The sequence below is a fragment of the Pecten maximus genome, chromosome 19, assembly GCF_902652985.1.
Source record: "Pecten maximus chromosome 19, xPecMax1.1, whole genome shotgun sequence".
Lineage (NCBI taxonomy): Eukaryota > Metazoa > Mollusca > Bivalvia > Pectinida > Pectinidae > Pecten > Pecten maximus.
In genome coordinates, this window is record NC_047033.1 from 17,232,505 (window position 1) to 17,304,593 (window position 72,089).

Genomic DNA, 72,089 nt, shown 5'->3' on the forward strand with positions numbered 1-72,089 from the left:
CTATGAATCCTCAGTGATACTAGGAGTAAAAACTCCCTTTGCGTGGCTCGTAATAGGTGACTGAATTTGGGAACTTTCCTTTCTAAACATGTTATTTATGACCGGGTGGGATGGGTGACAAGCTGTCGTGTCTAGTTATGAAAATTCAGCGTAATAGTACTATGATATAACACAACATCATCAAATAATACCAGATATGAAGTTTTACTTCACTTTTCACCGCATTCCTGATCGATGCCGGGATCGGTTGTCATGGCAATGATGGAGGCCGTGGTATTAAGAAAATATTGAATCTACCAACTTACATATAACTGAAAACTTTATAGACAAGACATTATGTGTTGAGCATTATCTGCAAGTAACAAATGTAATTCATTACGATCCGTGGCATTCGTTTAGTGATGCTTATTTGTTTCTATGTCGCCTTTCGACACTTGAAAGACAGAGAAATTATAATATCGGGAATATTTATATCGATGCAATTTTTTTTTTTACAAACGTGTGTATCCAATTTAAAAGATTATGAACAGAGGCTTTTAAGATAGGAAACCAACTCAACTTAACTTAACTTGAGGTAGATATTGCTATGCACCTGGATGGTTTCCGCGACAAAAACACTGTAATTGGACCTTTCCCCGACAACAAATAATCTGTTTTGAAATGAAGAGTTCAAATCAATTAGATACACAGGACTTTTTATGTGGATATTGATATCTTCCATTGATTCCAGATACCCCGTTGAAAAAGAGTGATTTAGAAGATACAGTGTGCGAAAATCTTTAACGGTGTAAATGATATTAATGCGTTAATGAACTACCAGTTGCATGGCCTCATCGAATTTACGGGAAACATGAATGGCCTGCCGTAATACAGAAGGCATGTGCACTTTCATTTTTAATGATTATTGAGCATGTACAACATTGTAAACTAGGAAATAAAGACAAGGGGAAAAAAACGTGTTCTGTTTAAGGTGCTTACATAGGGCAACATTAGCTGTGATGCGTGCGCACCTCTCCCCGCGAGTTTGATCAACGTTTAACTTACATCAGTCAAAATGTTAAAATGTTCATGTTCTCCTTATAATGCTGCTTCTATGCGTTTTCTTAATAGGATTGTTTGATCATTTAGTAGTGTTGTTTATGACTAATATATATAGTACGCGACATATTCATGAATTACCGTATCACTGAAAGAAATTGGAAGTATATTTAATGGTATATTTTTTTATGTTGAAGCTATAAAACATCTTCTCGGGTGAAATACATTTGATGATACGTCGAGAGGGTATATGGTAAGAACAATATATGTACTCTATAATTAAACTAGGTCACTGGGTTGAGTTTTGTGTTAGGCACTGCTTGGTGTCCATAGATATATGGCACTGGTCTACCTGGCACCGGCTAGACCACAATTTGCGTTATTGCACCAAGTTGTCGAAGATTCTACCGACTTAAACTGACGTATGTGACTTATCTACACCACCTGACCCATGCGATAATGTCGCATACTAGATAAGCGTCCTGATAAATGTCACATGGCCTTCTAGCAGAAAACCAGACGTATCCAATAGTTAGGTACCAGAATTTGATCCAGTCCCGTCTCGCATGGTCGCCATGGCCCCTCTCCTGTCTTTAGTGTGTTTAGTAGTGATAAGCCTTTCTGCAGCCCAAGAAACAACAGTAGTCCCAGGTAAGAATATACTGTTACACTAGCATTTCATTTATGTTTAATTGAGTTAAAAACAAAATATTGAAAATGTTAAGAATTATTATTGTTATGTTGCTCGAAAAGTGATGCAACGTGTAGTTACCTCGAATTAAGATGTTTCGTTATAACGTATACCCTCTTACTTCTTGTTACTACAATTCGAATGAGCCAATCCTCTATAGCCAATATTTGACACTAGTGTTGCTTGTATGCTAAGCAATTGGTTTTACACCATTAGAACAGATAAAATGCTACTTGTGAAGAACTTTCATGCTCATTTTTAAAGGTCTATAGAATAATGATTTAGTATAAATACATTAGTTAATTTGGAGATATTCCATCTCCTTCCACTGTATAATCCGTGATTTTCCCAGGTAGATCTATATCCTAGCGAAATACTTAGGCAAAGCCAACTATTTCGGTAGCTCATGATACATTCATTATAGTTGTTGCTAGAAAATGAAAAATCAAACACATCAAAGTTTCAAAATCAACGGATTCTCTGTAGGATACATGGATTATAACTGATGCATCCGTTTCTTAAAGTTGTGATAGACCGCGATATCACTGATTAAACGACATTTTAATGTGGTAAGGTGAAAAAAGATGTATCGAATTTGTTTTCAAAGTTAAAGATTCTATATTGAATCATACAATGCATAACATGAAATATTCATCGGTTCATAATTCAATATAGTTTATTAAGTGATCAAATTTTTGTCCTATGAGTGTGTTTTTAGTCGGTAAGTTTCGAAAGTTGGAATGGTGCCATTAACAATCCTTTCAAATTAACAAAATACTTTTGATAGTGAATGATGATCTCGTAAATAAGTAGAGTACTCAATCATATGATGAATGGTATTAAATTCAGCGTTGGACCTGAAAGTAAGGTGATATTATTGAATACGTTTATTTATTTCATAGGGAATTATGTACATACTGGTAATGATTTTCGATAATGAATAATCAAACACACCAGTTGCACATTTACATATGAATTCAGGAACAGTTACTAAATAATGAATACAAAACGTTGCACATTTACCTATATTTCTATTTCTACTCAAGTTGGACTCAATGAAACTACCAAACTTAATCTGTTTCATTTGCTCATGAATTTGACCAGTTTAACACTTCGCAGTTCATTAAATTTGTCTCAAGAGCAACTCAATACATGACCCCATGAAATCGACCAAATCAAGATTCAATCCTTAAATGAATTCAATAATAGCTACTGAATAATGAAAACAAAACTTTACATTATATTTGTTTTTATTTCAAATGAATAGTCAGTGGTGCAGGGAGTAAACTCCCTTTGCTTGGCCCGTAATAGGTAACTGAAGTTGGGTTCTCCCTTTCTAAACCTGTTCTAAATATCCGGATGGGAGGGGTGACAAGCTGCCGTTTCTAGTTTCAGTTTTTCAGTGTAATATCAGAGCAATGGGGAAAAGTGAAGATTGCATTTTTTGTAATGAGGGTAGAAGATCTATTTTACAATTTCCATTTCTCCTGATAGTGATTCCAGCATCTTTAAATGATCTTATCATCGACACGAAAGGACATAAAACCATTCTTAACCCAACCTAGTGGTTAAACGTGTGGACGTCTATCAATACTTAAATGTTAACATAAATTCATATATTACACCAATTACACCGATCATCACACCACAGGTCATGCTCCATATTATACATAATGTAGGCCGCACTGACCTAGAAATGATAGCTATCTCCACGCTTAAGTACCGTCTACCTTGACACGAAGGCGTAATGACATACAGTGGTCACGTTATCAGTATGTAGGCTCCCAACATATGGTGAATGCAAATTTGTTCCCAAGACTCTAACCGATTCAACAGAGTCACCGGCTCATTATATACGTGTTTTTCATGTTAATTTAAAAAAATCAAATCCAATATTTACCGACTCGATTAAATTATGGATTTATTTAATATCACTTTAAATTTGATATGAGTTTATGTCCATTTTGTTTTTCCGAACGTACTTTTAGATTTACTTTTCTTTAGCATCACAGCTTAGAATGCAGTTTGCTATTAATAAGTCGACATTAACAATTGCTTTTTCTAAGTTTTAAGTTCATGGAAGTGCACGCAATTTCGATGACTCCTTACAATGATTTTTTTAACCTTTTAACCATCAACTACGTAATGTATTGATACTATTGAGATATACACTGATAGTGTGCATTATATTTTCTTATGAATTCATATTTATTGTAGATGGCACATCCACATAAAACCTTAAAATTCTTTTACTATGCATAAAATATCACCAATTTTCGTTCTTAGGCTGAACAAGGATCTGTTTTATAAACTGTTTTCCTAATTAGTTACATTTTTAATTGTATCTGTATTATAGCGAATTCGAACTATTTGTTCCAGATGTCCAAAAAGGGAATCAAATTTCTGTTTTTTTTTTTTTTTTTAAACGACCACATTTCAACTTAATGAATTGTAATCTAAAACAAAAAACGACAATCAGTTTCATAGAAATGTTTGGAATTTAACGTCCACAAAACGTATGTAACACGAGGACTGTCCTGAACCAATTGTATACCAACATAGCTTTTGTGTTGCCAGACTATTGAATTATTTGTAATCTTGATATTGTATGTCCCGTCTCATTGTAAGCCTCATTTCCTTATGTTTTTTCATCCCTGCGGTAATACTGTACACTGTAATCAAACAGTATTCAACATATGCAGCTTTCGGTAGTCGTTACGTTGTAATATCTAGTTGTATATAAAATGGTATCATTATATTAACGGAAACATGTATCTTATGTCTTTCCAGGATGCTATATCCGCCAGGCAGATATTGTTTTCCTGTTAGATTCTTCAAACAGTGAAGGAGCCGCCAATTTTGAAAAACAGAAAGATTTCGTCTCAACGTTTGCAAATTCCTTAATCATTGGTCCCGATGACATCCAGATTAGCGTAGTTACGTTCGAGTCCGACATCCACAACCAGTTCAACTTAGACACATACGAAAATAAAACAGACCTCTTGGACGCTATCAAAAACATTTCATTCGTAGCGGGTAACACGCTAACAGAGAAAGCCCTTAACTTCGTTCGTACTGTGAGTTTCACAAACTCTTCTGGCGATCGTGCGAATGTGGAAGACATTCTGGTCGTTTTAACTGATGGCCATTCTACGGACAGGAACAGTACTCTTGATGAGGCTGAGATGCTTCACAACACATCCACCAAGGTCATCACCATCGGAATCGGAGCTGATATTGATATCTCTGAATTAAATGCTATTGCCTCCGATCCATCAAATGCTTTCACAGTTCCCGACTTTGATGCACTCGCCGGTATCCAGAACTCTATTTCCGCCCAGGCTTGTGTCGTTTTTGGTGAGGAATTTCTTTGTTTGATTTATAGCATTATCACACAAAACATACAACCACTGAGTTCAAAATATAGTTTATAATTATAAATATCTTAGTAAAAGAAAGCAGATATCCGAAATTATCTAAAAACTGTATCATACGATATGGCTATCCATAGCCAAATTTATCACATCAAGCTTTATTCGAGAGTATATCATGACTTTGATATAATACATGTATTTGTTTATAACACTTATACCAATTTTAATCATCATTTATTGGCCCAATACGTTTTGATGTGAATGAGCAGTTCAGAATAAGATAATCATTATAATAAAACAAAGTAACTGTTAAGTGAAATAACATTTAGTCGTTACACCCTTTGTACTAATTCTGATGTTGCTTAAGTTTGACATATTATTTTTATATAATGTATATTGAAAAGAGTCACAGTCACTAAAATGTTGCCGTCACACTCATACAGATTTTAATGACACTTCAAACGTGTGTTTGCAATGGCTTTAGATCAGTTTAGACATTAAAGTGTTTGATTCAGTCAAGAGCGCTTACCAGATAAATAACCTCCTTTTCAAGGTAGTGAAGTATCTAGAGATCGTCTTCAATTACGGGTTATGAAGAGACATCATATGTATAATGTACATCAAGAAGCTTTTGTTGCATTCCATCGTAATAGGTTGCTTATGATTCGTAAAATGAAATTCCTCCATAGGCATGTTTGTATTTTGTTGGTACGTATGAATGTAAATAGACTTAGGCATATTACAACAAATACATCATGTATCGTACCTTGGTTACTTTATATCAAAGTCAATTCACACTCTCGTGAAACAAATCTATATTTATCAAACTTTGTTCTAAAATAGTGTCACGTACTTTCCGATAAAGAAGTCATATTGATCAATCGAGAGAAACTACCTGGTAACACTAATTGTCGACTGGATGTTTCTAAAAACAATTCATTATAAATTACCTCCCCTTAGTATTTTTTGACAGTGTCAAATATCCAGCATTCTATTGAAACATAACAAGCAATAACTTCGAATGCTTAAATGTAATATTATTATAGAACATATGTACTTAATGCGTTTTAATGCATTTGTTAACTGTTGATTGTGTGGTGTTTAAAAGATATACAAAGCAGTAAATCATTACAACTTCATGTGTTGCTTGCATTTATTGATTTCCAAAAATCAAAATGGTCATTTTATAACAAAACTATTATAATCAGTGATTAATGTCACGGTTTTATCAACCAGAAAATTATAATCTGATTATTTTTGCAAGGTCAATATAATAATGTATCGAAGTGATCAAACGGCTGTACTTGTATTTTATAAAACACAATACTATTTCAAAATTTTGCTGGCTCACCAAACAGGACTCATAAGATAAATATATGTGATTCATCGTTTTGATTTAATTTCAGTTCCAACCACCACTCCTGAACCAACCACTACTTCTACCACTACCGAACCACGTGAGTGATACATTTCATTTGCTACAGTTATTCGCATGATTTAGTATATAATCAATACATGCTTGTTAAAACACTATTTGTAAGACTGCAATATATAATGTTATCAATTATGTCAGAAAATATTTTTACTAAGATTGAATTGACACTAGTAATAGACGGTTACTTAAGTATTACTGGCAGCATATGTCTGTAAAATTGCAATAATGTTTTTTTCTTTAAATACATTGAAAACTATCACTGATAGTCTTTGGCTTTGGTGTTACCCATCAATAATCAACAACCGTGAGTGAAAATTGTATCTAGTTACAGAATGTGAATGCCATACGAGGCTTATACTAACATTCTTTTTGTAGGTGATTTAAACACATTATAATTCAAGTGATTATTAGTGTATTTTCTTAAATACAGGACAATTTTTACCTTGTCGCGTACATTGTCAGTTTTGAATTGACATTATAATGTTATATAATGTATATTCATTTGTGGTATTAATATTGTTGCTTCCGTGTATCCCATGTCAATTTTTCCTTTATTACTGTCAAAAGCCCGCTTAAAACACAATACCAATATGTTGCAACTGTGCTTTTTGTTGCGTTTTGGCGTTGACATTGTGCTAACGTTTAGGTTTCTGTTGATTTAACCCCTTTACTTCTGCTGCTTTTAAACGGAGAGCGGATTGAAGTGGTTAACCACATTGGTTGTTTGTGGCTTTCTTATCCATGGTCCAAATGAAGTCATCACCTAGCGTTGTTGCATGTATTGCTTGTCATTGTCTGCCATGAGTGTTTTTGGCTGTTCTGCTTCTACTGTCGTCACGCTGGTCTGTCCGACGGTGTAATACGATGTCTGCTTTTGCCGTCGATTTCGCATTTGTGGACAAATGCTTTTGAATTTGTTTTTATTTCTCAGCCTGCTTCAACCGTGTGGCCGACATTGTATTTTTGCTGGATTCCTCTAATAGTGAGGGGGCTCAAAATTTTGAATTACAAAAGGATTTTGTGCGAAATTTTGTAACAAAATTTGTGCCAAAACTAGGCACCGACGGCGTTCAAATCAGCGCAGTAACCTTCGAGTCTAATGTTCATAACGCTTTTGATTTGAACGAGTATGAAAACGCTACTGATATCTTAGAAGCAATTAGAAATATCACATTCACTCCCGGAAACACCCTGACCGACAACGCTCTCAAGTTTGTCCGGGAACACAGTTTCACCAATACATCCGGTGATCGTCCAGAAGCAAACAACATTCTCGTGGTTTTAACTGACGGCCAATCTACGGACAGAAACCAAACCGATATTGAGGCAAACGCCCTCCACAACACAGATACCAAGGTCATTACCATTGGAATTGGAGCTGGTGTAGACGTCACTGAACTAAATGAAATTGCTTCACAGTCGGGACTCGTCTTTACTGTTCCTGATTTTAAAGCTCTCAGCACAATTGAATCTCAAATTGGACGTTCAGCATGTGCCACTCAGCGTAAGTCTTTATAGTTAATTGTGGGGAGAATTTGTTTAATCCACTTAATCCATTAATGTTATGTCATGACCTCAGTTTTGATGGATCCAATATCATTGATGTATCCTCTATATAGGTGTGCTGTGAGTTGTGAGGAGAACCTGGAATAATTCCGTTAGTCATACGGTTATTTAATTTGTATTGTAATATCACAGTGGAGTCTTAAACACAAAATATGTACATAACAAAGAGTAATTATGAAGTATATGTTCCTTCCTTAAATCACCCACATAATATAAATGACGCGTTTCATATCTGCGCCCTATCGTTTATATCTCATATATAGGTTTAGGAATCCATCTTTAATGTTTCTTCTGAAGATGAACTCCGATTCGACGTATCACCCAGAATACTGTTGATACTATGTAACGTAAGATTCTCTGCAGGGTCAAGAGAAGTTTTTCTTTTGTTTAATGCTTATGAGAATAGGAAAGTTTACTTTTCTGCCATTTCCTTTTTTTTCAGTCATTTTCTCTCTCTTCTATCATCTCGTTCTTTCTGTGTTATGTTTAAAAATGTCACATGATACACGTCAATATCATGTTACCACCCCTAGACTTTCCACGGACATTCTACAATGATTTAAACATGAAATAGCTCGTATTTTTTTTTTATTATGAAATGAAATCGTATGTCTTGGTGTATAAATAAACAAAACATAATATGCCTGCTATATCTCACTGAATGTCGTAAATGGCGACACATTACAGGGCTCCCTGCATATTTTTTTGTCCTTGTCTTCTAATTAGGGGATACTGAAGGGTCCAAAATAACTATTTTGTCCCAATCGCGACACTTTGGATCTTACAACTTTCGTCAAAACCCTATCTTTCTGTATTTTTTCTATAGGTGTCTCTTTGACACCTGCCCTCATATGACCCTGGTTGTTTGTATCTCCTTGATACCTGCCCTAATATGACCTTGGTTGTTTGTGTCTCCTTGATACCTGCCCTTATATGACCCTGGTTGTTTGTGTCTCCTTGATACCTGCCCTAATATGACCCTGGCTGTTTGTGTCTCCTTGACACTTGCCCTCATATGACCCTGGTTGTTTGTGTCTCCTTGACACCTGCCCTCATATGACCCTGGCTGTTTGTGTCTCCTTGACACCTGTCCTAATATGACCCTGGCTGTTTATGTCTCGTTGACACCTACCCTAATATGACCCTGGCTGTTTGTGTCTCCTTAACACCTGCCCTCATATGACCTTGGTTGTTTGTGTCTCCTTGACACCTGCCCTCATATGACCCTGGTTGTTTGTGTCTCCTTGACACCTGTCCTCATATGACCCTGGCTGTTTGTGTCTCCTTGACACCTACCCTCATATGACCCTGGCTGTTTGTGTCTCCTTGACACCTGTCCTCATATTACCCTGGCTGTTTGTATATAATTGACACATGCCCTCATATGACCCTGGCTGTTTGTGTCTCCTTGACACCTGCCTCATATTACCCTGGCTGTTTGTGTATAATTGACACCTGTCCTCATATGATCCTGGCTGTTTGTGTCTCCTTGACACCTGCCTCATATAACCCTGGCTGTTTGTGTATAATTGACACCTGCCCTCATATGACCCTGGCTGTTTGTGTCTCCTTGACACCTGCCTCATATAACCCTGGCTGTTTGTGTATAATTGACACATGCCCTCATATGACCCTGGCTGTTTGTGTCTCCTTGACACCTGTTCTCATATGACCCTGGCGGTCTGTGTCTCCTTGACAACTACCCTCATATGACCCTGGCTGTTTGTGTATAATTCACACCTGCCCTCATCTGACCCTGGCTGTTGCGAGAAAGTTAAACCCCTAAAAACAAAAGACAAACAACGTATTACATACTATTCTTCTCTTCGGTTTTCCTTGATTGCTGTTCCGGTGACTTAAATTCTAACTGATGTGTTTATCCATTACAGCACCAACCACCACCACAACAACAACCACGACAACTACTCCAACTACAACCACCACGACAACCACCACCACGACACCGGGTAAGTGGACATCACTGCTACCTATGTTATGTAATATTTGTATTGTTTTTACCCAAAGATAATTTTAAGTTCGTTGACAAAATGCATCAGTTGATTAAAATAGAACGTACGGTTTTATCCAAACAAATAAAGACGGAAGTCATTTTAATCGATTTGCAGGTATAAATGATTTTTCTTTTATTGTTAAATGCATTTTTTATACACAAAATGTATCAGTTAAAACTAAATTATTTATTTCATCTCTTATAGTACTTATATTACACATTACTCATATTTAAAAGGGTTACGGTTTCTTTTTTGTTTATATTTGATGATTTGCATACGTTAGTCTTTACCATACATATTTTGATATATCTTATTTCCGGTTAGATATTATTCACCTTTATTATAATATTATTGTTATTGGGTTTTTTTCTGTTGTTGTTTGAACTTTAATGATTGTAAATGGGTCTTAAATTAATATCAAAGAATAATTTACTAAACAGAGGTAAAAAGCATGTGATTTATTAAATAAAATGCATGTGTGGATCAAATGAGAAATCATATCTTGTCAGGATGCATTCAATAAAGACGAATATCGTAAACTGTATTAGAGATAGAAAATAGTATCACGCTGACAACGTGTTATAAATATTGTATGTGCTGGTGAAATTACATGATAAACTTACGTACCAAATGTGTCCTTATTTATCATCCCTTTCACACACATGGTTTGAAACAAGGCAAAAGCGAATATTATGAAAGATTCAGAAAGAGTCAATAACATACGCTACACGGTTAATCAGAATGCTTTATCCTTATAGAAGGCATGGTATCTACGACATTTCCTCACAAATACATTGTCCGAATCAAAATAACTACAATATGTGTAGTGTCAAAAATGCATGAAACTTTCTTCTTCGAATATTACGTAAGAAATGCGATTTCTATATGTTGGTAATCGTGAGGTAATTATCTTTTGTACGATAATCTTAAGATGGAGGAAAACAATTATAACATCATTTTAATCACGATAATGGGAGTAAAGTCACGATATTTTTGTATTCACCAGTTTTACTAAAAACTTGACATGTATTTTTTTTTTACATTTAAATCATTTTACTTGGGTATCATGCATACTTATTTCTATTTTTTGAATATTTATGTAGTGAAATTATGTTGACCTTATTACTAAAAAAAGCAAAAATGAAAAAAATGCTTATGCATATGTGTCTTATTTTTACTAATACAGCATTTAATTTAATTTAGTTTTAAGAACAAATATTGATTCATTAAAAATACAAAAAACTGATTCGTGTTCTTTTATTTATTTATTATTTTTATTGATGGTCCATCGTATGTTGGTGTAAGATATTCGTGTTTATATATCTGTGTCATGTTGAAGAATAACCATGAATATTGAACACAAATAAATGTAGGTAAGATATGTTTTACCTACAAACAAAAAGTCATTCGATTCATTTTTTAATTGTCTGAGTTTTTAATTGATCTTCCGTTTCGCCAGTGTAAGAACGCACTGATTATTTGTTGCATATATCCAAAAACGTTTGATTTTAGCGCTTGGTTTGCAAATGGAAATCCGTGGTATTTCAGCCTATGTGCTTTATACAGGAAGTTAATTGGTTGATCTTGTTTGCTTACTTAACTGTGATGTAATTTGTTTTGCGATATATCGCGATTTTATTGCGCTTAGTTCAGATAGACAAAATAGCTTTTAACTGAAGTTGATACAGAGGAGCGTGATGCATTAAAGTAAAGGTAAGTTAAAATGAATGAAAGGCAATATAATGTGTCTGCTCTGTGCTATGGAAAATTGCTTCGCTTTCTCGACGCAAATTATCGGCACCAGTCTACGTATCCGTATCATGGTTATCTTTATTGCAGCCACAACATGAAGTACATTGGCGGTCTTCTGTCTGAATATAAAAAGTATTATTCATTTTTGGTATAGTTTTTTTTATATTACATTGGCACAATATCTTTTTCACCTCAAACCTAATGATATGATTTGAATATTGTACATTTTCTCATATGTTGGTAAAAATTGAATATATCATTCGCGAAAAACTCGTGGCTGATTAACCAGTACTTTATTTAGTATTTATATCACATATTTCATGCATGGGTTATTCTGTGAGTTTCCATGTTCGTTAAACTGAAGCGAAATCATTGAGTAAAGGATATGTTAATGAAATTACTTGTGATGAATATTCATCTTCATGTTATGTTGGATATAATGATCACAAGGAATCTTCAATATTTTGATTCAGTTCGGTTATATTTTAACTGCAGCTTGCAATGTCACTCGGGCCGACATAGTGTTCCTTCTAGACACCTCCAACAGCTTAGGGCAGGTCAATTTTGACCGTCAGATTCGGTTTGTTCTGGATGTGGTCAATGCATTGGACATCGGTCCAGATGGCACACAAGTCGCTATCACCACATTTCAAACGGATATATATAATGTGTTTCAACTGAAAGATTTTGGAAACAAAGTTGACATGGAAAACGAAATAAGAAATATCAGGTTTACTCCTGGAAATACGTTCACGGACAAAGCTTTAAGATACGCTCGAGATGTGATGTTCCAACCAGAAAACGGTGATCGACCTGACGTCCGAAATGTTCTCATCTTGATGACCGATGGTCAGTCCTCTGACCAAAACGGGACGATGAAACAGGCAGAAGAAATCCACAATACGACCAAAATCGATGTCATTACCATTGGCGTAGGGAATTTGATTGACAATGCCGAATTACTTGCAATAGCATCAAAGCCTTCGTATGATTTGTCTGTCGATGACTACTCTGAATTGAACAGCATTCTGGCAGAACTTGGACTTCAGACTACAGGATGTATCAGTATGTTTCTTTACATAGGTCTATATCAATATGAAATTACTTCAAACTATAATTTCCACTAAATCAATCTGATTATAGTGAAATGAAATTTAATTTTCGTTTGTGTTGATTTTATGTTAAATCGTTATTTTTTTTAGAATGATGATCATTCTTTTCAATTCAAGAACAGCTACATACATCGTAGTTTTTTTTTCTTTCTTATAAAATGTTTGTTGATACGTCTGGAATTCGTTAAACTTTAGTTTTTTGTTAATTATGGAATCAGAGTATTATAAACAATTAGGCATTTGCAAGAAATAGTAGCGGTTTCATAAAGTAGCAGTAGTAGATTGGCTGTTTGATAGATGTTAAGCTTTTAAACAATCCATTTCAGAGTTTAATGTGAAACGTTGTTTTCTAGACACCCTTTCCATGCAGGTTTTTATTCCAAGAAATTAATTCCTCTGTCTAAGATGGGTTTTTTAAGTAGGAAAAGAAAACATTCTGATCTTTTTAATCGTATCTGTTTGTTAATTTTACCTAAGTCACCCTGCCACCAACGACATCAACAACAACAATGATAACAACTACAGCTCCAACAACACCGGTTCCTGTTGATCTCGGCAAGTTATCTCTTCTGTATCGACTTCAGATAAAAGCATCACAATTCGTGCACATTGAAAATATATTTCTTCCCCAATAGGTGGATGTTTTTCAATTAATTGGCTGACGCGATGATCTTTGACCGGGACTATTTTTTAATGACGTGGTTCATCGATTTTTGTTTATTACATTTCATTCACTCTCATTAGTTACTTTTTTCTGTTTTCAAAAAACACTCGCTAAGCGTGTCTTTTTTTGTAACTTTTCGAAAAAGAAGTAGGTCGAGTGAACGAGATACTACAAACTACAACCACTCGTTGTGTATCCTCTTCATCCTTTTGAACTAAGCGCTTAAATGAGTGAAGCAAAATGAAAGGAAAAACATTGCTTTATTTTTTTTAAAGTTTACATCAACATATAGTTATACAGCTTGTAATGGTTTGATGTTTTAAAATGTTACATATCTAATGCAAAATATATTGCGCAATTTGTCGACAGATTGTAACAAAACAGTCGCTGATGTTTTATTCCTCGTGGACTCTTCGTCAAGCGTTAACAGTGTAAAGTTTCAACAGGAGAAAGACTTAATTTCGGAGATAGTGCAACAGTTACCCATCAGTCCAGACGATGTCCAGATTGCCTTTGCTACATATTCATCAGAAGTCCACAGCAGTTTCTTCTTAAACCAATGGTACAACGTTAGTGAAATCGTTAACGAGATTTCACAAACTGTTCAAACATCGTCGCCTGGAGTATCGATGCCAAGATTGGGACTAGAATTCGCTGAAGAAGTCTTCAAGCCTATAAACGGAGACAGGCAAAATGCTACGGACATTGTTTTAGTAATCAGTAACGGTGATTCCATATATGCTTCAAACGCTGATAACGTAGTGCAACGTTTACAGAATAGGAACGTCACCATAATCACATTTGCTTCAGAGAATTCAACTGAACTTCAGAATATTGCATCTCCATCATTCTCGATTCAAGATGAAAACATTACGACAGTTGGTCTACCGTCTCAAATTAAAGGCATGATTGATCAGATATCTGGATTCGTTCCCTGTCCAACCACCACTCCAGGTATGTGCTTACTTACGATATTCAACTTTTTTTTCACTGCGTAACAAATACGATTGTTGTATGATAATCCATTTATTAAAAATGCAAAAATTAACCATCAACTGATTTTTAAACATAATGGTTGATAATTACCTGTTTGTAATATCTAAATTATCAGAAGAAAAATATTTGGTTGGAATCATTAATACATATTTTTGTCAGGAATTATTCAACTTTGTATACCATAGTAATAAATATTAACTCACGAATTCAACAAAACAATGGTGACTCAAAGCTTAAATATTTCCTGTCACCGTAGTTCCAACAACAACACCTTCGACTACCCTTACGACTATCACAACTACAACCACGCCCCCTCCTACTACGACAGTTACTCCCGGCAAGTAACTAAGCTCCTTTAACAACGGTTTACGTTTACTTGAAACATTTCAAAAACCCTTGGAAGTAATATCGCCATAGTATTACCTTTCATGCACGTTTTATGATTAATACTTGATGAATGGTGCTCGGTATATCTGTCCGCTATTGGTTGCCTTTATTTGGTTTCCGATGAAATTCAAATGCTGTTTCATCAGTGTGGATTTACTATTGAATTGATGCCGATATAACGATAACATCATTTTATCATTACCGTTATGAAAAACCATTTTCCTGTATATAATAGTTTTAAATTCTGCAAGATAAACTGAAAAAATACAATGAAGTTATTTATATATATATATATATTGTAAATAGTTATTCTAGACTAGTCCTAATAGATCGTATTGTCATCTTAATAGCTTGCAGTAAGATTGTGGCTGACGTGTTGTTTCTCGTGGACTCGTCAAACAGTGTTACTGATGAAAGGTTTGAGACAGAGAAGAATTTTACATCTCAAGTAATCCAGCAATTTACCATCGGTCCTGATGATGTCCAGATTGCATATCTGACTTTCGAAACGCTTGTTCATAGTCAATTCCAATTCAACACATTTAACAACTCTGCTGACGTTCTGGCTGCCGTTCAGGCAACTAGTTACACACCCGGAAATACATATACTAACGTCGCTTTACAATATGCACGCGAACAGGTTTTCACCCCGCAAAACGGCGACAGAGCAAACGTCTCGAACATTGTCGTACTAATGAGTGATGGAGAATCGACATTTCCAGAAAAAACTTCAAATGAAGCAGACCTTATTAAGGCTAATAATGTGACCATTGTAACATTTGCTATTTCTGACGCCGCTGACACGACGGGCTTGACTGAGTTACAGGAAATTGCATCACCAACATTTGCTGTTAATACCTCATTCACGGGGCTCATTTCCAAAGTCACGGGATTGGCTGACGTAATTTCAGGGCTATCACTTTGTCCCCCAACTGGTACGTTTTATAGATTCATGAGGTATTTAATAACGCTGATTTAAGTTTCGGATTCTTCTTACAAGTTTCTTTTATGACTTTAAAACATTAATATCTTGTCGGATAAATGAACAACCAATACAGCATTCTCTATTCGAAAACAAAGAAAAAATTAGAAAACGTGACAGGCAGGTGGAAATACACCTTTTTAAAACTGTATCAGTAGGTGTTTCATCCTTCGAGGGCACGTTAGTGACGCTTCGAGCCAGAAGTGTGGACATCCAAAAGAGAAGTGGGAAAATCAAAGTGGATATAGAAAAGTGGGAAAATGTCGAAAATGATGCTTGCTAAGCTTGTAATGTAATCAGTCAGTTTGTGAAATTGTATGATATCATGAATAAACATTAACAATACTAACCTGCTGTTTCAGCTCCTCCGACTAAAAACCGCAAGTATTTTTAACAAACTGTATCGCATATATATCGATGGGCATTTTGTTCACCTTAAAAAGCATTCATTGCGTGATTTGCTTTGCTTATTGAAATAGGCATGAATCCCGATACAATGACAACAGTAAAAGATAAAAATATGTATTGTTCATTGGAATTTGCTTAACACGCACTGCCTTTAAAATTTGGGGATATAAAAAAAATTATTTCTATAAATATTTAAACATTTCTTTTTCATTTGGAAAATAATAGTATAAATGTTTTTAAGTAACAAAAATGTCAAATTAGACAATACTAGAGACTTTTGGATAAGTATTTAAATATTTTTTCAATTGTTTTGATTATTTTCGCTGTGTAACGCAATTTAATATGTATATGTCTTGGCGATAAGAAAAAAAAAATGGACATTTCAGTTTTCGCACTGTCGCTATTACTGCGCCAATCTTATCTAGTCGGCCTATCAATGTATCTTCGGTTTTTTACCTGTACTGGACATGTTGGTGTCTTCCTGTAAAAATTGCAAAGATGTTCCGTGCTAAGCTATCGACTTTAAGTGTTTTATCTAAAGACGCCAAAAGGAAATCATTCCTCCGCTGTTAGACGTATTTTTGCTATCTCTGCTATACCCATTGATCATTGATTTGCTTGTGTTGTGAGAAATGAATAATTATGTATCACAATTCCAGCATGCTTTGCTCCTGAAGCGGACATAGTATTTTTGATGGATTCATCAAATAGTCTTGGACCAGAGAACTGGGAAAAAGAGAAGCAATTCGTAATGGATCTAATTGATAATCTCAACGTGGGCCCCAACGACATGCAAGTCAGTGTCGTAACGTTTGAATCTAACCCAACGGTCCAATTTTACTTAAATGATTATCAAAACAAATATGACGCAATAGCAGCGATCAGTAACATAACTTTCAACACCGGAAACACCCTAACTGGAAAAGCTTTAGAATTCGTCAATGACTTCGTCTTCGTCGAGAATGCCGGTGATCGTCCTAATGCGAACAATATACTGGTCGTGCTAACTGATGGAAAATCTATCGACACCAATGAAACACTTGAACAGGCCGCTTCTTTGAAAAACGACAGCGTGAAGATCTTCGCCATTGGAGTTGGACTTGACGATAATGGAAAATCTGAACTGGAGAGCATTGCCACTGATCAAAATCATGTTTTCCAGACTTCCGACTTCTTCACACTTTCTTCGCTTCAATCAGAAATTGAACTCACAGAGATTGACTGCAATTGTAAGTATTTAATCTTAGATACCATTTGTTTTGCACTTTTGTCTGTTTGATTTTGTTTCCGTTTAAAACCACTTCTAGCGCACAATTTCCCTGCCCTTGTGCTGATAAGCTGTTAAGAATATGAAATGACTACGATAATATAAATTTACATGCCACAGCTTCTTACATTAAGTATTAAATGAGAAACCAAATAAATCGAACTGGATATTTTCGGATACAAATATTTGTGTCTTTTTGTGAATTGTATACTATACCATATCTTTTTCAGCCACTACGTTACCACCTATCACAACAATTCCAACGACCACGCCCACAACAACGCCCACTCCAGGCAAGTAGCGGAAATGACGTGACGCTGATCGTGTCCGACATGGAGGGAACAATCCATATTTTAATTAATGACATATTTTAATTAATGATTGTAAATTCGTTTTGCAATTAAGTGGAAAATTATGTATATTGTACTACTGATAATTAATCCTCATTGACTAACACGAGGAACTTATGCATATCATTTAACCTGATCAAATATGTTACATAAATGTTATTTCAACAAGATTTATGAAATAACCGTGGGGCTGACGCTTTTGTAGACGTTGAGCTTGCTGGTATCTGTTTATTAAGATGTTGTAGTACGTCTTTATAATAATATGATGTGGTGTGAAATCCATGCTTCTCAGAATATTCAAATGCACGCAGTTTGCTTTAAGAAATGATAACAGGTTACGTGGTGATGGAGTATGCAATTCTATTATACATATCAAGTAGATATATACGACATACATAATGCTTCACTCACAACTCTAATATTGCTTCGAAGATTTTAAAGGAGACTTGTTACGTTGGATTTGCTTGTAATGCTTTCTATCAAGTAACGTCATACCTTCTTTCAAACTGCTTTCGATGAAAGTTTCTAACTTTGAAGTGGAATTGGCAGACCGATATATAAAAAATGAGGCGACGGTAATGTGCTTGATACAGGATCAGGAGCTTAGCTTTTTTTTATCTAAGCATATATCTATTGCACATGTACGTATTGTACAACATATGTTTCGAACATATTTCTACAACTTGCATATTGGCCTTTTAACCTCGAGAGCTTGCTTGAAATTCATATTGCAATTGTGTCGGTTTGTCGAATAAGGATTGCACAAATGACTTTTGAACATATTTCTACAACTTGCATAATGGCCTTGTAAGCTGGAAACTTGCTTGAAATTCATATTGAAAATGTGTCGGCTTGTCGAATAAGGATTGCATCGATGGCTATTTGAAAGTATTCTACAATTTCAATAATGGCCTTTAAAAGAATGAAGCATGTGTACATTTTACCACGGCTTTTCACGTTAACAGCTTACTTGCATACGTTTATGAAGGTCATTGACTTTGAGAGCTTGCATGTGAAGACAGCAAATCATCATTTTCAGGCTTGTTGCATAATGATTGTACGAAAGGTTTTTGAGCGTATTTCTGCAACTTTCATAATCGCCTTTAAAAGGGTAACGATGTTACATTTTGCAATGGCTTTTCGTGTAAACAGCTCGACTGCAAACACTTAGGAAGTCATACATTTAAGGAGCTTGCTTTTGAGGCAGTAATTCATATTGAACTTGTGCCTGCTTATCGAACGAGGATTGTACGCATTTGGGGCGTATTTCTGCGACTTTTATAACCGGCTTTAAATGAGTAAACGATGTTTATGTTTTACAAATAATATTGAAAAGTCATTAACAGAGCTTGCTTGTGAAGACAGCGATTCGTATTACAAATGAGCTTGCTTTTCGAATAGTTAGATGCTATCCAAACATTTATTTGAACAGATCAAATTAGTGTTATAATATCAAAACTAATGTCTATGACAGATTGTGATCAAAGGCGAGCAGACATCATCTTTGTACTGGATTCTTCGAACAGCGAGGGACTTGTAAATTTCAATCGCCAGCTCGATTTTGTTAAGAATTTTGTTAAATTGGTCAAAATTGGTCCAAATAATGTCCAAATAGGAGTAGTAACATTTGAATCTGAAGAACATAACGAATTTGATCTGAATGAACACCTGAATTCCAAAGATCTGATAAGTGCTATTGATGGTATTACTTATAAACCTGGAAATACCTTTACCGGTAAAGCATTAGCGCTCGTAAACAATCATAGTCTCACTGCCGCTGCTGGAAATCGACCAAATGCAAATGATATAGTCATCGTAATGACCGATGGACAGTCCACAGACCGCAACGAAACACTTGAGGAAGCTGCAATGCTGAAATCTTCGTATCCAGATCTTGATACATTCGCCATAGGAATTGGAGCAGGTGTTGACAATGAGGAGCTGGCTGCCATCGCTTCTGACAGTTCAAATGTCTTTCATGCGCCGAATTTCCAGTTTATCTCTGACATTCTGCCATTACTTGGAAACAGCACATGTCTTCCACGTATGTCAACTTATATTGTTTTGTGAAGATATATATTAGTTAACATCATGGTTATAACTTCAGGTCAATAATAGCATTAGCAGTATAAGAACGTTCATTATGAAAATATTAACTGACAAATTCATCCGTATTTCCGAAGGATTCTAAGAAAATCATTTCATGAACATTTGTGTTGATTTTCTAACCCGTTAAGGGAACAACCTCTAATATTACATTTTGATGATTGTCATGTTTACTTTTCATTTCATACATTCCGTTATAGCTGAAACCACTGGAACTGGTACGTATTTGCAACAGAACGCTTTTTAACTTTGATTCTTTTCATGGATAAACTTTTTTCCCGTTATGATGGAAATCATGTTCACAGCAAGTAAGGAGCATCCATTTGCTTTTGCATACAAATGCATAACGTTTTGCATAATTCCATTGCTTGTATTTCCTCCTAACCTAGGTCCGTAACACTTGTCATCCATACTCTCTGCTTAAGGGTCAGCTTCAATTGGACTGCAAAATATATCAGTGATAGGTGACCAGGAGGAATGCCGTGCTCGAGTACCAAGATTATGATACTGTTCCGAGACGATAACATAGCCATTAGGTTATCCAATCATCCTCTTCTTAGGAACATTGTTGTTGTAAGGATGTGAATCCCCATATACCTCCTTCGTCAACCAAACCATAACTCGGGAAGCCAAACATCTGCGCTGAGAATGATATCAAGAAACTGCTTATTATTTCAATAGATATCTTCCTGACGTAGCTGCATATTGTTAGTAGCCGATAATGGGGGATCGTCCAGAAGTTTTGCGGATGTTAGCTTTTACTTGTCTTTGGCTTTACCAAAGCAACAAATTTTCCAACGATTGTCTTCGTCTTCTACCGATTTTATCGGAAATACCTTGCTTTTAGCCTGAGTATGCTGCATTCTTCGGAGCAAGCACGATTATTTCCTACAGCCGCCGGAAAAAAACATTTGAAATTGGTCTGTAATACCGTATGCTTCAGGGTCTGCTTTAAAGGTGGCGGTTAGGATTTTTTAGGTGTTTAAAACAAAGAACTTTATCTGTAATGTTTCCCATCGCAGTTTTTTTTAAATGGGAAGTAATTAGGAAAATATTGATATCAGCGTGATATGTAAACGATCTTGATTGTTCTAATTAGCTATATAGGACTCTACGTGGGAAGTCTATAAACAAAGAGAATATCCGTATATACATATAAATATTATATATATACTGAGATCATGGAGCAAACTAACAACACTTACTTTGTATTTAGTATGGAATCGCATTTTTAACATGGTTGAAAGTGTCTGCTTCTTAACAAATTGAAGTGCCTGGTTTTGAACATTGTACATAGACATTTATGGGGGAAAATATTTCCAAAATACTGAATTCACTATTGATACTGAAAATTTCACTTTCATTTTCGTATTCATTGCATGCATGCATAATAATGTCGTAAGGACATATATGATTGGAGTTCATGTCTAATGATTACTTACGTATATGTTAATGGGAAAGAGGGTCAATCTCATATACAACGGCAATTGTTTCAAGAGGGAACAGCACTTGTTCAAAAGGCACCAATGTTTCATCCAAAAGGAGGTTTAATATTTTGAAGAGTCGAATATACAGATGGAAACTACATGAATGATATGTAGATAAAAAAAAGCGTAGGGAGTGCATCGCAAATGGACTATGGCATTAAAATACTATACATATATACTGCATTCACCAACAACGGAATGATTTGCTTTTTCAAATGTTCGCAATTACTGATTTCATAACACCAGTCCCCTGCTTACCAGTGACACAATGGGACAAGCTTCAATCTCCATGCCTATGGTGAAAACTGGCTGACTGCTGCAACGAGCTGAAGTATAGCAAAATCAAAATGCTTATATGCATATGTTGACATCGCTTTGCATTAATGGAGCTGCTTATTAATCTGAAGTTCATTGACCAAAAGAGAAGTCCTACGGAATGATATTGTAATACAAAAATAGATTAACAGAAGAACAACCAACCAAGAAGATGAAAGGGTTCTAGAAAGAATAACTTTTAAAGTTACATATACATCATTTTCCATTATTTCAATTGTATAAAAACTTACCTTCTGAGGTAATTATCTTGTTGGTGAATCATTTAAGTCCGCTTAATAATGACATTGGAATATGTTATTGTTTACTTTAGCCTGCGACAAAAGAAAAGCGGATGTGGTTTTCTTACTTGATTCATCAACTACGGAAGGACCTGAAAACTTCCAGAAAGAACTCCAGTTTGTTAATCTATTCGCAAACAGAGTCAACGTTGATGTAAATCACGTCCTTATCAGCGTAATAACATTTTCATCAAACCCTATCAACCAATTCTACCTGAACTCGTATACCAATCACTATGCTTTAAATCAAGCGGTTATGAGCATTCAATTCGTTCCCGGAAATACTTTCACCGATCTTGCATTAAAATTAGCAAGAGAAAACAGCTTCCTATCTTCATATGGTGGTCGACCCTGGGGTCGATAATGTGATCATACTTCTTACTGATGGCGAATCTACAGATCCCAATGCAACTCTAAGTGAAGCTGATCTTGTCCACAATTCCTCAGAACCTGTTACCGTTTACACCGTTGGGATCGGGTCGTACATTGACAAAAATGAACTTGAGGCGATAGCCACGGATGATAACACCACATTTCTTGTGGATGATTTTGCCGGTCTAGTTGATCTTGTTGATGCATTAGGAAGTCATTTCTGTAATGGTACGTAAAGTATATTTCGTTTCCGGATATATCACCAACATCATAACTTTTACAATATATATCACCACTTAATATATTTATATACATAAATGTGATATTTTACTTATTCATTTTTGTAGGTATGCGATATCATGTGTCATTTCTGTATAGGATCTAAGTGCATATACTGTTTTAGATGTAACTCATTCCTATTAATGTAAAATGTATGTTCTTTACTTTCGAACAATACATTTGATATATGAACTTATTATTGATTTTTTAGTGCGATCGTTTGAACTTCAAAATTACTAATATGTATGTGATGTAAAGAAAATATTTCCTAATTTCCGTTTATTTTACCAGTGATTTAACATTGGGTAAATGTATCTTTTCTTTTTTGTTTCGATTATTTTGTTTCATTTTTCCCATTTCATGCCTTAATTTTGTAAATGTTTGCAATCTGAATTCCCACACTTTTGAGTTGCTGAATTATTATGAGTGCATGGCAAACTTTAACTTTGCAATTTATACAAGGTTATTAATTTTTCAGTGACATTGGTATTTTTTATGAAAATAAGCTACCTCGAAGGAATTTCAGGAAGGGTCAAGGGAAGGAATTATTTTTCCAAGAAATTTCAAAAAAGCTTCAATTTGTTTTTAGATATAGAAAAATATCCTACTATGTAAAGATAAAAAATACAATAGACAAAAATATCAAAATTATATTTACTGAATTTCGAAATATTATTTCAAAATATATTTGAACTTCTGTTTGGCAGTGTGTATTGATATGAATTAGTCACTGTATCATAAAAGTAATATACAATTATTATTCCCGAAGGCTAATACAAGGAATATATATTTTCTTGATATGTTTTGTTTCGATTTTTTTTCTCTGGTATTTTAATCTTTCCTAAGTGTGCAATTGACATATCTTTTCAGCGACGACAACTACCATTGAGCCAGGCAAGTGGTGTTTTGCCTTTTGATTGATCAAATAACCCTATGCGCTTCACTTTTGTTATGTATTATCAGCTTTTTTTCCTTCTGTGATGGGTTCTTGTAAACACGTTACAATGTTTTAGCATGGATATAATGCTATCACATCTGAACGAAATTATTTTCTACAACAAATATAACTAATGAATTTCTTACAAAGGGAGGTAACATGTTTTTTTTCGGTTGATGAAAGTTTCATGGTTTTCACTATTGTGTTTATAATGGCTTTCGAGTTGAAAAGTTGTAACCATAACTATGTTACTACCCTGACTTTACAATTAAGACATACGATGATCACACTGAACAGTATGCCTGTGCGTACAATGTATTGCTTATAGTGGTATTAAGAGGAAATGGTTCGTTTTGATACAAACAGGCTGGCTTGCTTTTGTAAATTTTAGTATATAACCAGTATATGCTTAGTCCGTGGTTGCAGTTTTATGCATATCTATACTGGTACCTTTAATATAAAAATTGTAATAAGTTTTCCTCTATTAGAACGAACTTGAAATCTAACCCACCATTTACATGTTAAATACGCTTTTGTGTGCTTAATCGTTACTAATGCGTTTACGTGAAACGTAATTATTTGTGACCTTGACCGTAAATGACACAAATCTCACTCGGTATCAAACATTTGGTATGTATGTATATTCAGTACTGTCACTTTATTTTCATGGTTTTGAAGAAATTCTTCCAAAAAATATTGAATGCATCCTCACAAAATGCACGTGTTTTAAATCACTTCACGAAATCGTCACCCTCTTAACCTAGTTTCAAAGGCCTCTCAAAGACATGATCAATATTCATACTGTCCTATAACTTCTGATTGTACTGTATAGAAATTTATGATTTTTTTTATTGTTTCTTAGTATAGCATTATATTTCTATAATTAAGTCGACGTCTAAGATATATACTGGTAATGACAAACTTTGTCTATTTTATTTTAAACAATACCTTTGTATAATAGTTTGATTTCCTGTTTACAGCTCCAACAACATCAACCGAGAATCCACGAAGTAAGTATATAATTAAAATGCATTTTGTTCAAACGTTTACACCTCCGGAACTGCCGTCTTATCTCTGATTACCTTATATCTTTATAAATCCCTTTTTCCATATTTTGTCATCGCCTCATTTATCTTGTATCAATTCAAATGTTTAATGATTTACCGTTTAAATGGGATGTGTCGTTTATCACTTTGCTTTATCACATCTAAGTATGATTTGACTTATTATTAAAATGCACAGACACGGCAATGTTGAAAAGAAAACGAAATCCTTGAAAATAAATAAATGTAATAGTTTCATGTTTAGTAATATAAAAAATGACATTATTTCGTTATATAACTTGTTATAGTATTATAGTTAATGGTTTCTTTGATTGCTTTTTGTCCCTAATAGCAACAGCCCCGATTACGGCACCAACCGTTCCAAGTCTCCCAATCCGTAAGTACATCCTTTATATATGATATATATATAGATAGATATATGGGAATTTAGCCGTAAAACAAAGCAAACATATACATTGTGGCGGATGGTATTTGTACCTACAATTAGTTCTGACAGACAAAGCATGTTTATTGAAAACAAAAATTGAAACGATAAAATGTGTTTAGTATATTTATTGAATGCTGATTGAATATTAAAAAACAGGGACCTTATGTTAAAGAGTGTATATTGGTAACCTATGAGGTATGATATCTGCAATGATTAACTGAACACATTGGTTGCAGCAGATGGCAACGTTAAGTAACAACTAGTTTTGAGTCATTTTGTGCATAAACCACTTCACGTAAACAGTTTATATAACCCTCTGCCATCATCGGTTATCCTTTTAGATATGAATTACCATTTGAATATATGTTTAATGCATTTTAATCATTTGTCGACGAGTACAATTGCAGTCAACTTTCAAATGCGAATTCAAAATACTGTAGGTGTACTTATCCAGGCGCATTAAAATCTTGAATGGGAAATACTAAATACTAAGATCATTTTTTATCCATGATATGTAGAAATATAAATTAGCACTATCAGTATACAGCGCAATATGTCATGCGCAAAATAAGTTGACTTCTAACATATGTACGTTTACAATACTTTACCAAACACTACGACCTGACTGATTGAAACATAACGTAGCATGGAAAGATTCATCGATGGAGAAAAGTAAATTATTTAAAGTCAAACAAAACATTTTACAGACTGCGCCTACAAGAAAGTCGACATGGTTTTCCTCCTGGACACATCTAATAGTGAAGGTCCTTCCAACTTTGCCATCCAGAAGAATTTCGTTTACAACGTAGCACAAAACTTCGATATCGGACTAGATAGAGTCCGTGTAGGCTTGGTCACATTCGCTTCTAATGTCTTCAACCAGTTCAACCTATCAACATATGATAACAGGGCGGAAGTTCTAGAAGCTATTTCGAAGGTATGTTCCCTTGACAAAGAACTAATTTAGATTAACTTGGAATTTGTGTCGTGCAAACTGCAGAGGTAACTGTGACTGCATTCGCTATATTATTTGTATTTAACTTTTGTTATTGTTAATAATATAGAGGTTTTTAGCTGATATGTTATTAGTAAGACAATGGAACAGTCTGAAGCAATAAAAACCATGGACAATATTCCATATTTTACATAGGTACCATTCACCCCCGGAAACACCATCACAGAGGCAGCACTCAAATTTGTCCGTGAGGAAAGTTTCACCCCAGAGGCTGGAGATCGACCAGATGTTGGAAATGTCCTTGTTGTTTTGACCGACGGTCAGTCAACGGATAAAAATGAGACCATAGCCGAGGCCGAGTTTCTCCACAATACAAGCACCAAAGTCATCTCCATCGGGATCGGTGCTGGAGTAGATGCTTCTGAAATATCACAGATCGCTTCCGATCCTAAGTTGGCCTACACTGTTGCCGATTTCAACGCTCTTAAAGGAATCCAAGTTGAGGTTGAAAAATCTGCATGCGTTGACGCAAGTATGTACATATATACATACATGTATATATAATCTGTTCGTGTAGATTTATGTTGTACTAACATTATATTATCTTGACTTGAATGTTAAAATAGCAACACGCATACGATTCGTAGTTAGCTGAATTATCATAAACATCAACTCAACACTTGCTTTCAAGTATCACACCAGCTGCATTGTAAAATATGTATTTTGAAATTATTATAATGCGTCTATAAAGGGTGTAACACAATACGAAGCTCAGGTAATATATACAGTAAAAGGCCAATCAAACGTTATTTGTTTACCACCTAATAAATTATTTTACGATCGAAATTTCTTCAGTCATCTTAACTATGTCTGGATCTTAGTGCTGGCTAACGGCTGAATTCTACCGAGACTTTATAAAACTCTAGGCTTGCTGGTTATGGAGTTTCAGTGTAATAACACTATAAATTGCCGCATACGTCGCTCCGTCATTCGAGCTTGTCTTAGTTTGACTACCTCAGCCGTTGCTATCGTAAGACTACAATTAAACAAAATCATTCCAAATTAGATTTTTACGAGAAAACGTTTGAATTTGTTCAGAATTTAAAAAAAATTTTTTTTTATATATATACAGAAAAAAACAAACTTGCGACTGGGAAGAATACAATGCATTTTATACCTTTATTTCAGTTGTTTGCGAGGACGAGGAAGATTGTGAGAGTATGGGACCAGCTATCTGTATGAGATTCGACGGCTGGGCGCGGAAGAAATGTGCTAAATATTGTGGATATTGTAAAAAACCTCAATAAATTTCAGGTATATGTATATTCAATCTTAGCTTGTAAGCGGAAAGATTTCACTATATTTAGGAATGGTTGATCATAAGAAGGACTGTTTTGACAGAGGACAGTATGCTTGAAGGTAGTAACGTCAAGGATGATATTTTGAATCCAAACACTGCGCTCTGATTGGTAAAAAATTAGTAAAAATATCGAAATTGTTATCGCCACTAATATAAAAAAAAAAATTATATTTTACGGCAAAAATGTAATGAATTCAGATTGATTAATATGGAAGTAACAGTTGGACCAAAAAGTTTTAATATTTCATATTTTTACATATCTACTTCTATTGTTTATTTCATTTTCAGATATTCTAAAGGAGTAAAGAAGGCCATTCCATCACTGTCTAGTAGTTTTTATCCTCATCTTGTTTCACACGGAATGGTGGCATCACCTATTTTGGTATTCTTTGTAGATTTTCAAATAAAACACGTAACATTATTGACACTTATAATGCTTGTTTTCGTGCTGATTTCTCCATTGGCTCTGAAGTATTGGATTGGCCTGTTTGTCTCGTTCTCGACAGTTTGTCAAAAGACGGGTGTTTTACTGAACACCAACAGTCGGTGTCATATGAGGACGGGTATTTAGGGAGAAACTAACAGTCAGATTCATATCAGGAGGACGGGTATTTAGAGAAACACTAACAGTCAGGGTCATACGAGGACAGGTGTCTAAAGAGACAATAACCGTCAGTGTCATATGAGGAGGGATGTCTATAGGGAGACACTAACAGTCAGAGTCATATGAGGACGGGTATTTAGGGCGACACAAACAGTCAGTGTCATATGAGGACGGGTATTTAGGACGACCACAAACATTCAGTGTCATATATATGATGACGGATTTTCTAAGGGACACCAACAGTCAGTGTCATATGAGGACGGGTATTTAGGGCGACATAAACATTTAGTGTCATATGAGGACGGGTATTTAGGGCGACACAAACAGTCAGTGTTATATGAGGACGGGTATCTAGGGCGACACAAACAGTAAGCGTCAGATGCAGACTGGTATTTAGGGGAGTCGCCAACAGTCATAGACGTAAGGGTATCTAGGTGAAAACTGTCGGGATAATATAAGTATGGATGTATAGGAGGCACCTGCAACATGGATCATTGATAGGTATAAGAACACCGTCTTGTCGGTCAACCACCACATGTGGTGACTGTCGTCGAGAGGGACAAAAACGACCATGGTCATAAGACGGGTGACTAGGAAGACACCCGACTACCATTCATAGAACGATCTGCAATGTATCACCTAGACGACCTTGATTCGATTCTAGGACGGGCAATAGAAAGATTTTCGGTGATACTTGCCCGACAACATAGGTTTTCTCTGAGATGAATAGTTTTCCACCTATAGTAAGACCTTGTAATCCAATTAGCGTTTCCATCGAGACAAAAAAAGAGTGATTGATATAAGATGCAGCTGTTGTTATTTTATAAAACAAACTTCATAGATATAACATAAAATTGACCACATTTAGTTTGTTATCAAGTTTTATTTAAAGATGTTATATCTAAAAGGAATCATGAAGAATGCAATAAAATTACATTTAAACAATCAACAAGAAAGTACATTATCGTCCGTTTCATAATTATATAGAAAAATGCAATAAAACTATCATATTCTCAAAATGATAACTTGGTTTGTGGCAATGGAACCACAAGGTATATTAACTCTCAATTATTGGAATCTATTGCAATAAGGAGAATATTTCAGGATATAACTCCAATTATCATAGTTTGTTCACTTTCAGCGTTTGTTTTTGGTATTGTTTTACGGATCATATGATTTAAGAGTCATTTAGAGTCAAACAACGCTAGAAAACAGACATTCAATTGATACAGGAAACCAGACTAAAACGTATAATTAAATAGTTAAACAATCTGATCATCAAAAAAGACACATATAATATTGAAATATATAAAGTAATGGTTTTAAATGAATTGGATGTCAGCATGCAGTCATATGTTTTGGTAGCTATAGAGGATATAGAATTGTTTCCTCTTTAATATGACATATATTTCATGAGTATGACAGATTATCGATATTTCGAAATATTCTGTCATACGAGTGAAATATATGTTATATTGAACGAGAAACCATTTACTTTTTTTATTGCATTTATATACTTAAAAACAAAATTTAAAAAATCGAAAAAAATAATAGTGTCAAAAAGTGCAGGAATCAGTAACATAATTCATGACGCCATCTCTTTGTGATGTTACCCCACGTCAACTTAACGGCGCCATTTTGAAAGTACTGATGAACGCAATTTAGGCGTTTTCTGCTGTTATCAGATAATATGTGCATGAATAGCTAACATCAAGTGAGTATTTTGTCAAAAACTACTTTGAATATTTCGGAAATACAGCAAAATAACCAATCTATCTTCGGTTTGATAGAAAATATCGGCAAGTTTCAATGAGGTAAATACAAAGGTTCGCTCTGATTTGTCAAAAACTCTAAAATCTTATATTTTCACTGCAAAATCATATATTTGCACTGCTCATCGCTGCAGTGAAATTATAAGTTTTATAAGTTTGATAAATTTCTATATTTCACCTGCAAAAATTCCAAAAAAAATTAAATCATTTATTAGTGGCAGAGAGAAATTTATCAAACAAATGTTATATATTATATCACGTTTTTGTTTAAAATCTGCATACTTTAGTAGATGCCAATGTCAAACTGTTTCCAAGGTTTCGGCTTTAAAATCACGATGAAAGTAAAGATTAGAAGAGTAGACAAATAGCGATCAGTCCGTACCAGATCATGTCCAGTATCCAGGGGCACTGAAATAAAATTTAAATGTTAAATACAAATATAGATTACCGACATTGAACATAATAAAATATAGGTATTACTAAGGGAACTTAAGTAGCTTTACTAACAAATATTGAAAACACTTACAAAATGCCACAATATGCCGAACCTACATAATGTAAATCAGAATCTTTTTGGGGACATGAATGAAATATAAGTGCCCTTTATTTACCATTCACCAGTTCATAAAATGTCTTCCAATTCTATCAATGTAATAGGCAAATAACCGCCGTTTAGCACTATGCTGACACCTGTTGTACTTGCATGTGCTGACAAGCGGCCTTTGACTTCCGTTCACAGTCTATGGGAGGCATGTGAAGAGAGGTGACTCCAGCCTCCTGATAAAGTCCAAAACATAGACTGGTGTCCCTGGGTGGTGGAAATGTGGGAAAATTGTGGAAGTCTCATGTTTTCAAGATCTTCACAGAAGAGCTCCAGGCAAAAGCAGAAAGCTCAGCTGAGTACTTGAGACCAATCCATATTTTCGTGGGTAAGGACAATTTTTGGCATTTTCTGCGTGTAGATATTTGAAACAAGAATCAAGTAATGCAAATAAAGAGTGACAACGCCAGTTCGTTTTATAAAGGAAAGAACCATAACATCTAGGACAAGTATTGCAGTTCATGGTTGTTGGGATAAGGTTACAGTTACTATTTATACAAATATTTGTGTCAGCGCTCTAGCGGCTTTATTCCCGAAGGGATTTTGATTAAACTTCAGACATGTATTACTTAGAATACTTGGTTAAACAAGCTTTTGTTCACCAATTGCTTACGCTGATGACACTTTGTGTTGATAGACTGTTCGGAACATAAAATGCCTTATAATTCAATGTAATAGAAATAATTGAAACACTTCTAATAAATATCGACTGCAAAATAAATGCTATTCAGACCAATCAGTCTAAAGCACTAATACGGGATGTGACAATAATATAGTGTACATCGTATACAACTTAAACTTCAAAATGTCTACCTCATTCAAATGATCTAAAAGAATAGTTTAACACAAAACTTTTCGAATAACCAAAGGATGCATACCAAAATCCGAAGGTTACTCAAAAATGTCGAATGATGAAGAATTTATTTTAACTCTGTAGCCCTCAAAGTCACAGAATCTCGGATATCAATGTGTTAAAAATAATTATTCCCATTTTTCAGGAAATAGTTTCAAGTTGAATGAATTTACAAGAAATACCTTACAGTATTTTATTTTTATCATTATCGTGTTTGAAATAGGAGCTGATAAAAGAGATTGAAGATGAACAAAAAAACGAAGAGACACAACTCTCATGGTATATGATATTTTTCATTTCAGGATTTTTCGGAGGGGGTATACATCCACATTTCTGTCAAGTTCTGATTCATGTTTATCCTCTTTCGATATCCAATGTACACCACACCACACCATATATGTTGTTACATTCCTAGAGAGCTACTACTAATTTCCTGAAGAAGTTCTGTGTTATAAAAGACTGAAATCTAATCTTTTTCACAGTTAAGTAGTTAATGACCTTGGCTGTTAATAGGACGTTAAACAAAAACAAACCGAGAAGCAGTTAGGGTTGTAATAAATGTATGCGTTTCCTTTGCTGTAATAATCACATATTTTTTGGTCAAAATACCTGTTTAGAATGGCGAACAAATCTTTAATGCGTTACAGAAAGGGTCTTCCTATCATATGATATTATTTCAAGGGAGGTCACTCTAAATCACACTATATTGGAGTCCATCTGGTCCAAACCTTGGATGTTAAACACTTTGAGAATAACCATATGTCCAGTGCCGCTATGTCTCCGATCATAGTTTTGGTTTGACCGATTCATCCTTGTATGTAGATTGGAGAGTTTCTAATGATCAATAAACAGTTAAAGTAGAATAGTACAATTTTGATTACCATCATTAAAACCTTATATACCTGCTTGAGTAGACAATACCTCTATTTTGACTAATCAGAAGAAAATTTTCTGAAAACAATGTGTCAAATTGATTCACAATTAAGGCGTTATCCGCAACAAAAGTTTTCAATGGTGTGTGTAAGAGTGTGTATGTGGTGGTGGTGGTGGTGGTTGTGGAATTGTAGTCTAGATAAAAAAAAAGTCATCAGGTTATTGAAAATCGTGAAATGTATTACTCTGGGTATCACGCGTATCAGGAGGTGCAGGTTACGGTCGGTTGTATCAGAAAAAAATATTTTGTGTACTTTTTGTTTATTTTCAGTAGGCATTGGATTATGATTTATGAAAACGAGACTGAAATTTCAAGTATTTCCTGATAAACTGAAGGGTGCTTTCACAAAAATTTTGAAAGAATACATGTTAATATGTAAAACTTTAAACTTACGGCATCGATAGTCGCCTACAACAGATGCGAAAAATTGAAAATATCCTCCGATAGTATTTCCAGTGGCGTCGTTCCATCTGGGCATGCATGCGGCTAAAAGAAAAATATATACATAGCGGCTCGTAAAGTACCACTGTTTGGATTTGATATGTGCATCATTTGTTTTAAAGTGGCAAGAGGGACTATGAGGATTACATCAATGGTAAAGTTGATTTGATAATGTACGCGTTGTGTTCGACACTCGTGATACAATTATCGACCTTCGGTCAAGGTTAATATTTCTATCGGCAGTGTATAACCACCGGGAAACACATTGTCACATTTAGCCTGCAGTAAAAACTATCGGGGTAAAATCTTTATAATATATTTTTATCAAACGAACAGGTGGCAAAACACGTGGTATTTTAGATTATAGTTTTATTTAAAGTAAATAAATAACAAAACATATTTTATTTTAAAAATACATCAGTGTTTTAGACATGCGTCAAGAGACATGGTTAAATATATTGCTGCATACTGGACAAGTGTTCTAAAAACAACAAAAACTAGCCAAATCACGCATGTTCTAAAAAATAGGCTAGACAAAATACAAACCAGACCAATTAGCTGATTACAAGATACGCCTATTACGTAAGTTAGTACTTACAATATACACGTGGATTATTTTAATTGAAATGAAAGGTGCATGGCGACTTTCTGGACAGTGTATAAACAAAGCCAGATTGTTACATACTTTGGTAAGCTTTGTACCAATACCGAAACGAATTTACGGTCAAATAATTATACAAAAGAATGCATTGCAAAGCAAACTAGAATAACGATGACCGAAAATGATATTACTAAGCGCAGATCCGCAAATGATAGGAAGCGGTGTATAGAAAATTCAATTCCGGCGAATATTTTCCGAAAACGAAAACGCGAAATATTTCAAGCACTTTACAGTTAAATTTTATCTACAGTTAAGCTGACGGTACATTCAACGCTGACTAGTTAGATTATTTTTATCTAAATTAGTTTGAACGTTACAGTATTATCATCTTATCATAGCTCTCGCAATTGTTTTGCAACAGGAATACCTTTACCTATAGTAAAAGATGTTGTTTTACCATTGCAGCTCATCCATCATTTTATATTATGTTTTCATTTTGCGTATTATGTCAATATACAACACACAAGCAATATCGTGTCATTTGTTTTAGTTAATCAAGTTAAGCTGACAACACGTACAAAACTGAAATGTTAGTTCTTTGTCTAAATTTTTCATTGTGAGCAAATTGTTTCAATAACTTAATAGCTACTATAGCTATGTATATTTACAGTTCTCGTTGTGGAGGTTTTCAGCGAGGATGGCTTATATCTTAGTAACATTATACATTATATAGGGGTTGACGAAATTTCAAAAACAGATTCATCTACGATCAACAAATGTTGTGTTCTCTACACCACGACATTTACCAGCAACTCAAATTTCAACAACTGGTCTTTTGGATTTTAAACAGTGCCCCAACCTAAAACATAATGTCTCTGGCTACCAGAGTCCTAATCGCAGAATTTAATTATATATTATACAATTTTATCTAATATGAACAGCAGATATGCATACTTCCAAATAGGGAAATACAGAAGCGATGTATACATCATCTTAAAACCGTTCCGTAACATTATTCGCATTCAATTCCTAAATTTATATCAACGTTAACTGTCTCAAACACTCAATTCCGATTGCCCATCGTGCGTCCGTTTGTCTGCTCATTATAACTGCACATTTATTACATCGTGGATATATTGTGCTCACATCGTGCCTAAAGTGATTACGTTGATTCTTAGTTACCAAGAGTGATCGTCATCAATATAATGATCACATTTGATATTGTTTCTTTAACAGCTAATGTAACTCAAACTGTCGCATCATTATTGTAAGTGTAGTCACGTTTTTTTGAGAAAAGGATGTTGTGCTCATTTCAAAATCATAAAACCTGGAGATTTTAGATATTGAAAAACAGCTAAAAATCATCAAACTTAAACCACTAGCATCAACTTACCTGAGCTTCTCTCCATGTAAAATTTCCTAAAACCGGCCAGATACAGGTGTCATGATACTGTGCTGAGTTTCCTGGACAGCGCACGGTGCTAAACCCTAAGAAAGCGAGAATATTGATTTCGTATATAAATAAACAAACTTACGTCACACTTCTTTACTTAAATTTATTAATGCCTTATCTCCACCACATGCCATTTCACATACATACAACCATAATATTGGACATATAACCATCAAATAAACCTTAACTATGAAAAAACAATTTTGGCAAAGACACTATATCCGGTTTACGACAGCTGATGTCGTAAACCGGACAATGTCGTAACATTGTCGTAATCGTGTGACTACAGTTTCGTATATAAATAAACAAACTTACGTCACACTTCTTTACTTAAATTTATTAATGCCTAACTATAGAGGGAAATATATCAAAATCATAAACCTGAAAAGTGTTACTTATGTACTGAAAGGCTATGCCATTGATTGTATAATGGATACTTTTCCATTGGAAAAAACAATAATTATGTCATTGCATATATCAAGCATAAATGACCACAATTTTCTGGAAATATAAACATAATATATGTAAAATGTCTGACTTTATAATCTACAAACATTACAAACTATGAATCATACTGCAACCCTTTAAAACCCATAATGTTCGTAGTGTACTGGCCAGGGGCCATAGGATGAACGTAATGATCATAAAAAACCTCTTTGGTTTTCCAGCGACCAATATGCATAGCTGTTTCAGGTTTACAACCTGACATAATAGCTGCATTAGCAGCTGAGGGACGGAAACACTTGGGAGTAAAACCTTGCCCACCTAATCCTGCGACAGAAATTGATTCTGCAAGAATCGAACTGATTGTATTAGCCATAATACCTTTGTATGGTCTGCTCAATGAAACAAACACGGGTCCCTCCTCCGACACAAGATTTTTAGTACGATCAAAGTAAGAACGGAGAGTTGATACTACGTCCGTTTTATCACATGACGACTTGGGAATGCGAACTTCAAACCCAGTTCTGGTGGTGTCATTTTTTACTCCGAAGAAATATACAGTAACTGACCCATCTGAGTGAAAAACTACTTGTTTTCTGGAAAATGTAAACGCGCCACACGAGCTTGATGTTGGATCAAAGTATTGCCCACGGGGAGCTAGGTCCGAGGGTCGAGCCATAAATGCAAGAGCCAATAACGTTATCGCCTTAAGCCTGAGGTCCTTTAACGACAGCTCATGATTGTCCTTCCATACTTGAAAAAGATCCATAAACGCGACAATAGGCATGACCGAAGTCCGTTTAGCAGGCTTCGACGTACCAGATTTGATAAGCGCAGTCGTCAAGTTTCTCAAAGTAACACAATGCATGGGATTGTTACGTCCCAGTGAATCATACAAGCACGATATCGAAGCTGTCGCCATTTTTAATTGCGACTGTGGTCTGTCACTACTATCAGTAAGTGAACATAGAAAGTCAGCAAACACACTTGTCATTCCAGCGTCTGGTGGAAATATAATACACTCTTTCTCACAAAATGTACAAAAACGTTTCACATATCTATTGTACTGTGATAGCGTAGATTTAGCCCAACAACTCATAAATTGTTCAATAGCTCTAGCTGACCATCCAAAAGAACTTAATCTCTCGCGCCAGAAATTCTCCAAGCATAGATTTTCCACCGACGGTTTTTTAGAGGTTCCGGAAGTAAATTTACTGTCAAGCAAGACTTGGCGTTGTTCCTTATACGAATTGGCGGTGCTATTGATAGCCGCCTCAGGGTATGAAGCCATGGTTTGCCTGGCCACCAAGGGGCGATAACTGTAGCTAACGCTTTTTGGCTGATGATCACCTGAAGAATTCTTGGAATGATTTTGAACGGGGGGTTGACAAAATTGTTGTGATGTAACCAGTCTCTCTGACCTAGACAGTCGATTCCCGAAGTAAGAGGGTCGTAATACAGGCTGTTGTAACATGGCACCTGTCTTGTTAGAAATGAGGCACATCTGTCTATAGTGTGTGGCCCCCAGAGTTTTTCTAGGTAACGAAAAAGTCTTGGGTTTAATTTCCAGTCCGAGTGGGAGGCCACTCTGCTTAGAAAGTCTGACTGCTGGTTCCGACAACCGGCTATGTGCTTGGCTACCAATGTAACATTGTTTTTTATCAATTCGGCCCATATCGCGATAGCCAGTTTTGTAAGTCGGTGACTTGTCCCGCCTTGATAGTTGATATAGGCTACAGTTGAAATATTGTCGCTCAAGAGCTGTACTACCTTGTTCCGAATATCTGAATGGAATGATTTTAGAGCGAGGAGAACTGCCATCATTTCCCTTATATTTGAATGTTCTAATGACATTTCCTGATTCCACAATCCGCGTGCTTTCTTGTTGTCCAAAACTGCACCCCATCCGGTGCTTGACGCATCCGTAAGTATCTGTAGATCTATAGCTCGATGTATAACCTTTGTACCGTTCCACGAAAACAGTGCCTTGTCCCACCATTGAAGATCTTGAATGGTCCAAATGTCTAACTTTAAATTGTCCTGCCATGACAACCTCTGTTTGAGGAGTCTGTACAAATTACGCAATAACAACTTCCCTGGCAAGATTGCTCGTGACATAGAAACACATTGTCCTGCAATTCTAGCTAGGCCTCTCGCAGTTATGATACCCTTTTTAAGGGCCACATTAATGTCATGTCTTACTTTTGTAATGCGTTTTTTAGGTATGAAAATCCACACGTTGCCATCATCATTCACAGTATCAATGGTATAACCTATATAGTCTTTTCTACATTCAGGTTCAAGACTAGATTTTTGAAAATTAACATTGAGACCTAGTCTCCTTAACAGAGATAACACAAAATCTCTCAACACACAAATGTCATTGAAATTTGCAGATAATAAAAAATCATCAACATATACAGTTATACAAACGTCTAAACTTCGAAGGTAAGAAATTATAGGCCGCAATGTCTTGCAGAAAAAATATGGTGATACTTTGAGACCAAATGGTAATCTTGACCATTTATAAATCTTGTCTTGAAATGAAATACCAAGATAATTTTGAGAATCCAAACTTACTGGAATATGATGAAAACCATCTTTAATATCTAAAGTAACTAATTTGTCATTAGGTTTAACAATATCCTGTACAATCTTAATATCTTCGTAATGGAATGATTTTTGAGATATACACTCATTCAAAACTCTAAGATCAACAATAAGACGAAGCTTTCCATTTTTCTTTGGCACACAAGAAATTGGCGAAATACATACTGGTATATCATCAAAACATTCTACCAATACTCCCTCATCAACAAGTCTTTCAATCTCGCTAGATATAAACTGCGATTCTTTCGCAGAAAATGATCTATTTGGTAAACAAAATTTCTGAGGTAACCTATCAAACGGAATTGTAACACCATGCGAAATCCAATCCAACACAGTTTGAGGAGCATTAATATCTCGCCAGTGTTCAAGTGAACTATTTAGTTTTGAAACACACATTAGTACAACTGTGTAAATATAATTTTGCTATGACCTCGAAAGTCTTTGGCATAATGTAATTAACCATCATCTGCAGGACGTTCTTGAGGAATGGAAGATTGGAATCTGTTGTAACCATGTCCATCCATCATAGCTCTATATGGTCGTCGTGGATATCCCCTGCCGAATTGTGATCTTCCATAAGAGTAAGAGTTGTCGCGCCTGCTGTACTGACCTCGGAAAGGTGGAGCATACCGCTGGAATGTATTAGTATTGCCAGTTCTCTGTTTAATGGCTGATATCTCAGCTGCTGTTTTCAAGTTGTTTAGACTTGTTTCAGTGAATGTGGAATTATTGCGTTCCAAGTTCCTAAATAATTTTGACGTTTCTTTGTCAAATGTATTCTGCACCAACAGAGCAGAATACTCAGATTGCAAAAAATTAATTTGCGCTGACAGGATCGTAAACAAATGTCCCAAGTCAACCACAGAAACGGGTTTCTCTTCAATATTGATGGTCTGTAGCCATCTCAGGGCAGTCTCTGTGTAACGCGCCGATTTACTGACCGAAGTCAAATGCGCCTGATCAATTTGTTTAATTCCCGTTTTATTATCAAATACTTTCAAGTCATTCGGGAGTTTAAGCTTGGACAAAGAATCTCGAATACTTTCATACTCCCTTTGAATGTCGGATTTGTCGGCTGCACTATAGGTACTAGTAGTGGGACCGGCCACCTGTGTTTGAGAATCTTCACTGTGATGAGCACGTGGCTGAAATAAGTAATCGTCTTTTCGTCGACTCTCGTTCTGTGAACGTTCCAAATCTATCATCCGTGAATCGAACGACCTCTGTGACTCCTGTATAACTTTGAGACACGAAACTATCTCATCTAATTGTCCATAAATGTTCGTTTTTTCGTCTTCGAAAGACATGGTCGTCTACCCGTGAAATGGCACTTTTGGCAAAGACACTATATCCGGTTTACGACAGCTGATGTCGTAAACCGGACAATGTCGTAACATTGTCGTAATCGTGTGACTACAGATAGTGAGTAAGAATTGTATCCTCATCCTTATCCCTGTCATCCTTGGACACAATCTTTATTTGATACTAGCTGTGGTGTTGATGTGATATCCAATAAAATACTAAATCGCTCCCAACTACGTCAACCTAGTCTGCTTTACACATGTTTCTTTATAAGACCTCGTTAATCATTCGAATGAGCGCTCTATTTAATATGTGATATGAATGAAATAAAAATAAGGAACCATTAAAAATAGTTTGTTTTTAGGAAAACCGATATCTTTTTTTTTTGCAGTTGCCATATAAAAAAAGACAGAGAACGTTCAAATATACTTTGTATACTGGTTGATGCTACATCGAAATGACTTTTTATGTGTTTTCTGCATATATTTCCTAATAGAAAATAAACGGAGAATAGCGACAATAAGACGAAGCCGTAAATCTGTCTCGAAATCGACAGCTCAAGAGGAAAATACGATAAAAGATTTCCATGGGCACAAGTACATGAGACGTTAAACTGAGTACATACAATATTATTTTTCACGTTTGTTAGTCTTGTAATAATTACAGATCTCTTAATGAATCGTGATCACTGAATAAATCTTCTGCAATGTTCAAAAGTTGAATCAGATGATTGACGAAAAGACACCACCTCAGGCGCTTTGAGAAATGAAGAGCAAAAGTAACAAATGAAGACTTCTCATCCGTTATAATCTAATGATATGTCACCTAATGCTGTTTTGGATACCAGGTTATGTCGGAATTACTAGAATTAATAAAAAAAAAAACTGATCAGTAATACGGCACTTAATATACAGCAAAACAACAATAGACTGCCATAGTCCAATTCAAAAATAAATTTATAATGAACCTAGTTAGACTGAACTGGCAAGACCATTTGTCACCAAATAAACGGTTAACAATCTGGGTGATTTTCAACCTATGGTGGCCACGTGTGGTAAAAGTAGTAGGTATTTCAATACCTGGCCAGTTTCAAAAGCGTTTTTTTCTTAAACTTACCATGCTTAACGCAAGAGATTCCGAACTGTGTTGAAACATGCCTCATCTATTTTGCAATCATGTTCCATACAGTCACCAGTTCTTAACTGCAGAATAATAAAACGGCATATACGTGACGTTGTGGACGAAAGACATCATCGTGGTGAATGTTGCTATCTATCCTAATTGATGGAGATACAATACATTACGAAAACATATGATATACATTTGATTATGCATTTGTTATAATAAATATGCCCATGACATATCTAATAGTTTGCCTTAAAATATTTACCTGTGGAAGGTTTGACCTTGTAAACACAATCCTGCCATTATTCGATCTCCAAATAGTATGTGTAAACGTGTAGTCAACTCACATCTCGATTGTTTTTTGTAATAGCATAGAGTTTTACAGAGCTTGAAAGCCCAACAAATGTTCTAAACACTGATAGAGAGTGGGCAGTTTTCTGAAGAGAAAATCTTTGAAGATCGGTGGGTATAGTCCTGTTAGTGATACCATGGCCAACTGATTACCAAATGTCGCCGAAGAAAGTACCGACACAACAAATAGTACATTCCAAGTACCAGGTGCCGGCGTGAAGTTCATGTTGATTGCGGGTAACTGACGCCGTGTGCACCTGGTGGATATATGAACATTTGAAAGTTTTATGCGCACGCCACAGTTAAGTTTGACTTGTGCCTTTTCATTATTCATTTGAAACCATAACTATCGCAAGCAATTTATACATTCTGACTTTTAAGAGTAATCTTATCTTCGGAAAGTTTATGTTTTTAACCATGGTTAGATGGAATTTCTTCATATGAAGATGTAGAACTGATTTCATGCGTCTGTTTAGTTCCCGTTATTGTATTGTTCAATGATCAATTAACAGTTGGTGAGTCATTTAGAGCCAAACATCGACTAAAATCAGTCAAGTTTGACCATGTCATTGTCTGGCTTAAGCTTCTTTAGTCAAAAGCACGTGGTCTCAATGAGCTATGATTATGCTTTCAACCAGCCAATCAAACGGAGACTTTGAGCGAAGCTGCATTTTAGCAATTGATTTATTAGACGCTGCGCTTTACACAAGGTCCAGAGTGCTGAGCAATCTCGATATTTATGATTGTTAACATCAAATCTACTATATCACCATTGTACTATTCTTCGTCTCTACACACGTTTTCACTGAGATAGTTTCGTATCATATTGTGAACCATTGCCTTCATTCTAAAACACAGTACAGCTCTCAAAATTTCGCAACAATTATTTTGTTGAATTGTAGTATCTATTTGAAGTTAATTTCTTCACGATTCATGCTTTGATGGTGGATGAAATGGGGATAAGCAACATTATTTTCAGTTAATATGATACGCTTTGATAACAATACTCCTCTATGCTTTACCAAAATTTTGAGTTAACTCTATAACCTGGCTTTCATGGTCTCCCTATCGTAGGACAGGTTCAAAGCTAAGTTCATCTGTAGAATGTTTAGGACTTACCTACAAGTAAAGCCACAGTCGAAGAAAATTGGTGTGGTTGGCATTTCATTCACCTTTAAACAAGCCATATAGATGGTTAGATGTCGAATATTTTACTCCCCTATCGGACGTGACAAGAAGCTTTTCATTTGCCCCACCACGTGGGCTTCCTCTTGGTTTTCTTATTTCAACAAACGTTAAGACACTCTGCATATTTAACATCCAGGCCAGCATTCTGATCAATATAACTCAATATTTTATGAGTGCAGTAAAAGTCTAATAAAGCTGGTTAACCTGTGCATGCAGAGTGAGGAATGTACGTATCAGTATATGCAATGTTTCACGAAACTTCTTAATTCTCAATTCTCAAGCTAAGTACGTACTTAGCTGAGAAGTTCATAAAAATGGCTTTCACAAATACGTTCTTACATATTTGAGAACGTTCTCAGCTAAGAACGTACTATTTGGTCCGTAAGCGGCCTCATAGGGGACTCTTTTGGGAAAGAAGACGCGATTGTTAAAAAACTACGGGAGCAATGGTATCACGATTCGGAGGTAAGCGTCATAATATTTAGGTCTATGCATGTATTACATGCACGTAATTGTATTTTTGTCTACTTGGTACGTATCAAATAAAAGAGCAGAGCTGTGGCATACGGGAATCGCTTCCAGTACGTAAAGCAGACTTTATTTTGTCTCCATGCCGCAAATTTATCTGTTTGGCTTTGACGATGTGTTTTGCTGAAAGCCTGCTCTATCCCTCGGCATGTTGGAGACTTCTGCGGAATCAAGAATTTTTGAAGCCGATAACATGATTAGCTAATACATTCTGGTTTATTATTGGATTTAATTGAAGCTGAAAACATACACCAAACAAGATCAATAATATAACATTCTAATGTAAGTATGAGCCGTCTGCAGGTTACCTACATTAAAAAAAGATAAGAACAAATTGCACTAATGTGTGGGCTTATAAAACGGCTTCCCCACGACAATGTAAAAGACATTCCATACATCATTTAATGACTACGTAAATTTAGTTATCCCTGGTGATACATTTATAACCCGAAACATTAAACTTTGACGGGACATAGGAGCTCTGGTTATACGATTACAAAAGGCGCTGCTGTAGTATTAGCTTTGATAGCTAAATATGTCTCGTACTTAGACCTTGTACTGTTGTATTCCTTACCATTATCAAAATGTATTTCACAAGACGATTGGTCCATTTAACGATTCAAAAATCATAAAGTATAATGAATTATATTCGAATTCAGCAAAATTTTAACATACTTGTCTTTATGTCACGGTTATAGTGTAAGGCCAGGCAGAATGTAAGATAAGGCGATACAACCAGATACACGAAAGCCGTTAAATTGAATTGAATGACCTGTGACCAATCATGTAAATATGTAATCCTTCCATAGCTGTTGGGTAATAGAATTTACTTGTATGATGTCAAACTATATCTAATTTGAAATTATTTTTGATAAAGGGACGAACGAAGTATAATTAATTATTTTGGAATTTGCTAAAATTATAACAGACACTTTCGCCAGCATGCGTAATTCACAAAACGACTATCTTCTATGGCAAGCCAACTTAACATTTATTCAAGGAGCAATGTCGATTCTGTATTTTATCGAATCATATGAGATATCTTATATATTATACAAGATATCTTATATATTATATAAGATATCTCATATAGCATATAAGATATCTTATATAAAATATATAAGATATCTCATAGAAAATTAAATAAGATATCTAATCTTATATCGCATATAAGATATATCATTTAATTTTCTATATAAGATATCTTATATATTAAAATAACATATATCATATGTTATGTGAGATATCTTATATAATTTAAATTTCGTTGTTATATAAGATATCTTATATAGGCACGAGATTTCTAGGCAAATAGGGGCCGCGGTGGCCGAGTGGTTAAGGTGTACCGACACTTTATCACTAGCCCTCCACCTCTGGGTTGCGAGTTCGAAACCTACGTGGGGCAGTTGCCAGGTACTGATCGTAGGCCGGTGTTTTTTCTCCGGGTACTCCGGCTTTCCTCCACCTCCTAAACCTGGCACGTCCTTAAAAGAACCCTGGCTGTTAATAGGACGTTAAACAAAAACAAACCAAATTCTAGGCAATAAAACAAGAAACTAAGTTCTCCCTTGAACAGAGCATGTGGAATGGCACTATGGCGGAAAAGGATAGATTATTCGATGGCATTGAACAATGTGTTGAAAAGGCCAAATATTTTCTTTTACATGGCAACGGTTTATCAGGACATATACTAGGCTTTATAGATGATTCTAAAGAAGCACTTAATGTATTAAAAGATCATCATGGTTTGTCCAGCCTCGTGTCCGTCCAACGTCCGGACGAGGAGACTTCATTTCGTCGTTTTGTTAAAATCTCGTTGTTATATAAGATATCTTATATAGAAACGAGATCTTTGATTATATAAGATATCTTATATAGCTATATGATAAATCTTATATATTAATTAAGATATCTTATATAAAATGTGATTTAATTTCTATATAAGATATCTCATAACGTATATGAGATATCTCATATAATATATAAGATATCTTATATAGCATATGAGATATCTTACATAGTATACAAGATCTCATATGCTATATAAGATATCCGATATATATTTTTTCTGAAATACAAGATCGACATTGCTCCTTGAATAAATGTTAAGTTGACCTGCCATAATCTTCTTTTAAATTGTACATGTTATTTTGTTAAATATATACACACAAAATCAAGTTATATTTCATCCAATTTCAAATTAATGAATTTTCCTTGCTTTCCTGTATGTTATGTTTTCCACCCTGACAACCATTCCCTGATACCAATGGTGTTGTGGGGACGTTATTTCGAAATATGTATTTAAATAAATAAAAGATAACTATATATATCTTTCGCACATGCGCCCCGGAAGAAAAGGAAGAAAGAGACCTTTCAATATCTGACATTTGCTACCCATTAACACTACATTGAAGTTGTGTATGCCGGTGCCGGGTAAGATTTTAGCACCCGGACTGTGATTTCAATAATGACATTAATCAAAGATCAGATGTAACTTTTTATTTTCTTAGCAGTTGTTAAGATAAAAATAATCATCAAGTTCATAGTGCAGGTATGATGAAAGTGATATGGGACAGAGCATATTGCATAAAAAGTAGACTACCACTCACCAAGTACGCGCATGTACAGTTACAGGTTATAAAGTGGGGAAAAAGGGCTTATGCGTTTCATCTCTGATTACATTGCAAGTTCGCATAGTGTCAGGGTACAAAGTAGGCAAAACGGCTAAGAAAAAAAACATTGTCATATAATCTATCTTTACTCCCAAATATATATTGGAATCTTGTCTTTATCATCCCTGTATTCGTTTTCTTGTTTCTTTTCGTTTGGCCACTTTTGTACATCAGAATGCAAGCTTTCTGCGTTAAGGGATTTGCGAAGGTTGTATTGACGATTAATATCGGTCAGGTATTTCCATATTTGTGTAATTCCACATTTTTCACCTTTCAAATGTTATTCCTCCTTTATACCCGTGGAATACTATCACATGGTCGGAAACAACATTGGGGAAGGAATTCATACCGTATATAAATGAGGCCTGTTCGACACTTTGGGACACCAGCGTGGGGTCTAAAAGAGAGAACTTTCCTTAAATTTTGCTTTAAAATGTTGCTCCTACTTCGTATTCATGGATTACAAACATCATTGTAAGAGGATTCTCATTTCTTTACAAGGGAACTCGGATACAGCATTAAATGATCTTGATTAGTTCTGTCACTTTATACTGCCTCAATTTTGCAATTTTCCTGGCCGAGACAAACCAGAGGCTAAAAAAACACCGCCTTACGCTCACTCGACTTAGGTGACATACATGTATTATTTAACTTTTATGGGTATGAAAAACTGCATTTTATACTAGGCTATTCTTAAATTTTCTATGTTTGATTCCATGCAGATAGCTGCTTTTTTAATATTGTTGTTTTCTATTTCCTCAAAAACGAAATCAAAGTATACCCTTCATGATTTTGTTATGGTTACTAATTGTTAGCTGAAGATGTAAAAGTACTATGAAGAAAATTTGTGAAAATATTGTATCTTTTTCCATTCTGATTTTGTGAAATTGACATCTGTACAAAGGACTTTTGTCCTAGATTGTGACCTGTCTAACTGTGACCTCACAAGTGTGTAACTGTCGCAATGTTGTACATAAGCCAGATATAAAAAAAATCACCTTGTAATATTGTGGCTTTTACTATTTGATATTAAATTATATAGATTTGCATAAATTGTGCTTCTGGTTAGTATCAATAGGAAACTATTAGCCCCTACTCTTACTATGCAAACAAGGTTTAACGCTCAAAAAGTCAGAAGTGGGGGTGACCTTCGATTCACTTTAAAGTGCTGAAATATCAAATGCACACAAACTCCAGTAACGTACCTTGGTTTAAAATCATTAAATATCAATGCATGTTACTCTTTGTCGTTTGATTATGAATTAGAAAATGTGATAGCCGAGGATACCTCGACTCTTTCCACAGTTGATGCATAGTGTGGTCTTCAAGTGTTACACCTTGTTGATATGTTAGGAGTAGGGGCTATCATGTTTGTTTCTACAAATACTAACCAGAAGCAGACGCCTGTGATTAAAAGATCAAACATCATTCAGGATACACCATAATTGAAACGGTTTTAGCTGTAAAAAATAAGTCATTATTAGGCTGAACATTCCAATTTAAGTTGGTAGTACGAGACCTTCAACATATGGATATCGGTAGATCAGTAGATATGCTTATAAATATATAAAGTAATTCGTCTACTATCTTGCGATGTTATTCATTTTTACGACTATATGCATGAGTGTATATGTAATAGCATTGTTAAGTGATGTATATCTCGCCACTATCAGACAAAACAAAACCACACCTACAAAGTACAACTTCTATCATCGTCTTTTATCAACATGGCGAACCACTTAGGTTGATGCCGGCGACATGAACATGCTGTTAACTACCATTTTATACATACACGGTTCAACTTATATAAATAATTAAGGAAACGCGATCGGTCTCAACGCATTTGTAATTTGACAATAAATAAATTTGATAGATGATATTACCTTGACATTACTGGAACATGTTTCAACTTATTTAGTACTGCATTATCATTGAAAAGTAAATGGAAGTTTTAACGTATGTTTACTAATTCAATAGCTTGACAATTTTGCTCAGATTGCATAGAACTTAAGAGTCTACCAACCGACATCCTAATGTATCCCTTCACAAAGCCTCTCATGTTACCTCTTTTTGACGTTCGCCCTTGTACGGAAAATATTTTGGTTTCTTTCCCCTGGTCGAAACCTACAAATGTTTGTTTAAATGGTAGTTGCTACTACATAGTTTTGGAAATGGGCATGGTATCCTACAGGATGAACTCGCAGTATGCCTTAATGAGGAGCAATATAAAGTCGGCTATCACGAGGAGACAAAACAAAAACAAAAAACGGATATACCGCGCCCGATATACAAACCCATCCACACATACACTACACGTATGCTTCTCACACACTGAGTATGGTTTTGGTTGTATTTGTTTAACGTCCTATCAACAACTAAGATCAACACACACACACATTCGCCAAAGCTGTAAATTTTAAACAAACCAAACCAAATCGACACAAACAATGTATCAATGTATGAAAAAAACATGGTAACGAATTAATCCAATATCATTGCTAATTATATAATGCAGACAAAATTGGCGGCAGTTATAAATATATCCCTAATCGGAACAATAAATCATTATTGACACTGTTGCTGGAATTTAGTTGGAAATATTTCCAATAATATTTGATTGTATGAAAGGTTGTACCTTGACCAACCCCCAAGACTGAAGGACATTCCTCAAAGAGGTCAGATATATTATTGCTTTTTCATAAATCACTTACCCGATTTCAAGATCATGTGATCATACTGCTCTCATTTTAAACAAGAAATAAATAAAAAAAAATCATTTTTGCCAGTGAAATATAGAAAATTATCAAACCTATCAAACGTATATTTTCAATGCAGCGATGAGCAGTGAGCATATAAGATTTTGGAGTGAAAAAAATAAATTTTGCAGTGACAATATAGGTTTTTCATTTTTGACCAATCAGAGCGAACATATATGGAGAGATAGATAGGTTATTGTGCTGTATCAATCTGATCAGTTCTTTCAAAATGGCGCCGTCAAGTTGACGTGGAGTAACGTCACAAAGAGATGACGTGATTAACTATGTTACTGATTCCACCACTTTTTGACACTATCAATTTTTCAATGTTTTTGATATTGCGTTTTATCATTAAAAATCAATAAAAAGAAAATTGAATGGTTCCCCGCTGAATGTAATAATATGTCACTCGCATGACAGACTATGTCGATATTCAGTCATACTCGTAAAATAGATGTTATATATAAACCGTTCAATATCCACTATATATCTAACCAAAGGCGACTCTTCTTAATATGGGGACATCGTGTTCCATTTTGGTAATAGCCTTGTAGTTAATTCATGTTTTAAGTAATACTTGAAGGGTAGTGTGTTTAATTATAATTTAAATACTGTATTTCCCTATCTACTTTGTTGTTCCCTTACATAATGGTAAGACTTTACCTTCTTTTTGAGTTATACATTACTCTAAATGCGACCTACGCACATAGTCCTGCAGCCATATTGATATTCAGCACCAAAGAATCTTCAAACACTACCTTCACATTTACATCTTCTGATTTTCATATATGTATTGAGATATTTTTCTTAAATCAAATTTAACTAGCATCCATGAAAACGTTGTTATTCCCTGCTATTCATCCGTTTGTTTACTTTAAAAGCACACAAGAAGCAACAAGATCAGGAATATCAGCCAAGCTTGTAAAATGTTAAACTTATTACTTGGTTTGGTTTATTTTGTTTAACGTCTTATTAACATCTAAGGTCATTTAAGGACGGCATCCCATGCGTGCGACATGTATGCGTGTGGTGAGTGCGTATGTGTTTTGGGAGGCTGCGGTATGTTTGTGTTAAGTCTCCTTGTGATAGGCCGGAACTTTTGCCGATTTATTACACATGCGTAATAGAGGCATTGTGTAACGAAACAAAACTGACATGTATTACATTCGTGCATCCTGTATACAGGGGAGGCAATGCTCAAAATGGCCATCACTGTTGATAGGGCTTCAAACAATACAAAACTGAAACCAAAGCAAACTATTTATTTAGTACGCCTGTGTATACAAAAACATTATCAAGCAACTGGCGGGAAGAAGACTTATTAGCAACAGCATATAATTATAAGTTCATACCACCGCAACGAAGTTATGGGTATACTGAATTCAAGTTGTCTGTCCATCTGTAAACACATCTTGTCGGACCAATCCTTAACTTTGCGGACCGAATATCATAAAACTCTACGATTCTTAGGGAACGTCATAGATGGACATGCAGCTGTTTTAATTCCAAACTTTTGGTTGCCATGTTAACCAGTCACTATTATCAGGTTTCTCTTGTCCGACTATCTCCTTAACTTGTTGACCAATTATCACAACACGTCACAGGAATGTTACGGAACTTGTGTAGACGTGCATACATGATTCAATTCCAGTTTTTGTTGTTGCCATGTTAACTGGTAACTATTAAGAGATTTAACTTGGTTTATATATATATATTAAATGCCATTGGGGCAAGCCAATAAACAGTTTTTCCGTGTTGGCTCATCAGTCTTTAGGTTAACTTTATTCAAACTCGGTAAAGTTTTGTTAACGTCTTAATAACCCCATAATCATTAACATATAAACATATAATGAAATTTTTTTATTGGTCAAAATTAAAATTAAAATAAAGCTAAAAATTGGTATAAATGTTTTGAGGGATAGCAAATTTCCAGAACAGTAATTCATGTTATTTGGTTATATTTGCAAAAAAGGGGTAGAGGGATTAGCCATTTGCTTACAGTTCTTGTAGGCTTTGTGTTTGTTAAGGGGCATCTTAACAGCAAATCCAGTCAAAACAGTGATATTTTACAGGCCTGTAAATTCTTACTATGGTGTAGTTTGACAGAAGTAACTTGATTGACTTTTAATACTTATCATGGCAAATCGTCGGACTTTCTGTTGACACGTAATCTGTTAAGCCGCTTGTAAATTTTACCAAAACATACCAAAAAATGCATGTTTCAGGGGGACATAATTACCTCTTTGTATCGCATATATACCAAAAAATAGCCATGTCATTTTGCTCAGAAGTGTTTAAAGCACAAATGTACGTAATAACACTTATTTTGTTTAGACCTTGAAATGCAAATGGCGGCTGTGAAAAATATTTCACAAATACGGCATAAAGGGAGGCATTTCAATCAATAAAAATGCTGCTTTATCATACGGTTATGCTTATGTTATGGTTAAACTGGTGAGTTTGTGGGCTCTTTCTGAAATAGGCATATTTTACCCAACACTCAACAATTGAATATTTCGTTCTAAAAGCAGTTGTTTTGCCTTGTCTAGAGTTCTTTATAGTGCCTAATATGAACAGTTCTGATGTTTAAAATACCTCCTTATATGCGACTCTGAATTATTCCATGCTACATCTTACCACAAAGTAACTCTATAAAGAAAATTGTATCATCTACAGCAAATTCTTGGTGGTTGTAAGAAACTACATAAAGAACATGTCCTAACAAACATTTTAGTATATTACATTTTTACATTTATTACAACTATTTTTTGTGCAATTTTTTGTATATTTATTCGTGTTTAAAATTCAACATTATTTTGCATTCTACCATGTATGCTATACAACGCCAGTTTTGATTGGTTTAAAACCATGTATTATTTCCAATAACCCACTCTCGTGCCAATAATACACGGTCGGGAGTCACGGCTGTAACAATTTTATATATCTAATATTCACTTGTTTTAGAAAAGGTTACTATAGCCGAGTGGGCTAATGGGTTAGTCATTCAATAAACTTTTTTCACGACGCGAGTTCGAATCCTACGGAGGACCCCCTTTTTTTCTTTTTTTTTATCCTTTTTTTTTTTTATTTTCAAAATCAATGCCATATAATAGATGCTCTTGATCGTAGTACTGTATTGCCTGTTTATTTCATCAACAAATAATGCAATACTCAAGAAATAAATTACAAGGTTTTCTCGGGGTTTCTTTGCTGTTTTCCTATTAGAAAGAGGTCGATCTTAGAACTAAACAGTACATTGTAGAATAGAAATAATCAACTTTGACTCGTGTATTGTTGCAGGATATACAACTCGGACTCGGATATTTTGCAATTTTAATTAATAACTCAGGCCTGTGGCCTTCGTTATAAATTCAATTGCAAAATATCCTCGTCCTCGTTGTATATCCTGCAATAATACACGAATCATCGTTAATTATTTCTTAAATATAGATGAACCTTAATGAAAAAGTGTCTAGGTTAATTAGCACAAGTGGCATACATGTATATACGCAAAAAAAAATCGCTGTATAATAATTCCTGCCCTGCAGGTAAGGCAGAAGAATTGAACGCACTGTCGAAATTATATGATTGTATAGAGGCGACTAAATTTGGGAAATCTAGCAACTTCATTCCTTCTAATGTCTCCCTTGACAATGCCTCACTTTTGGCCTTTAGTTGAGCGTTCGCCGCTGTGAGGAAGGCTTTGGGTTCTGTCCCCTAGCCGAGACATACCAGAGTATCTAAAATGGTAGTTGCTACCCCTGCTTAGCGCTCAGTATATTATTAGAGGGAGGACTTGTTCTTCCATTTCCAGTATTATGTTACTGAAGTGTCAATTTAAATCATGGCTTTGAATTGAATCACAATAAACCAGTTTAGCTATCAGTTAAATGGCCGCATTTTTACATATTATCCGGATGATAAAAACGAACCACAACTTTATGAACACCTTCACACACAACCAATTATTTCACTATATGATATTACCGATGACTCCATCAATCGTTCATATGAAGTTCAAATGTTGTGAAATTTAAAACAAATTAAAGTTTGAAGATATCCCTACTAGACAGTAACCCTGATATTTACAGTGGACTAGGGAACCCACATCGGGGGATTGCCGCCTTTTTATACCTGGAAATCTTACGTATTTTTTTTATTTTCAAAATCTGAAGACCCTAATGGTTATTCTCGTATATAGAATGTACCCATTTCAAATGCTATTTACCCAGGAAATACAGTATTACATACAACAACATAAATACATACAGCCTATGAAACACATTTCTTCTCGGACTTTGTTCAGGCGAAACATCAGCTGATTGGCTGAATTAGTTGTGTATAACCGTATACTGAACTTGGGATGAGGTAAGTTACATCCCTTGTTACACTCAAATATATTGAACACTACAGTGACCAGGTGGGGTGTCCTGCTGGGTGTCTTCGGCAGTATACTTCAATAAGATAACACGATAAAGTCGTCATCAGTTCCGTGCTATCAAAAGGGGACATACTAACAAAATATACTATACGATGCCATGCAGTACAATACACAACCGCACCTTCCCAGGCTCCATCCTTCAATGACCATAGCTGTTTATAGGACGTTCGACAATACACAACCGCACCTTCCAAGGCCCGGTCCTTCAATGTCCATAGCTGTTGATAGGACGTTAAACAATACACAACCGCACCTTTCCAGGCTCCGTCCTTCAATGACAATAGCTGTTGATAGGACGTTAAACAATACACAACCGCACCTTCCCAGGCTCCGTCCTTCACTGATCATAGCTGTTTATAGGACGTTAAACAATACACAACGCACCTTCCCAGGCTCCGTCGTCCTTCACTGATCATAGCTGTTTATAGGACGTTCGACAATACACAACCGCACCTTCCCAGGCTCCGTCCTTCACTGATCATAGCTGTTTATAGGCGTTAGACAATACACATCGCACCTTCCCAGGCTCCGTCCTTCAATGACCATAGCTGTTGATAGGACGTTAAACAATACACAACCGCACCTTCCAAGGCCCGGTCCTTCAATGACCATAGCTGTTGATAGGACGTTAAACAATACACAACCGCACCTTCCAAGGCCCGGTCCTTCAATGACCATAGCTGTTGATAGGACGTTAAACAATACACAACCGCACCTTCATAGGCTCCGTCCTTCAATGACCTTAGATACAGACAATGCTAAACCAAACCGAAATCCAAGCATACCAACTCAATCATGTGATCATGAAATAGTTTGCACCTCACAAAATACACAAACAACACACATGCATCTCGCCCACATGTGATGCTGTCCATAAATGACTATGGTTACTGATAGGACTTTAAACACTAGAACCCAATTTTTTTATTAACAAATTTAATGACTAGGCCATAGACGGACACTTCAGTGTATAATCAAGCTGAAATACCGCAGTTGGACAGCAGGTTACGTTATCCCTTAATTATAAATTGACCTTCGTGTTACTAATCGACACATTTTTGACGTGACGGGCAGCGCTGGCATTAAGTGCCTCGCTGATTGTTTGGATGTTATACGGTACTATAACACTTGTTTCGGATCACGACCATCATGTCAGTATTTGAAAATCAATATTGACCATGACAATGAATTTACTAATTCCTTTAATGATACAACATCAACAATAAATACAAGGATCATGATAAAATAGGCCAATATTATCCAAAAGATATTGATATGGGTTGTGCATGATGGTGTAAAAGTTCTGAGGAGTTACGGCACTACTGTAATAGTTCCGACTCCTGAGACCAGTGTATCCTCGTATAGTGATTTTCAAGTTCGTCAACTCTGTGGTTCTGTCTCGACATTTACAGCTGGCTACAGATCAATGGAATGACAACACAGTTTATAAAGCTCAACATTTTATTATATGAAGATTAGAAGTGATGAAACATGAATATATACACAATGCTCACGTAACCTAGCCGTGCGTCCGGTCCATATCTCGTATGAAAAATATCCACCCCTGTCCCTCCCTGGGGATAAATGTACCCAAAAATACAACGACCATAATCTGCCTACAACGGGAAAAAACCACCCGAAATAACAACGGAATTACTGACTATATCATGCCTATAATTGAGAGAAAAAACACACCCAACCCTGGATAATTTAGAGGTTTAAGTCCGAAATCTACTGCATACCTGACTCTACGAAGGAGAAAGACAAGCCGGCCAGCTACATGTAAGCCTCTGCCAGACTGTCGTATAATACTAAAATTCCCAGCTATATAGCTAAATGTAATTGTATGCCTCGAAATACACGTGCAGTTTGTCCCAAGACTACAGATAGACCGATACCTGAGCGAAGAGTAATGTACAGGAAAGGTGATTATAAATAAACACATACCCCGAACATTAGCCAATCAGAAACGTCGGCAAATACAACCGGAAGGGATTCCCCAACGGGAATACTCCGTATAAACAATATGGACCGATGATCACAACAACACGCACTCTGATTTACAGGATGTAAATATGGTATTATATACAGCGGGTAAGTGTTCAAAACCAAAATCTTTAACATTCGCCCTCCCTTAAAAGAGACAAATGCCCTCATTTGGTATAATCCATAATCCAATGGTTTTGTAACACTATATCAACCATCATAACAGCGTTACCCAATAAACATGATGAACCATGCGTCCATGGTTTTTGAAAAGTAAAACAGGCCTTTTCCATAACAATTATGACCGCAGTTGTACCAAGACAACAGCTACAAGATGTTTAAGTAAAAAAAATGACATTTTAACCATCTTGTACAAAAACATAACTTAATACCAATTCATCAACCCACATATAGCATACAGCTGTACCATGACAACATGCATAACCAGATATATAGCCCGTAAGACATAAATGCTTTAAAATATCCCAGATCCAAAGACTTGCATGCATACTTTCTGATAATGGAATAATCCCTCGGACCCTGTCTTCTATATAAGACCCTGAAATTTACCTTACATGTGATGTTATACACAGCAGGTGAACTGTGATCAGCCCCAAATACTTAAGTATTAGGCTGCTTACGCTAAAGTAACAACACATGAAAATAAAAATCAATTCCGATATACCTCTATTCCATACCAGAAATATACATAACCCCTCTATTGAAACCAGTGGACAGCACTTCCTGTCTTACAGCTACACATCATACAGAAAAATTAATAATAAAAAATTACACAAAAATAACCAAGGAAAACCATATGATGATATATAACAATGAGTATATACAGTACATGTAGAAATTTAGTCCACCACCAAGAAAACCTATCAAAATGTCACATAATATTATATGATATATTAATCACAAAAAAAAAAAAAAAAAAAAATAACTGTTCACTCCACATCCTGTGGAAAACTGGAAAAGTCCTCATCAACGGGGATGTAGCGCGATCCCGCGTCCACTTTGCGGTACCACCGCGCACTGTCCCGTATAACTCCATCAGGTGTGACCTCCTGTTCCCGCGACACGGTGTTCTCTCGCCCCAGGAGTGCAGCGGTGCTCTCCGGGGCTACCTGGTTCCTTAGACTTGTGCCTGCATCCGAAGTTCATGGGTGGTCTATTTGGATCTGTACCCACTATGTTTGAAACATTCAGGCTTGGAAATGATGGCCCACAGCATGAAGAATGCTCTTTGGTACCAGAAGGGTAAGGGGTACTAGTTCTAAGATGCCCTTCATGTTCCCTACCCAACTCAATATCTACTGTGTGCGAGTAAGACTGGTTTTGATATGGACCCCCAGCAGCTGGGTAAGATTGGTTTTGAGATGGCCCCCCAACAATTGAGTACGAATGGTTTTGAGATGGCCCGTCAACAGCTGAGTATACATTGTTTTGAGACGGCCCCTTAACAGCTGAGTACACTGTATGTTACGTGTGACCTTGGCCTTGCACCCACGTGCTGGTCAGAAAAATTTCTAGCGTCTGTCGTACCAGCAGTGTACTGATTACCTTGATTTTCAAAACCTACACCCTCTCGAATTTGAGATTTTGTGCGCCGAACAGGTTTATTTAGCTCAGAGGCAAAGCTGACATTATGAGTGGATTTAACAGGACCTCCCACTGTACCACGTGCAGAAACCCAACCATTACAACTAACGTTAGCAGGCTGCTCATGTTCAATAACTACTGTTGCGTCCCGTCCACACTGACCTGTAGCCATTGCAATATTTACGCGTGAGGCGAACAAAATATTAACAACAGATTACGCAGAGCTGGTTCACGGCACCAGTGTAAAAGTTCTGAGGAGTTACGGCACTACTGTATTAGTTCCGACTCCTGAGACCAGTGTATCCTCGTATAGTGATTTTCAAGTTCGTCAACTCTGTGGTTCTGTCTCGACATTTACAGCTGGCTACAGATCAATGGAATGACAACACAGTTTATAAAGTTCAACATTTTATTATATGAAGATTAGAAGTGATGAAACATGAATATATACACAATGCTCACGTAACCTAGCCGTGCGGTCCGTTCCATATCTCGTATGAAAAATATCCACCCTTGTCCCTCCCTGGGGATCAATGTACCCAAAAATACAACGACTATAACATGCCTACAACGGGAAAAAACCACCCGAAATAACAACGGAATTACTGACTATATCATGCCTATAATTGAGAGAAAAAAACCACCCAACCCTAGATAATTTAGAGGTTTAAGTCCGAAATCTACTGCATACCTGACTCTACGAAGGAGAAAGACAAGCCGGCCAGCTACATGTAAGCCTCTGCCAGACTGTCGTATAATACTAAAATTCCCAGCTATATAGCTAAATTTAATTGTATGCCTCGAAATGCACGTGCAGTTTGTCCCAAGACTACAGATAGACCGATACCTGAAGCGAAGAGTAATGTACAGGTAAGGTGATTATGAATAAACACATACCCCGAACATAAGCCAATCAGAAACGTCGACAAATACAACCGGAAGGGATTCCCCAACGGGAATACCCCGTATAAACAATATGGACCGATGATCACAACAACACGCACTCTTATTTACAGGATGTAAATATGGTATTATATACAGCGGGTAAGTGTTCAAAACCCAAATCTTTTACAATGGATTGAAAAAAAGGAGAAAAGCAAGTAGTACATACATTTAAAATGACAGGGAATAATATGACTTTTGTTTAAGTATGGAACGCCCAAATAACATATATTCAATTAATTGAACTATCTTCAAATAATTGAAGATAGGATCAATTCAATTAAAGATAGGTTTAATTCATTTAGAGACAGGTTCAATTCAATTAGAGATATGTTCAATTTAATTAAAGATAGGTACAAATAATTGGACCTATCTTCTATTGAATAGAACCTATCTTCAATTAAATTGAACATATCTCCAATTAAAAGTTCATTCCTGGATGTTTTAAAGATGATTATCTTATGTCACTTTAAGGAATTTTGCTTACTTTAAAAGGCTGTTGCAGCGTGGCTACGTTAAAGTCCTGCTGCAAGATGCAGGATTACTCTTTTTAAAGACTCAACATACATGTATACTGCTCACTGTTATTTGGCATACTATTCTTAAATCGAAAAATCTTGTGATGAATATTTTGGTTCCAAAGTTTTTAAACTATACTGAATTTACCGCCTTTTCCCTTCCATATATTAACTGATCTGCAATGATTAGATGTTGATCTTTGATGTTATACTTTAGAGAAAGCTTGTCTCGGAAATGTGTTGTTTGTTACCGATGGGTTCTGTTGATGTACGTTGTACAAGTATTTCACTATTGACTGATTTAAACAATGAAACCACTGTATTGGTATCGGATTCTCTGTTGCAGAAACAAGCAAACGTTAGGTTTCGCCTCATGTTAAAAATCACTTCAACCTGCTCAACCAGCCATATTGTGTAGGCTTATTTCTTGGAAATGATGCCAGAACCCATCAGAAGTAATCTACTTTCATTTTAAGTATCTGATATAGAAACAATCGGTGATTTCACTATTGATTGCCAATTAGAGAATCCGAGACTAAACACAGTATTTGACGTGTGAAGGCAATCTAATTAAAATCTAGATGGTCATTCTCTCTACGTTTTTAAAATCTAGATGGTCATTCTCTACCGTCATAATTTGCGAAAAAGCTGTTGGGAAAATGCAATGATAAAGTCTTTTTGAATGGTTTTAAACGATTTTACTATATTCCATTTATGTTAAACAGATGTTTTTAATCATGTAAAAGTGTGAATCATATTACTACATAACAAACAAATACTTCGTGGAAGGAGATAGTGTGTTGTTTGTTTTTGGGGAAGAATACTTTTCGGTCACATCCTGAACTCATCGGTATATATCATAGAAATCAGAGATACTATGGTTCCCCAATGAGTTCTGAATGAATTTGTTCTCGCAAAATAACTACAGGTGGCAGTACCTAAAAAGTCGCGAAATGACGAAATGCTATTTCCAAAATATAGATAAGTTAATTGTGACAGCGTAAGATTCTTATTTGAACGTGTTGGTTGATTGATAGAAAAGAGAGACGTAAGTTTGTGGCGTAGATGTATAAAAATCTTCTGACTTCAGAGGACACAGTTGATGACATCAGCAGAACTCGATGATGCAAAGATTTGCAGAGCCGACAGATGACAGCCCATCCCTTCCAAACGAGTTCATGTCCAGTGTAACGGAGCACTGAAATAAATTTGAAGTTCAGTCATAAAAAGAGAAATTTTGAATACATGAAATAGTATCTTCCATTATACATGCTTCTCATATGTCGGAGCATACACGATACCATGTACCACTAAACTATCGTACAAATATTGAAATCGGGATGAGGAATTGCAAAAATATTCAAATATATATCAGGAGATTTAAAGAGAGATTCTCAAACTCTCCGCACGAATGATCCCAAAACGCACACATGTAGTGCGGACACAGGGGAGACTCGCTGTTAGCTGTTGAGAGGATGCTACACCAACCAAAACAAAGCCTCCACGGGCGCCGTCCTTAACTGACCATAGCTGTTGATAGGACGATAATCTACACCATAATACCTCACGAAGTATATGCTATTTCGCAGATGATGGTAACAAAAACAAAGAACACCGACCCTAAACCAAACTATCACTCTAACTCAAAATCGATTAATCGAGGGCAAAACATAAAAAAATGTATATTTGCAACAAAATAGGGAGACTTATTATAAAGTACACCGAAAATAGGACCAGGTATCCCGGAAGAGTAAGCGTATTCTGCTTCCTCTATAATACCCGCCATACAAATCTAGGTCAAATTGGGTTGAATCATCAAACACATGTGACTTCGCATAAGGTAATAAACATTTCCAAATGAGGTCATGATGTCGATCATTAAACTTTCCTTCATCATCAACCTTCTAACTAGATACTTCATACATATTATATGTCATTGATATTAAATCATGGTGTTTTGATCTCTTCTCACTTTAAAGGCATGAGCTGCTGCCTTTACATTCTAACAATGAAACGATTGTTATCATTATTATATTCTCAACACAGAAAATGCATTAGGAACAATAAAGGGTCAGTCGAAAATGGGTGTTAAAGGTATTAAACGAAACAAAATAGATAACAAAATATGTAGCAATGTGATGGTTACAATCGCATTCATAGTTTTATATGATACATGTGGGTATGCTTAGTCATGTATTTGAATCTTGCGGTGCAGTATGACAACTTTCAGATGATTCAAATAATGATGATTTTACCGCGTGTTACTATAAGTACTTACATCAGCTGACAAGCGACCATTGACTTGCGTTCACAGTCCACGGAAGCCATGTGAAAAGAAGTATGTTTAGCCTCCCAATACAGTCCAAAGCACAGACTAATGTCCTTGGGTGGAGGAAACGTGCGAAAATTGTGAAAGTTCCTAGATGTCAGGATCTTTCCCGAAGAGCTCCAGACCATAGCTGAAAGTTCAGCCGAGTACTTTAGACCAATCCATATATTTAGTGGAAAAGGAGGGCAGGTGCCATCGTCTGCATAAAGATAACGACGTGTTACAAAAGCATGTTTATATTCCCAAGACATCAATTATTACAAATATTGAATTACATTTAGTTTTCACCACATATGGACTAATCTGTAATTGCGCTTTGATTGGCTGGCACGGTAAACTTTGGCCAGAACTACCTTTTAATCAAGTGACCAAGGCGTTTTGATTGGCTGATACGTAAAGGCCGCTTCAGGCCGTCGCAGAAGTGATGACAGAGAAAAGGTGGATCGTGCTTTTTCTGACTGTTTTATAAGGATTTATATCAAATTAATGTATTGAATATGATAAAATTGCTATCTACTTGTCAGGATTTGTAATATACTATATACATAATTATGTTTCCACATACACTGTATTTCTAAAATTGTCAGTTTTGCATATTAATTAGCAGCATTTCACTGCAAGTCATATCCGTATGCCCGTAATGATACCATTAAATTGCAGTGGCTTTTGTAATTGCGGTAGATACAGGTAACACAAACTCGAGCTTGTTTTTGTAAATTTTGAAAAATAACTAACTAGAGTAAAAAAAATACCACATACAACAACCACTCGTTATGTAACCTTTTATCTTATTCAAACAATCTCAAAATAGAGCACAATATCAACAGACAATCTCCGCTCAAATCATGCATAGTTAGATTATTTTTTAAAGATATTTTAAAGAATTATAAATTGGTATATATAAACAGAAAGACTTACTGCATTTATAGTAGGTATAATATTTGAAAAGCTTGAAAATTTCCTCCGAGGTCACTTCCAGTGGCGTCGCCCCATTTTCACACGCACTCTAATAAAAAAAAAACATGTAATGTTTAATGGCGACATGTAACACTACTGTTATTAGAGGATTTGAGATGAAACAGCAGCTTTCTAGTAGATTTCACACATTTTCGATATTTTTTCTCTTTTGTTCTGTATTTCTCAGGAAAGATTCTACAGTACCGACAGTCTTCTATTGTGTCTCCAAGATACTACAGCGACGACAGCCAATTCACTGCCTGTCACAAAAATGTTACAGCGCCGACAGGCTACATTCTGTCACAAAGTTACTACAGCGCCAACAGTCTATACACTGTCTGTCACAAAAATACTACAACACCGACAGCCTATACACTGTCTGTCACAAAGATACTTACAGTGCAACAGTCCTTACGTACGCAGATGGTCTTATTATGTTACCGAATCGGTTGAAGGTCTACAAAGTCTTTAAGATAGTCTATATGATCATTCAAACAAATAGAAATTAACTGTCAATACAGAAAAAAAACGAAAATCGTAGTCTTTAAAAAAGGGGTTGCTTAAAAGATGTGAGACTTGGACATATAATGGTAATGAAGTAGAAATTGTAGATTTTTTTAGCTATTGTGGAGTTAAGCTCAAGTATAATAATAAATTCAGTGATATACAGAAACAATTAGCTGATCTAATATGAGTTTTAATTGTTCAACCTTATTGCATCTGTTTGATACATACATTAGTAAAATAATGAATTACGATTGCAAAAGTTTGGGATCATCGAAGGTGATGGACATTGAAAAGGTGCATTTGGTGTTTTGTAAAATAATTCTTAAAGTTAAAAAACCTCCTGCAATGCCATGGTGTATTTTGAACTTAGGCGATATCCATGGAATGTACTAGAAAATACAGAATGATTAAATATTGGTTCAAACTAATGAACACAAACAATTGTTTTTTCAACACAGCCTACTCCTTTTTATGTAATAATGATACTGGTAATTGTTAAAACTAGGCTATCCATGTTAAGCATCGCATTTTATTTTCTCTTGGCTTTGGTGACGTATCGGTACAACATTACACTTAGAATTATAAAAAAGTACTTCTATGATAAAACAAGTAATTTTGTAACACCATCAGCAATGTCTATTTGATACCTTACAAGGAGTGGGACGACTGGTTCGCCCGTTGTCAGTATAATGTGACCGGGTGAGGTGTGATGCTGGGTGTCTTCGGCGGTGTGCTTCAGTGAGGTAGCACTATAAATCGGCAAAAGTTCCGGCCTATCACAAGGAGACTTAACACGAACATACTACAGCCTCCTAAAACACACATACGCACTCAACACACGCATTCATGTCGCACGCACGGGAGGCCGTCCTTAAATGACCTTAGCTGTTAATAGGACGTTAAACAAAATAAACCAAACCAAACCAAACCGCGTCAAAATGCGTACTTTATAAATATTTATGATTTTAGTATATACAATGTACCTGCAAAATATAAATCCTGTCTTACACAATTACGCTTGCCTGCTCATAATTTAGCTATCGAGACAGGTAGATACGTAAACAAAGACTTTGTACTAAATATCAATAAGATATTGAAGATGAGTGTCAGTTTATTCTGGTATGCAAAAGTTTTTTTTTATGATTTAAGAAAAAAAATACATAAACCTATTTTGCTGATGCAAACCGTCAGTGTAAACTAATCCAATTACTGTGTGATAATATAATTGGGGAAGTTCTTAAGTTATTTGTATGAAGCCAACGAAGTAAGAGTGTAACTAGCATACATAGACATGTCGAATGTACTATTTATATTTTTTGTGTGTTTCAGTGTAGTCAGAATTAATTCGGCCGTGTTCTACGCCATTTTGTATGTATGAATTGTTGTATGATGTATTTGTATCTTGGAATCCTATATGCTAGGTTGCATTTGGAAATAAATTGAATTGAACGTTATCACCTGAAACAGTCAACAGGCCTAGATCAACACTGATAAGATACCTCTGTGCCCATATCGTATTAAACAAATCATGTTTTATTAAGAATGTAAGCTGACGTGAAACAAAAACTTTATCAATTATGATATCATGCCCATTTGCTATATGAATTATTTACAGAATAATTGGTGATCTGTGCCTATTAGCTATATGAATTATCCATTCACATATCTTATGAAAAAATAGAATGAGCGAGCTTGAGAAGTGATCTCGAGACAGGCGGCATGACAATAACTTTAAACCTCTATAATGCATTTTCTGTCTAATTATTTTCATTGGTCCCAGGCCTGATTATGTACCGACCGTTCTGTTTTAATTGGTCCCAGGCCAGATTATGTACCTACCGTTCCATGTTTTCATTGGTCCCAGGCCAGATTATGTACCTACCGTTCTCTGTTTTCATTGGGTCCATGCCTGTTTGTGTACCTATCGTCCCATGTTTTCATTTGTCCAAGGCCTGATTATATACCTACACTTCTCGGTTTTCATTGGTCCCATGCCTGTTTGTGTACCTACCGCTCATATTTAAAAATTGGTCCCTTGCCTGATTATGTACCTACCGTTCCATATTGTCTTTGGTCCCATACCAGATTGTGTACCTACCGTTCCATATTGTCTTTGGTCCCATACCAGATTGTGTACCTACCGTTCCATATTGTCTTTGGTCCCATACCAGATTGTATACCTACCGTTCCATATTGTCTTTGGTCCCATACCAGATTATGTACCTACCGTTCCATATTGTCTTTGGTCCCATACCAGATTGTGTACCTACACTTCTGTTTTCATTAATCTGTTCTGATTATTCTGACTACACTATTCTATAATTCTATCCATTGAGCAAAATTTTAACGAACGCATTGCACAAGGATACATACATAAATTAGAAATAAATAAATAAAAACAAAAACATACCTGAGCTTCCTTCCATGTAAAATTCCCTATAATCAGCCAGATACAGGTGTCATGATGCTGCGCAGACATTGTTGGACATCGCACGGTGCTAATTCCTGAAAAGTACAGTGAATAGTATAGCTTTTATGCACCATTTCCATATCAAATTATTTTTGAATATGGTGTTTCAAGCGTTGCTACATTCAATAGTTGCAAATAAACAAATATGTGTATTTGCAATATATTTGCAGTTATTGAATCGAAATAATAAATATTAAACATAGAAAAACTGTTACTTAATCGCCTATCACTATTATTTATGTACTTAATATTTAATATCACATTCGAAAATTGACTTCGTGATATCACCTAGACGTTTCAGTTATATCAATTGAACTACTAATCTTTATCACTTAAACGTTTGCATAGATGGCATCACTAGTCATTTAAGTGTTTCACCAGTTAATCTTAAGTGATGGTGAGGAACCTCATGTCAATAATCTACATCTTTATATATTCCGGGCGAGTTCAAAAATAGGGCCAATGCTTCTTGTACTTTAATTATGATTCGACCTTGTGAGCATAACTGGAGTAAATTGGAATGGATTTTGATGAAACGTAATATGCTGTTATCTTTATGTCAATAAGTTATGGACTTTAGTAGTTATTGTATATTGTAATATTATACACCTCATCGACAATTTGAGTCATTTAGGGCGAAGTTTATGTCCAGGGTCATGATATTGGGCCGGAAGCATTGGCCTCCTGTTTTAAATTTCTAATGCATGACTATGCATCTTTCATTAAACTTACCATGTTTAATGCAGGTGTTCCCTAATGGTGTTGAAACACAAACCTCGTCTATTTTGCAATCATGCGCCACACAGTCACCAGCTTTTAACTGCAAACATTACAAGTAAGGAACGTTGAGAAAAAGACATTATGGAGTTTAAACAACCATGTTATTAAAATTCTTCCTTGAAATTGCCTCCCTTTGGCCCTTAATTGAACGTTTGCCTCTGCGAGCAAGGCTGTGGGTTCTGTCCACAGGCCGAAAGATACTAGACTCTATAAAATGGTAGTTGCTATTCCTACTTAGCGCTCAGCAGTTTAGGAGGTCGACGATCTGTTTGTCTGCCGTCTGGCAGGGTAGCGTGTGCTGCTGGACGTCGTCGACTGTATGCTTCAGATAGCACAATAAAGTCGGATTTTGTGTGTGATGCTGCAGTCTCTTAAAACAAACGCAAATTCAACACACACATGCATATCGCACACAAGGGAGGTCATTCTTAAATATTTACCATTGTATGGCACTGCCACGATATAACCCTACCAATTCAGTTGCGAGTTCACCAGCTTATCAACAGATGGTAGATATAAGCATTGAACGGCTTTCAGTTGGCATTCATATTGACTATGAATGCCAACTGAAAGCCGTTCAATGCTAAAATGACCTTGGCGGTTGATAGAACGTTAAACACTACAAAACCAAACAAGAGGCCCATGGGCCTAAACGGTCATCTGACAAACACTCACAGTAGGAACAATTATTTTGAGACCCGTCCCTCTGTTCCAAGGGGTCTGATCAGCCTTGTTTATTTAAAATATGATTACCTACCCCGAATGATGATTCACACCAAATTTGGTTGTAATCCACTCGAAGGTTTAGGAAGAGTAGGGTTTTAAAGCAAAATTTCAACGAAGTTCTACTTTCGGAGCCCAACACTCGAGGCCAATGGGTTACGCCAACCTCATTTACATAAAATATGATTGCCCTCCCTAATGATGTTTCAGAACAAATTTTGGATGTAATCCACGAAATGGTTAAGGAGGAGTAGGGTTTTAAAGCAAAACTTTCAAACGTCCCGCTGTCCCCAGGGTTTGGATCAGCCTTATTTATATAAAATATGATTGCCAACCAAAATGATGTTTCACACCAAAATTGGTACAAGTTGTAGTAATCTCCTTTTGGGTTAAGGATGAGTAGCGTTTTGAAAGTAAAACTCTAACGGCGAACGGCGGAGCACGATACCTTTAGGTCATCCTAACCCCTTTGGGACAGATGACCTAAAAAATATAGAGCACCGCATCTCACGATGGGGAGCCCTCATCTGACCAATTGTTCCGAAATGTTAAGCGTCTTCTTCATCGCAAACACCCACGTGTCACTCTGTCAAATCTGTGCACAGCCATAAGAACATAAGAACTATGGTTGTGTCCACGCAACCAATAGCCATATCAACAAGCATGAAGTATGGCTTGATATCGCACTTGCTAATTTTTCCAAATGAATTGAAATATAAAAACTTCTGACACTGCTAATATTATACTACCGCTTGTACATACAAACGGAAATCTTGTAATGACAGACGTCGATAAAGCCAATATACTTAATTATTACTTTGTTTCCATTTCTACCATTGACGATACAGACATTGACGAGCCAGAGGTCGAACTAAGGACTGACGCTACGATATCAGACATACATTTTCAACTCAGCGACATTACCGACATACTTAAATCGTTGATCTCTTTACAAAGCTGTAGGTCACGACGGAATTAGCCACAATATGTTAAAAAAATACAGCATTTTCTATAGCCTACCCATTATCATTAATATTTAGATACTCTCTTGATACTGGTATTTCCCCGGAACACTTGAAATTAGCAATAGTTATGCCATTATTCAAAAAAGGGGATAAACACGTTTCTTCTAATTATAGGCCTATTTCATTACTCAGCACTATCGGTAAAGTTTTTGAACGTTTAGTAGTTAAATATTTGAATAACTATTTGCTTGAAAACTCACTTATTTATAAATACCAATCTGGTTTCCAATCTGATTTCCAATCTGGTCATTCTACCGTCCATCAAATGATAGAAATTTACCATACCTTATGTGAAAATTTGGAAAAAATCAACCAACCTGTCTAGTATTCTGTGATATCTCCAAAGCGTTCGATCGTGTGTGGCATAAGGGACTGTATGTAAAGTTAGCGAATTATGGAATTAATGGGAAACTTCTAGTTTGGTTAAAAAATTATGTAAGTAACAGGAAACAGCATGTTTTTGTAGGAAACAGTAAATCTTCCGTTAGGACTACTAATGCTGGCGTGCCACAAGGATCTGTATTGGGCCCACTACTTTTTATTCTTTACATAAACGACATATCTGATAATCTCGATAGTCTTTCAAAATTATTTGCTGATGATACCTCTTTATTATGTTCTGGTCGATCACAACTTGAAATTGAAATTAAAATAAATAATGACTTAGCAAAAATTCAAAATTGGGCAGAAACCTGGTTGGTGAAATTTAACCCTCTGAAAACGGAAGCCTTACTAATTTCAAAAAATGAACATGAACATGTTATAGACATTAGATTTAATAATATAGATGTAGAATTTGTTGATCACCACAAACACCTAGGCGTAACATTAGATGTAAACTGTAAATGGTCTCGACACATTGAAAGCATATGCAAAAATGTATCTAAACAAGTAAGTATTCTCAGAAAGCTCAAATATATTTTAAATAAGCAAACTCTGTATAAAATTTACAAGTCATATATTCTGCCTTTATTTGAATATTGTTGCGAGGTTTGGGATGGATGTTCTCTCAGTGATGCAGATAATTTGGAAAAATTTAATTTAGAAATTGCAAGAATAATTACCGGATTACCTTCCTTTGCTAGCAGGCTCTCATTATACTCTGAAAGTGGATTAGAACCTCTTGTAAATCGTCGTTCTAGAAGAAAACTACAACTATTCTATAAAATTACTAACCAACTCACTCCTAGTTACTTATATACTTTATTACCTCCCTTGGTATCTGAAAACTCACATTATAACCTACGTGATGCAAATAATTACTCTCTATCGAACTTCAGACTTCAACTAACAAACAAATCGTTTTTCCCATCTACTATTCGACTTTGGAATCAACTTGATCTAGAGATTAGACATAGTATCTCATATTCAGTATTTAAAAAATCTATCTCAAATAGAACACAAGTACCTACCCATTACTCAGTTGGAAATAGAAAATCTAATATATTGCATGCGAGATTAAGAAACAAATGTAGTATTCTAAAAAATGACCTTTTTCAATCACATCTTATTGATTATCGCCATTGTCAGTGTGGACATCCTATTGAGGATGCATACCACTACTTCTTTATTTGTCAAAATTACTTTGAACAGAGAATCGAATTGTTCCGAAATCTAAACAATTTCATGCCACTAGACCTGCAACTGTTATTATATGGAAACAATTATTTATCCATTGAAGATAATTTTATGATAAGCCAAATCACTCAGAAATACATTCAAGACTCAAGAAGATTTTAATTCCCCGTTTTCTCTTTTTTTAATCAATATTGTGAAATATTATACATACATATATATATTGACAGTTAAAAAAAATGTATTTATAAAGTCTCTTCCGATTCCGATAGCGCAAGAGAAACGAATATTTTTTTTCCAGAAGGCAATGGATCGAACGGAGAAAGCTTACCATGGAACAGGATATAACGAACATTAGAAATAGCAGTGTGTTTTTGTGCAGCGAACAGTTTAATCTTCTGCTATAGAAATCGGATTTGTTTTGTTTGCGAAGTAAAAAATTTAAAATGTATCAATTGAATATTTGAATAAATTCGAATCGTAATACCCCTCTCCCTGACTCTCTGTTTCTCTCTCTCTTTCAGTCTCTCTCTCTCTCTCTCTCTCTCTCTCTCTCTCTCTCCCCAAATATAATTGTTAATATTTCAAATGTCATGTCATCTTGTATAAAAATTTTAAAAAATCATGATAATTGGGAAAGGGCTTCATATAAGTTTGAAAACTTGTGCCCAATCCTCTTGTATATATTGATACAAATAAAACATGTTTAAATCAATTGAAATATATATAACCAAACCGTCACCTTAAGCGGATAAAAACAGTATAAGGTGACCAGTTATGGGACTGCCATATGTTTTCTGTCATATGCTTCAGTAAGATAGCACTATAAAGTCGCCATCGGTTTCGCCCTTGACTAGCTGTTGATAGGACGTCATACAAACAAAAAATCAAACCGGATATATCTTATAAGGAGAGAAAAAGAAGATATTTAAGCATTGAACTGTTACCAAATTGTAGTATACAGTCGATATGAATACACTTTGCGGGCGACATTATATTTATCTGTCACCCAATTTGGATTCATATCGACTGTATACTACAATTTGGTAACAGTTCAATACTTATATAAAGATTTATTTTTTACTGTAGGTTATGACTCGTTTAAATTTTCCGCTAACACTATCACTGACGTCATCAAGTTCAAATACCGGAAAAGCCGAAATTTCCAGAACACATCAATTGTTTTGCACAAAGGATTTATTTTATATTTTATATACGTTTGTAGATATCGTCAAATTGTTCACAATTGCATAATCTCTGATTGTTTAAAATCAAAACCGTTTTTCTGTGCAATGCTATACGGTTAACATTAAAAAGTGATGCGGCGTTAAACGGGTATTGCCTAGGCCAGACTCGATTCCTCGGAAACACTTAGGTTTCTTTCGACTAGATTTACGTTATTTTCAGAAAAAATATCAGCTCTTAAATTCTAAATGAAAGTCGTCTTGACAGTAGGTGAAAACGATTCCAATAATATTTCGTTCGAAACAGATTTCAGTCTAACCGATCGCATCAGTGTCGCTAACTTAGCAGACGATCACTGCACTGGTCCTCGATTTTGTAAGGTAGGCCTTTGATATCAGTTAATATACACAACCGGAAACCATGTCGATACCCCCGATACTCGTATAGATGCTAATAGTAATTTTGCGTTGACTACATGTTTTTTTTTTAATTATAAAATATTACTCTCATAACTTGTAAAGTTGCTTTATCTTTTGTGGTGGCTTATGATAATAAATGCTAGTATTCCAAAGCTCTCTAGGCCGAAAGTACAGTAACTGGTAACTAGCGGCCATTGTTTTAACCTGCAATACCTCCGGCTGTATTCTTACACTGACCGAAGCAATGTGAATTGTAGTATACAGTCCCATGAATACAATTTGGTTTACTAACGACATATAAACAAATGCGACACATAATGTAAATATATATCTTATATAAAAGTATCTATTTTGCATTTATTTGATAAAGTTTAGTTATTCTACAAAAATCTAGCAATATATAATACTGTGAACTCTTTTTGAACATTGATTGTTTACAAATATATTTTACCCGTGGTAGCCTTGGTCTGGTAAATATAATCATGCCATTCACAAGTTTCCACCAAGATTTATCAGCGTTCTCATAATACAGTTCACACCTGGTTTGAGGTTTGGAAAAGCCGAGTGTTTTACAAAGTTTGTACGCCCAGTAAAGTTCAATACACTGATAGACAGTAGGTAGTTTTCTTCCGAGAAAGAGTTTGAACATTGGTGGGTTTCGCCCGTCAAGTGATACCTTGGTCAAAGAATTACCAAATGTCGACGAAGAAAATACCAAAACAACACACAGTATATTCCAAGTGTCGTATGCATGCACGAATTTCATCTTGCCTATTGCGTGGAACTGAGGATATGTGCAGCTAATGGTTATATCGGATCGAGTTGATCACTAAATAAGGACATAAAGTCTTACGTCACCTGTTTTCTAATCCATAATGCTTTGCGTTCTCCAGTCTGCCCAATCGACTTAACGAGATGCGGTCATGTGATCATTTTACTACGCGTTTGCGATATCATATACTTCATTGACAATAAATCTCTCTCTCTCTCTCTCTCTCTCTCTCTCGCTCTCTCTCTCTCTCTCTCTCTCTCTCTCTCTCTCTATATATATATATATATTAGCATTTGCATTTATTGGCATTATTGTTATTTTGAACATCGTTTTAACTATTTCAAAACATTAAGTATGTTTTATTTAACAGTTATTTTTCAAATATCACAGTGGTGGCATAATCAATATGTAGACAATAAATTACACTACATTAAAGCAACTATAAGTGAATGATCCCCTTGCTATAGAAATAGTCGCCGTGACAAGATTGTCCTTTTCCGTCCTAGAATGCGTTACACATATATAACCCATTCATGAGAACCAGTCTCAGTTAATCGCATGCAATGAAACATTAACCGTTAAACACATTCCCTTGGGTTGCATTAATCTGTAACCTACAAGCGATGGATTCTACAACTGCTAAACAAGTCTAAAACTTCTTTTAGAGACTGTTAACAATACAAAATTTGGAACTATCTAAAAGTTGTCGTCTGTACAACAAAATATGAGTAACCATTGTCATGTTTAACTATATACCCGAGTGTACAAATACATTTTTACATGTTTTGTATATTTTGTTTTTTTGATGTTGTTTCAGTTCCTAACCATTTTTACCTGCACTGCGGGTAGTGCGTAAGAATTGCATGATAGTAAGAGGTAACTAAATTCGGGATATTTTCTTTCCTTGCTGATATATTTTCCCATATACCTCCTTTGAAACTGTCTCACTTTTGGTCATCAGTTGAGCCTTCGCCTCTGTAATTAAGACTTTGGGTTCTGTCCTCTGGCCGACATACCAGTCTATCAATTGGTAGTTGCTATCCCTGCTTAGCGCTCAACATTTTGGGAGTGGGCCGACTGGTTTGCCCGTTGTCAATATAATGTGACCGGGTGGGGTGTCCTGTTGGTTGTCTTCGGTAGTATGCTTCAGCGAGGTAGCACTTTAAATCGGCAAAAAATCCAAATTATCTCAAGGAGACATAACACGAACATACCGCAGCCTCCCAAAACACACATACGCACTCGCCACACGCATGCATTTCGCACACACGAGATGCCGTCCTTAAATGGCACCAGCTGTTGAAACCAAGCAAAACCAAATTGTCCAGACTACTAGTATATATAGGCAGTGTGCCAAAAGTAATTTCGGCCTACATTTTGACCTTTGACCTACATCAAAGAAAAAGGTTCGAGTCAGTGCTCCTGCATTACTTGTCACTGGAACGTTTACCTGGGGAATCGTTAACGTCTACTGAAATTAGTATCAAATTGATATTTCCAAATGCAGTTATTTGATAATTGAACGTGGTAGGTGTGTCAATCATTCAATTTGAAGAATATGTTATTCAATGAATTCGTCATCATTGTACACATGTAGTCTTGGTATATCTTCAACTCAGATAGGGGACTGTAATTTGTCGAATGGTATTGTAAAGGTTATGTTGTAAACAAACAATTTATCAATTGAAAATATTAGATTTGATGGTAAATGCCATGCTTGTAAAATAAACACCTTTCGTCCTGGTGAAATCGTGCGTTGTTATTGTGTGGACCCGGTATTGTTGATTCCACCTTAGGGATTTCATTGGCTTCCTGAAGAAATAATAGATACAGATATTATTGGCTACAAGACTTAGAAAGTGAAACATTCTCAGTACTTGACCGATTTAAAATTCGTTGCTGCTGATGAAAACGTCCTTTAAAGGAAGTCTGAAATGAAAACATGACGCATGCTCGGCCATCCGAGGTAACATTACAATGTAAAT

The 72,089-nt window shown here is 35.6% G+C and overlaps 1 protein-coding gene across 1 annotated transcript; it reads left to right on the top strand.

Moving 5' to 3' along the window:
• Positions 1 to 1,557: 1,557 nt before the first annotated feature.
• Positions 1,558 to 28,069, top strand: LOC117317438 (collagen alpha-3(VI) chain-like). The gene is made up of 22 exons (XM_033872249.1): positions 1,558 to 1,689; positions 4,520 to 5,086; positions 6,510 to 6,560; positions 7,470 to 8,042; positions 9,994 to 10,071; positions 12,319 to 12,933; positions 13,458 to 13,535; positions 14,014 to 14,598; positions 14,897 to 14,977; positions 15,378 to 15,962; positions 16,372 to 16,389; positions 17,077 to 17,646; positions 17,915 to 17,977; positions 19,509 to 20,078; positions 20,341 to 20,358; positions 23,763 to 23,786; positions 24,810 to 24,839; positions 25,225 to 25,269; positions 26,028 to 26,257; positions 26,471 to 26,807; positions 27,464 to 27,589; positions 27,924 to 28,069. The coding sequence occupies exons 1-21, from the start codon at positions 1,605 to 1,607 to the stop codon at positions 27,580 to 27,582; spliced, it is 5,322 nt and encodes a 1,773-aa protein (XP_033728140.1). The 5' UTR covers positions 1,558 to 1,604; the 3' UTR covers positions 27,583 to 27,589; positions 27,924 to 28,069.
• Positions 28,070 to 72,089: the final 44,020 nt, after the last annotated feature.

Excerpts from the sequence above, each read along its gene's own strand:
- LOC117317438 (XM_033872249.1), top strand. The coding sequence starts at position 1,605 with ATGGTCGCCATGGCCCCTCTCCTGTCTTTAGTGTGTTTAGTAGTGATA. Across the intron at positions 5,087-6,509 it reads CCAGGCTTGTGTCGTTTTTG|TTCCAACCACCACTCCTGAA; the intron begins GTGAGGAATTTC and ends ATTTAATTTCAG. Across the intron at positions 24,840-25,224 it reads ATCAACCGAGAATCCACGAA|CAACAGCCCCGATTACGGCA; the intron begins GTAAGTATATAA and ends TGTCCCTAATAG.